General features: G+C 37.4%; 1 protein-coding gene across 1 annotated transcript; it reads right to left on the reverse strand.

The window, feature by feature from the left end:
- Positions 1-10,027: 10,027 nt before the first annotated feature.
- LOC127677640 (vomeronasal type-2 receptor 26-like) lies at positions 10,028-44,449 on the reverse strand. The gene is made up of 6 exons (XM_052172679.1): positions 44,232-44,449; positions 42,797-43,094; positions 35,486-36,295; positions 24,978-25,202; positions 21,615-21,738; positions 10,028-10,920 (listed from the first exon to the last, which is right to left on the reverse strand). The coding sequence occupies exons 1-6, from the start codon at positions 44,447-44,449 to the stop codon at positions 10,028-10,030; spliced, it is 2,568 nt and encodes an 855-aa protein (XP_052028639.1).
- Between the last annotated feature and the right edge of the window lie 27,640 nt (positions 44,450-72,089).

Raw genomic sequence — 72,089 nt, forward strand, 5'->3', positions numbered from 1 at the left:
GTCTTTTTATTGGGGAATTGAGTTCATTGATGTTAAGAGATATTAAAAAATAGTGATTATTACTTCCTGTTTTTCTATGTTCTTTTTATATTTGAGTGGTCATCTTCTTTTGGCTTGATGAAAGAAGTTTACTATCTTACTTTTTCCAGAGTGTAGTTTTCCTCCTTGTATTGGTGTTTTCCACCTTTTATCCTTTGGAGGGCTGGGTTTTTGGAAAGATATTGTGTAAATTTGGTTTTATCATGGAATATCTTGTTTTCTCTATCTATGGTGATTGAGAGTTTTGCTGGGTATAGTAATCTTGACTGGCATTTGTCTTCTCTTAGAGTCTGCATGAGATCTACCCAGGATCTTCTAGCTTTCATGGTCTCCGGTGAGAGGTCTGGTATAATTCCAATCAATCTTACTTTATATGTTACTTGGCCTTTTTCCCTTACTTCTCTTCATATTCTTTATTTGTTTGGTACATTTGGGGTTTGGTTATTATGTGACAGGAGGCATTCCTGCTCTGGTCCATGCTGTTTGGAGTTCTGTAGGCTTCTTATATGTTCATAGGCAACTCTCTCTTTAAGTTGAGGAAGTTTTCTTCCATAATTTTGTTGAGGATAGTTGCTGGCCATATTATTTGTAAATCTTTACTCTCATCTATACCTATAATCCTTAGGTTTGGCCTTCTCATTGTGTCCTGGATTTTCTGGAATGTTTTGGGTTACAAGCTTTTTGCTTTTTGTATTTTCTTTCACAGTTGACTCAATGGTTTCTATGGTATCTTCCACATCTGAGATTTTTCCATCTCTTGCATTCTGTTGTTAATATTTGCATCTATGGCCCCTGATTTCTTCCCAAGGTTTTCTGTCTCCAAAGTTGTCTCCCTTTGTGATTTCTTAGTTGTTTCTACTTCTGTTTTTAGATCCTGCAGGGTTTTGCTCAGTTCCTTCATTTGTTTGAGTTTTCCTGTAATTCTTTAATATATTTTAGTGTTTCCCCTTTCATGACTTCTGCCTGTTGACTCAAATTTTCCTGAATTTCTTTAAGTGACTTTTGCATTTCCTCTATATTGGCTTCTGGCTGTTGACCCATATTCTTCTGAATTTCCTTAAGTGATTTTTGTTTTTCCTTTGGAAGGGCTTCTAACTTATTCATGTTCCCCTGTATTTCTTTAAGAGATTTATTTATGTTCTCCTTGTGTTCCTCTAACATTATCATGATGAGTGATTTTAAATCCAAATCTTGTTTTTCTGGTGTGTTGCGGTATCTAGGACTTGCTGTTGGTGAAGAATTGGGTTCAGATGCTACCATATTGCCTTGATTTCTGTTAGTAAAATTTCTGCATTCGCCTTTTGCCACCTGGTTATCTCTGGTGTTAGTCCTGTTGTCACTGGCTGGTATTTGAACCTCCTGTGGGTCTGGTTGTGCTCCCTGCACCAAGATGTTAGCTGGAGACCTCAGAATGCAGGGTTCTGTCTAACCACAGGAGTCCCTGCAGGTCAGGTGCTTCCCTGGCTGAGCTCCTGGACCCAAGATGGTGACTAGTGTCCTTGGACCACGGGCCTCCATCTAACCACAGGACTTCATGCAGGTCAGATGCTCCCTGCAGGATATGTGCCCAGGCAGCTGTAGAGCTGCCCTGCTCCCTGGTGGGGAAGCAACCGAAGCAGGATGTGTCCTGGGCAATCCTTCACTCTGGTGCCCTCTGCATACCTGATTGAGCTGTCTGTGCCAAGATGGTAGGTGGCAACTCCAGACCAGGAGGGCTCCTTCTAACCTCAGGACTCCCTGCAGGTCAGGCGCTTCCCTGGCTGAGCTCCTGTGTCCAAGATGGTGGCAAGCGACCTGTTGGTTTATTTCTTGAACTTTCATTCAATTCTATTGATCAAGGTATATTTTTCCATACCAATACCACTGTGGTTCTTTAGTACAACTTGAGATGACAGTTTGTAATTTCTCATGAAATTTTTTAGTTCCCCAGGATTGCTTCAGATTTAGTGAGTTTTTGTTTGTTTTTTCTTTCTCTCTTGCCTTGTATTGCTTTTGCATAAGAAATTGAGAATTCCTCCTGAAAGTTCTATAAAAAAATTGTATTGGAATTTTAATAGGAGTTGTACAGAACCATTAGATGGCTTTGGTAAGATGGTCATTTCCACTATGTTATCCAACCTATACTGATGCACAAGAGATCTTTCTATCTTCTGATATATTCTCTGATTTCTTTCTAAAGGTATTGGAAGTTCTTGTCATACATATTTTCACTTGCTTGGTTAGAGTTACAGAAGATATTTTATGTTATTTTTGACTTACAAATTGCGTTGTATTCCAGATTTTTTCTCAACCATTTTATCATTTGTATAAAAAAAAAGGCCAGCTATTTCTTACACTTAACTTTTTTTCCACCCACTTTGCTGGAACTGTTTATCAGCTATATCTGTTCTCTCAGAGAATATCTGAAGATCCCCATCGTATGCTATCATAACATGTGGAAATAGAGATATTTGACTTTTTTTACAATTTACATCCCATTGTTGATTTTCTTATTTCACTTTATATTGCATTTTCCAGATGAATATTTATATAATTTAATAACAGACATAATTCTGTATCTTCTTTCACAATTACTAGGCTTTTAGGTATTTTTATCATATTTTCATTTTATTCTTTGTATTAGATATTTAAAGCAGTATTTAAAGTTGCTAGGCATTTTCTTTCTTCATAATAAATGCCTTCAATCCTAACACTTGGCAGGCAGAGGCAGGAAGGTATCTGTGAGTTTAAGGCCAGCTTGGTCTACATAGTGAGTTCCAGGCTAGCCGAAGATACTCACTATCACAATACATTGTCTGAAAAATGTTTTTTCTCCTTTTAAAACTACACTGATGAGCTTTAAAGCAAGCAGTCTCCAAACTGGCATTGTTTGCTGTGTAGCAGGGAATAAACTGAGAAAAATCTATGAGGAAAATGTAGGTGATTTCCAAATATTACACACTGACTCCTATGCAGCTTTGGCTGTCCTAGAACTCACTATATAGACTAGGCTGGATACATATTCATAGAGATCCATGTATATCTTCTTCCCCAGTGCTGGGGTAAAACATATGGATCACTATGCCTTGATATTTTTTTTGTTGATCTTAATTCAGTCTGTGTGTGTGTGTGTGTGTGTGTGTGTGTATGCGCGCATATATTTTGCCTATTCCTTGTCCAGTTCCCACAGAGTTGAGAAGAGGGTGTCTGATCCCCAGGAACTGGAGCAAATGAACTCAAGCATAGAAATCCCACAATCAAATAATTAGATGAAAAAGGTTCTGATAAAAATACAACATTCTTCAAACCAAAACATCTGAAGACACTCAAAAAAGAAGGAAAAATTCTCAACAAAGAAAAGCTAAGATTAATGAACCCAAAGCTAATCATCTATACATCATAGTGAATGGACAGAACTTCAAGCATTTCTTATAAAACCAAGAATAAAAAAAGGGGTGTCTGTCTTCTCTATTCCCAGTGAATACAGAGCTTCATGAATAAGACAAGAGAAAGCAATACAAATAATACAGATACATAAGTTAGAGGCCAGCATGTCTTTACTTTAAGCTGGCATGATTTTCTTAATGCCAGATCCTAAATCTCTACCTCATAAATATTTTCAAAAAAGTCTAGGAAAATAGAAGCAAAAAGAATACTAACCAACTCATTGAAGCCACAAGCAACCTGATACCAAAATCACTGAAACAGACATCAACAAAAGAGAACTCCAATTTCCCTCATGAATATTGATGCAAAAATACTCAATAAAATTCTTGCCAACTGAATCCAAGAACACATTAAAATGATCATTCACCATGATAAAGTAGGCTTCATCCCAGGGATGCAGGGATGGTTCAATATATGGAAACCCATCAACGCAATCTGCTACATAAAAAAAGTCAAAGAAAAAAAAAAGCACATGGTCATTTCATTAGATGCTGAAAAGGCTTTCGACAAAATTCAGCATCCTTTCATGCTAAAAGTCTTGGAAAGGATAGGAGTTCAAGGCCCATATCTAAACATAGTAGAAACAATATACAGCAAAGCAGTAGCCAACATCAAACTAAATGAAGAGAAGGTTGAAACAATCCCACTAAAATCAGGGACTAGACAAGGCTGCCCCGTCTCCATATCTTTTCAATAAAGTACTTCAAGTTCTAGCTAGAGCAATTAGACAACATAAGGAGGTCAAAGGGATACAAATTGGAAAGGAAGAAGTGAAACTATCACTATTCGCAGATGATATGATTTTATACTTAAGTGACCCAAAAAGATTAAGCATTTAATATATTAGGCTATGGCTGGGGATTTCATTGTTTTTTAGTTGTTTGTTTGTCTTTTGAGATAGTGTTTCTCTGTGTAGTCTTGGCTCTACTGGAATTCACTCCTTAGACCAGTCTAGCCTTGAACTCAGATTTTCACTTGCCTCTGCCTCACAAGTGCTAACATTAAAGGGGATTACACCTCAGGCCAGCCAGCCATTCTTATTTAAACTACCACAGGCCACTCCTTGGCTCCCACAGGCTTGTAACTATATCTATATCATAATGAAAAGGTACATCCAATCCAACTTCACAAGGTTCCATAGGCTGTCCGCCAGAGAAATCTACCAGAGAACTCCTACATCTGATGAACAACTTCAAAAAAGTGGCTGGTTATAAAATCAACTCAAGCAAATTAGTAGCCTTTCTATAATCAAAAAATAAGCAGGCTGATAAATAAATTAGAGAAATGACACCTTTCACAATAGCCAAGAACAATATAAAGTGTCTCGGTTCAACTCTAACAAAATAAATGAAAGATCTGTATGAAGAGAACTTGAGGTCTCTGAAGAAGGAAATCAGAGAACTCAAAAAATGGAAAAATCTGTGCTCGTGGATTTGCAGGATTTATACAGTAAAATTGGTCAACTTTTCAAAAGCAATATACAAATTCAATGCAATCCCCATCAAAATTCCAGCTCATTTCTTTATAGAATTAGAAAGTACAATTCTCTGATTCATCTGGAATAACAAAAAACCCAGGATAGCTAAAACTATTCTCAACAGTAACAGAATTTCTGGGGGAAATCAGTATACAGGACCTCAAGCAGTACTACAGAGCAATGGTGTTAAATCTGCATGGTATTGTTACAGTGACTGGCATGTAGATCAATGGAATAGAATTGAAGACCCAGAAATGAACCCACAAACCTATCGTCGCTTGATCTTCAACAAAGGAGCTACAACCATCCAGTGGAAAAAAGATAGACTTTTCAAGAAATGGTCCTGGTTCAACTGGAGGTCAGCATGCAGAAAAATGCGAAAAGATCAATCCTTAGCTCCTTGTACTATGTTCAAATCCAAGTGGATAAAGGACCTCCCCATAAAATCAGACGCACTGAAACTAATAGAAAAGGAACTGTGGAAGACCCTTGAGTACATGGGCAAAGGGGAAAAGTTCCTGAACAGAACACAAATAAATTATGCTCTAAGATCAAGAATTGACAAATGGGACCTCATAAAATTACAAAGGTTCTGTAAGGCAAAGGACACTGTGAAGCAGACAAAACAGCAACCAACAAATTGGAAAAAGATCTTCACAAACTCTATATCTGACAGAGGGCTAATATCCAACATATACAAAGAACTCAAGAAGTTAGACTCAAGAGACCAATTAAACATATTATAAAATGGGTACAAAGCTAAACAGAAAATTTTCACCTGAAGAATTTTGAATGGCTGAGGACTACCTTAAGAAATGTTCAACATCATTAGTCATTAAGAAAATGCAAATCAAAACAACTCTGAGATTTCACCTCACATCAGTCAGAATGGCTAAGATTCAAAGTAAGGAGACTGCAGGTGTTGGAGAGGATGTGATAAAAGAGGAAAACTCCTCCAGTTCTGGTGGGATTGCAAGCTGGTACAACCACTCTGTAAATCAGTCTGGTGGTTCCTCAGACAACTGGGCATGACAACTCTGGAGTACCCTGTTATACCACTCCTGGGCATATACCATAGAATTCCCCAGCATGCAATAAGGACACATGCTACACTGTGTTCCTAAGAGCCTTATTTACAATAGCCAGAAGATGGAAAGAAAAAAGATGTCCCTCAATGAAGGAATGGATATAGAAAATGTGGAACATTTACACGATGGAATACTACTCAACAATTAAAATAATGAATTCATGAAATTTTTAGGCAAATGGTTTGAATTGGAAAATATAATCCTAAGTGAGGTAACACAATCACAAAAGAATACACATAGAATGCAGTCACTGATAAATGGATATTAGTTAGCCCAGAAGATCTAAATACTCAAGACACTATTAATATATCAAATGATTCCCAAAAAGAAGGAAGGCGAAGGCCCTGGTTCTGGAAAGGCTTGATGTAGCATTTTATGGGAGTACCAGGACAGAAATGTGAGGGGGGTGACTGGGGAATGGGCAGAAGTAAGAGGGCTTATGGGAATTATGGGTATGGGGGGAACCAGGAAAAGGGAAATCATTGGGTATGTAAACAAAGAATATAGAAAAATAAGTCTAGAAATGTGTCAAGAAACAAACCTAATATTATAAAAATTGATATCACCTATAACCAATAACAAATATACTAAAGTGTAAATCAGGAAAACATTCCTTAAAAATAAACTCCTAAAAACACATTTCTTGGAATGTACCTAGCCAAGAAAGTGGAAGAGTTCAATAATAAATACTTTAATGCATTGAAAAAAATGAAATTAAAGAAGGCACCAGAATATGCAAAGACCTCTTATACTCATGTATTCAAGGAAATACTGTTGTAAAAATTATTGTAGCAAAAGCAATCTACAGGGTCAGTGTAACTCCATACAAATTCCAGTGGCATCCTGCTTATCATTAGAATAAACAACATTAAAATTAAAGTAATATTAAAATACAGAAATTAGTATTGTATATAAATTAATAGTTTGGTAATCATAAAACCTAAATTTTGAAAGTAAAGTCATATCCTGCCAAAACAAAACTAAAGTACTTATGGGAGGAGAAATTAAAATAGGTTCAACATGGAGAAAGTACTTATATGTTGATGTAGGAAAAACAGAATGGATGCAGTGGACCTTGTCTCTAATTCAGTGTTAAAAATCAATGGAAAGACAGAGCATATGTGCCCAGTACATGAGCTCTAACTGTAATTCATATGGCTTCCCACTAAAATAGAAGATGACGTTTAAAAACACCATGTCATATTTTGCAAACACTTTTATTTGGACTCATTATACAAATGTATTAAGAAACTAGGGGGTTAACGTTATTCATAGAGATAATCACGCTCTTTCCCTCTAACAAAATATAAAGTATAATTTAAGAAACATTAAGCATTGAATAATAATATTTATTGTTATATCCTGTGAGGTAGGAGATAGAACGGAAAAGAAAACTTTGAAGGATGAAGTCAGAGAACAGCCATGAAAAGAGAACACTATTTGAGATACTGAGGAAGCCCCGAAAATCATAGATGGGATGAATAAAGAAAACTATTTTTATATCATTGTGCACCTGGAGAATTTCCCAAAAAGCTGTAAATTGTAATCTGATTGTTCAGCGTTTCAGTATAAATTAAGACAAAATATAACACCATTTTATAATTGCACTGTGAAGGAAGTTAACTATAACAATGACTAAGTAAGGATTGCATCTTTTAAAGACTTTATTGAGGACTGAATTATTCAAATAAAATTTAGAAAATAATTTGAAAGGTAATATTTCCTACTATAACAATGATTATAAAGTAAAATTCTAGATAATATGTATGGGTATAAACCAATATACTATTCGGGAAATAGAATAAACATTACTTGTGATGGGAAAATGATAAAAGTTCCAATTTCTAGCATGAAGAGTATCTGTTGCTTATTGAAGTAATTTTATGTATAGAGATTTAATACTCCTCAGTGGAAAAGACTGAATATAGCTACATTATAGACGATGACATGTGTAAACTCCTAAAGCTGTCTTAAGAAAAGCTGTAAATCAGAGAATACATGAAGTATGCCACATTTTCGTGAACTGAAAACTGACAATTGTACAATGTATAACATAGACATGAAAATAGCTGGTTAAGGCACAACAAAGGAATCAACCCAAAACTTACACTAAGGCATCCCTCTAGAGAACTGCAAGTAAGGGAACATGCTTGAAGAAAGGAAAAAGTGGGCTGGAATCATTATCATATTTCTTATGGAAAGTGGTGCGAAATGATTGTTTATATAATGAAAATTCTCTAAAAAATTTTATGAGATTTTAATACATTATCCCTCCATGTACTTAAAAGTCAAAATCAAGCAGTAAATTTATATTGGTTTTAAGAATTTACTGGATGATGAGTAGTCTCCAATGACCATACAGTGATTGACACAATATAACAATTTACAACATTCTTGAATGTCTAAAGATTTAGTTAGCAACATATATTTGATGAACAATTACATATTCTTTCAGATAACTTCAACCAGGATGTGAGATTCCTGCCATCCACTAGGAAATGTCCCTGGGCTGTGCTTGGCTTACAACACTATGGTACATGGCTTCAAGAGAGGAAGTGGTTCTAGGAAACAGGGATTTCTTTGCACTTATGGTGTCCATATGTCTGGCAGCTTTTTAGAGTGGGGTGTCTTCCTCTTTAAGGTAGTAAACCACACGAGTGAACAGTTTCAGACAATTTGAATCCAAGTATCTATGTCTATCAAGTAATATCTTGGAACAAACTTTACTATACCACTAACAAACAAGATTCCCATGGGATCTTCTGTGCTGCTTTTATGACCAAATAAAAGCAACTCAGTCTAGTATGGCATAAATTTGCCTAAGTGAAAGATAAGCAATAACTGAGAGAAAAGGTAGACTTGAAATACCCTAAATTCTTCTTGATCTGAAGATGGTAATGTATCCAACATTACAGAGTGCAAACACACTCTTGATTTAAAAACTAAGGAAGACATAAATAAGCTTTGTCCCAAAACATAATGAATACCACTTTGGCCAAGTAGTCTTTTCTGTGCTGGTTTTTGAGGATGGTTGAGCAATAATCCCCTGCAGTGTTGCAAGGTCCAACTTTAGTTTAAACAGGTCTTGGTCTCGTAATCATGTTTAAAACAAATCCTTTGCTAGATAAAGAAAAATTCCTGAAAATTACATGGTCTAGGATATAAAATTGTATGATTATCCAAGTCCCGTTGAATACCTGGCCTTATACCTCTTGTCCATGCCCACATTTACCATGAGAAAGTCTCTCCTTGAGAGTAGATTCCAATGTTTGTAAATGATATCAGCTTTCACTCTGTGAAGACAATGTAAAACTCCTAACTCTGGAAGAGAAAAGCACTTCCCATGGTGACTGTTTACTATCTCGGGAGTCTCTACCCACTGATCTTTTGGATATCCTCAGGATAAAACTCTCTGTGTTTCCCCTGGGACTCTTCCTAATCCTGCATCCATGTTGTTTTACCTGAGCATAGAGAAGACATCAAAAATATCCCAAGATGGTGAAACTTACATGGTAAAATGTGTTCTTTGTCAGGCCCTTCAAAACTGAGAAACAGCAACCATGAAATTTCTGTTATAGAACTCATGATTACATTGAAATTAACCTGTATTGAATATAAAGAGTAAGGCTGCATATGACTAACAGAGAAGAATAACATTTTAAAAAAATCTTTTACTTTTATTCCACACAAATGATGTGCTCTCATTCTTAAAATTAACATTCCCAGTCCTGTTACATTGTTTAAAAAATAAAAAAAAAAAACCCTGTGATTTAAAGAAACATCTAGTAAGCATACCTAAAGTCAATGCTAGTAGGCAACTATCTAGACTTTGAGGGCTGGCTTCATGGTGTCTAGTTAGCTCAAAGGATTGCAGGGACAGGTGAGTAAATTTCAGATGCCATTCTTTGATGAAATGCATTGGCTTCACATCACTCTTTGAATATTCTGACATGATTCATTTTACACAAATCACAATAAATTCCTTTGGATAAAGAATTTATTTAAAGACCTTCATTCTGAAATGGCTACCTGACCTCAGTAGGAGCATATAGCATTTGGGAAGAAACATACATCCTAGTAAGCCAGCACTGGAGGCCAGAATTGAAAAGATTTCCACAGCTACCATGGTTTTGCCTGTGGTACTCAGGTAAGTAGGTATAAAAGCTATCCACACACTACAGAAAACAATCATGCTGAATGTGATTGTTTTTGCCTCATTGAAGGTGTCAGGCAGCCTTCTAGCCAGAAAAGCAATAAGCAAGCTGAGACTGGCCAGAAAGCCCAAATACCCCAGAACACAATAGAATGCAAGTGTGGAACCCTCATTACACAAGAGGATGATTTGCCCAGACTCTGACTGCATGTCAATATCAGGGAAGGGAGGATATGTTCCCATCCAGACTGCACAGATGCATACTTGAATGATGGAACCACAGCAGACTATAGCATTTGAGAGTCGGGTCACCATCCACATTTGTAAGGTGCTTCCTGGTTTGATGGTTTTGAAGGCCATTACCACAATGAAGGTCTTTGCCAAGATAGCAGAAACAGCAACAGAAAATACAACCCCGAAAATCATTTGTCTCAAGACACAAGTGAGTGTTCTGGGTTGCCCAATGAATATCAATGAACAAAAGAAACAGAGCATTAAAGAAACAAGGAGGACATAACTGAGATTTCTGTTATTTGCTCTGACAATGGGTGTGTCCCGATAGCAAATGAATAATCCTAAAATCATGGCTGAAAAGGCAGATAAACTAATGGCCACAGAGACCAAAACCACTCCCAGAGTATCTTCATGGGATAAAAATGTTATAATTTTAGGGAGACATTGATTCCTCTGCTTATTTGGATACTGATCTTCAGGACATTTGAAGCATTTGACCATACCTGAAAATGAGGGAGATTGTTTTATTACACTCAACCCTTAAATTTCCAAATACACCTATAAGACCTATATCTTGCACAGAGCAATAGTTGAATTCTCTAGAAAATGTCTGTGGATATATTCACTGAAACATGATATTGAAAAACAATTAATGAATAAGTTATTTTTTTCTGAGAGAAAAATACAGATATACTATACACATAATATATTCAGAACATGAGTGGACTTGAACAATATGAGAGAATGAGAAATGTTGAACTGATGTTGAAGGGAAATCAGACAATATGAAAATTATATTTGTTTATGAAATAAAGTAAAAGTTGACTTTGAGAGTTTACTATTTTTCCTTTGTTCCATTTGTTTAGTAAATATTGTTTATTACTTGAGAACATCATATATGCATATCATGTATTTTAATCAAATCTACCCCAATTCCTTCCCCTGCAACTCCTTCTCTCTGTCCCTCCAATAATTCTTTATACCAACTTTATTTCTATTTTGGTTTTTTCCCCCACTGTGTTTACTTCATGCTACCTGTATACATATCAATATAGAGCCATCAACCATAGCATGAGCAGGACCACATATTTGAAACAAACAAACAGATGATGCTGATAGAGGATTTCAAGAAGGACATAAGTAACTCCATTAAAGAAGTACAGGAGAACATGAGTCAAATAACCCTATTAAAAAAATGGTGTAAAGAGCTAAACAAAGAATTTTCAACTGAGGAATATTGTATGGCTGAGAAGCACCTAAATAAATGTTCAATATCCTTATTCATTAGTGAAATGCAAATCAAATCAAAACAGCACTGAGATTTCACCTCACACTGGTCAGGATGGCTAAGATCAAAAACTCAGGGGACAGCGGGTGTTGGAGATGTTGTGGAGAAAAAGGAACACTCTTCCTCCTCCACTGCTGGTGGGATTGCAAGGTGTTATTACCATTCTGGAAATTAGCTTGTTGGATACTCAATAAACTGGGCATAATACTACTGGACTACTCTGCTATACCACTCCTGGGCATATACCCAGAATTCTACAGCATATAATAGGAACACATGCTCCACTCTGTTCATAGAAGTCCTATTTATAATAGCCAGAAGCTGGAAAGAACCCAGGTGTCCCTCAGTGGAGGAATGGATACAGAAAATGTGATATATTTACACAATGAAATACCACTCAACAATTAAAAACAATGAATTCATGAAATTTTTATGCAAATGGTTGAAACTGGAAAATATCATCCTAAGTGAGGTAACCCAATCACAAAAGTATACACATGGAATGCAATCTCTGATAAGAGGATATTAATTAGCCCAGAAGCTCTGAATACTCAAGACACAATTAGCATATCAAATGAATCCCCTGAAGAAATAAGGAGAGGGCCCTGATTCTGGAAAGGCTTCATCTAGCATTGTAGGGGAGTACCAGGACAGAGAAAAAGGAGAGAGGTGATTGGAGAATGGTTGGAGAGAAGACGCCTTATGGGACATATGGGGTCGGGGGAACAGAGAAAGAGGAAATCATTTGAAATGTAAACAAAGAATATAGAAAAGAAAAACAGAAAAAAAACAAGAGAACATGAGTCAACAGGTAGAAGCCCTTTAAAAGGAAACACAAAACCGCTTAAAGAAATACAATAAAACATGTGTCAATAGCTAGAAGCCCATAAAGAGGAAATACAAAAATCACTTAAAGACATACAAGAGAACATGGGTTAATAGGCAGAAATCCTGATAGAGGAAACACAAAAATCCCTTAAAGAATTAGAGGAAAATGCAAACAAACAAATCAAGGAACTAAGAAAAAACATCCAGGATCTAAAAAGGAAGTAGAAACAACTAAGAAATGATAAAGGGAGACAACTTTAGAGATACAAAACCTTGGAAAAAAAATCAGGTGCCAGAGATGCAAACTTCAACAATAGAACACAAGAGAAAGAGGAAAGAATCTGAAGTGCTGAAGATCCCATAGAAAACATTGACTCAACAGTCAAAGAAAATGCAAAATGTAAAAAGCTTGTAACCCAAAACATCCAGGAAATCCAGGACACAATGAGAAGACCAAACCTAAGGATTATAGGTATAGAAGAGAGTGAAGATTTACAACTTAAAGGGCCAGTAAAAAATCTTCAACAAAATTAAAGAACTCTTTCCTAATCTAAAGAAAGAGAAACCCATGGGCAGACAAGGAGCTTACAGAACTTGAAACAGACTGCACAAGGACAGAAAAACTCCCATCACATAAAATCAAAACCCCAAATATACTAAACAAAATAAGAATATTAAAAGCAGTAAGAGAAAAGGCCAAGTAGCATATAAAGGAAGACCTATCGTAATTACAACAGACTTCATGCCAGAGACAATGAAAATCAGAAGATACTGAGCAGATCTCACACAGACTCTAGAAGAACACAAATGCCAGCCCAGACTACTATACCCAGCAAAACTCTCAATCAGTAAAGATGGAGAAACCAAGATATTCCATGATAAAACCAAATTTACACAACATCTTTCCACAAATCCGGCCCTAAAAAGGATAATAGATTAAAAATGTCCATACAAGGAGGCCAACTAAACCCTACAAAAAGCAAGATAGTAATCTTCTTTCAACAAACCCTAAAGAAGATAAACACACAAATATAAAAATAACATCAAAAATAACAGAAAGCCATAATCACTATTCCTTAATATCTTTTTAAATCAATGGATTCAATTCCCCAATAAAAAGACAAAGACTAAAAGACTGCGTAATTAAACAGAACCCCAAATTTTGTGGCATAAAGGAAACCTACCATGTTGTCAAAGAAAAACACTACCTCAGAGTAGAAGGCTGGAAAATAATTTTCCAAGAAAATGGTCCAAGGAAATAAGCTTGAGTAGCCATTCTAATACAGGATAAAATCAACTTTTAACCTAAAGTCATCATAAAAGACACTGAAGGACACGTTATGCTCATCAAAGGAAAATCTACCAAGAAGAACTCTCAGTCCTGAACATATATATTCAAAAGGGCACACTAAGTCATAAAAGAAATTTTACTAAAGTCCAAAGCACACATTGCACCTCACACAATGATTGTGGGTGATTTTAACATTCCACTCTCGTCTATGGACCAATCAGAGAACACAAACTAATCAGAGACACAGTAAAACAAATTGAAGTTTTGGACCAAATGGATTTAAGAGATATCTATAGAACATTTCAACCTAAATCATAAGAATATATCTTGTTCTCACCACCTCATGGTATCTTCTTCAAAATTGATCATATAATTGGTCACAAAACAGACCTCAACAGATATGAGAAGACTGAAGTAGTTCCATGCCTCCTATCCGATAACTACAGATTAAGACTGGTCTTCAATAGCAACAAATATAGCAGACAGCCCATACAAACATGGAAGATGAACAATGCTCTACTCAATTATCCCTTGGTCAATGAAAAAATAAGGTTAGATATTAAAGACTCTTCAGAATTTAATGAAAATGAAGGCACAACATTCCCAAACTTATGGGACAAAATGAAAGCAGTGCTAAGAGGAAAACCTATAACCCTGAGAGCCTCCAAAAAGAAACTGTAGACAGTATACACTAGCTTCTTAATGGCACACCTGAAAAATTTGGAAAAGAAAGAAGCTAATACACTGAAGAGGAGTAGAAGGCAGGAAATCATCAAACTCAGGACTAAAATCAACCATGTTTAAGCAAAAAGAACCATATAATAAATCAACAAATCTAGGAGCTGACTCTGAAAAAAATCAACAAAGATCGATAAATGGTAAGCCAGACTAATCAGAGGACACAGAGACAGTATCCAAATTAACAAAGATCTTTACCAACCTTACATCCCACAGAGGGCTAATATCCAATATATACAAAGAACTCAAGATGTTAGTTCAGAGAACCAAATAACACTGGTAAAAAATGGGGTAAAGAGCTAAACAAAGTATTTTCAACTGAGGAATATTGTATGGCCGAGAAGCACCTAAATAAATGTTCAACATCTCTATTCATCAGGGAAATGCAAATCAAAACAGCACTGAGATTTCACCTCACACTGGTCAGGATGGCTAAGATCAAAAACTCAGGGGACAGCAGGTGCTGGAGAGGTTGTGGAGAAAAAGGAACACTCCTCCACTGCTAGTGGGATTGCAAGGTGGTATTACCACTCCGGAAATTATTTTGGTGGTTACTCAAAATACTAGGCATAATACTACTGGAGGACCCTGCTATACCACTCCTGGGCATATACCCAGAGGATTCTACAGCATGTAATAAGAACACATGCTCCACTATGTTCATAGAAGTCCTATTTATAATAGCCAGAAGCTGGAAAGAACAAAGCTGTCCCCCAACAGAGGAATGGATATAGAAAATGTGGTATATATACACAATGGAGTACTATTCAGCCATTAAAAACAATGAATTCATGAAATTCTTAAACCAGTGTATGAAATTGGAAAATATCATCCTTAGTGATGTAACCCCATGACAAAAAACACTCATGGTATGCATTCACTGATAAATGGATATTAGCCTAGAAATTTGGAATACCCAAGACACATTTCACATATCAAATCATCCCCAAGAAGGAGGAAGAACAAAATATGGATTTTTCGGTCCTTTATAGAAAGAAGAAAACATACCCACAGAAGGAGATACAGAGACAAAAACTAGAGCAGAGTCTGAGGGAAAGACCATCCAGAGACTACCCTACCCAGGTATCCATCCTATATATACAACCAGACATTATTTTGGCTGCCCACAAGTGCTGGCTGAGGGAAAGACTATCCAGTGACTACCCCACCCAGGTATCCATCCTATATCCACAACCCAGACATTATTGTGGCTGCTCACAATTGCTGGCTAACCTGAGCAAGATATACCTATCACCTGGGAGGCTCACCTAGTGCCTGACAAATACAGAAAGGGACACTCTCAGCCAGCCATTGAATTGAGCACAGGATCCCCAATGGGGGAGGTACAGAATGGACCCAAGACCTGAAGGTGTTTGTAGTGCCACAGGAGGAATAACAACATGAGTCATCCAGTACTCCCAGAGGAACCAGGGAGATAGCCATCAACCAAAGAATACAAATGGAGTTACCCGCAACTCCAGATGTAGGCAGCAGAGGATGGTCTTGTTAGATACCAAAGGGAGGAGAGGCTCTTGCTCCTGGAAAGTTTTAATGCAGTAGTGTAGAGGAATACCAGGACAGGAAAGCAGGGAAGGGTTGATTGGGGAAGAGAGCATGGCTTATGGGATTTTCAGGTGAGGGGGGAAACAGGAAAGGGGCAACATTGAAAATGAAAATAAAGAATATATCTAATAGAAATTATGCATTTTACATTTCAATGTACCTATAGTGCTAAAGATAGATAAAATATGTTGCATTTTAAAGGATACATATGTAAGCAATCTCTCTTGTAAACTTCTTATTCAAATGGACAGTTTTAATTTATGTTTGTACTTTAATGAACTTTTGTAAAACAGGACTCAGTTGAAAAAATCATGTATTTATTTGCCAAGAAATAGTGCACAATGCTAGGAAGGCCAATACTACATCAAAGCAGGAGGTGAGAACAGGATGGGAAGGAGAAGAACAGCATAGTAGAAAAACTTAGAAATTATAAGTGAACTTAGAGATTAAAAAGGAACTTAGAAATGGGAAAGAAATGAGAGAGTTTTTGGAGTAGAGAATTATTTGGAGAGCTTGGAAATACATATTAAAATTGCTTTTCAAAGTGCCCCTTTTTCTTCCAGATACTTTCCTTAGCAGGCTGTAAGTCTTAGCCTCCAAGTTCATGCAGAGATAAGAAGGAAGGCTACTTTACATAATCCCCAACTGTTTTATTATGAGATACTAAATGCCAGAGGCTATAGTTTCTGGCCCCTAGAAGAACTGAGAGGCAGACCAGGTACTACTGCAAAGTAACTGAGACTTAAGTCAGGTAAATGATTCATTATTGAAAAGCATCTATAAATATCTCACAAGACCAAGATTTGCTCTCCATTCACCACCACTCAACTCTTTACCACCTCAGCTACCTCCAAGAGAGAACTAGACTGTTAAATCAGGTCTCTAACAGGAACACCTAGAAACTAAAACTCTCTAGCATTTACTGATATCTATGTTTAGAAACAGTAATATTTTCTTTTAATTCTTTCACTTTGTTTATTATCCAAGCATGTATCATTGTGCAAGAAATAATCAGAAGCCAATATATTTTAGGTGAATAGTTTTGCTTAGGGAGAAAAACTCTTGTTTTGGACAAGTTCCTTAATATCCTGGATTAAAATCTGATTAGAGTTTATCATGAGAAAAAAATTTATGGTGACAATGGCATGATCTGTAGATACAGTTGAGTCTAGGGCTGCATATAAGGCTTTAGGTTCTATTCCCAGCACAAAAATGTGTTAAAAATATGATGATGGTAGACATATTATTCTCAGAAATTTTAGTAAACTAGAAAGATATCACCCAATTAAAATCCTTATTTTCAGTAAATGTAAACTTGCAAATCACTCACAGTCCTCCCTGCACATCACTCACAGCCCCACACATCACTCACAGCCCTGCCCATCACTCACAGCCTCACATCACTCACAGCCCTGCCCATCACTCACAGCCCCACAAATCATTCATCCTCTGTGATCTCTCAGTGCTTGGGTATACTGTGACCAGATGGTGGCTTACAGTCCAAGGAATGCATAATGACAGCTCCCTCAAGACTCAAAGTATTACAAAGGGAACCTTTTAGTTCATACAGGAAATACCTTATTTAATCATAAACAAATAGTTATGGAGTTTCTACAATTCACCATAGGATGTACACTCTGGGTCCCAGTGTCCAAGTGTCCCAGTGTCCCAGTGTCCCAGGGTTCCAGAAAAGGACTACTGTATCTGCCATCAATGTCACTCTGATGCATTCTTTTTAGCAGTTGCTCTCATTTGACAAGTCTGTATTTTGTCTCAACTGACTCTAGGTTTTATGACCTTAGCACTTTATATGGTTTCTCAGAAGTCTTATTTCAATGTAAATAAAAACATTGCTTATATTAATATTTATTGGAAGTATAACATAAGGTCATGCTCTATAATGCATCTCATACTTTAGGGTATACGGGGAGCATTAACTGTTTATTGTATACACAGCGCACCAACCTTACCCATTAATACTGCTATAGCTGTAATAGAACTAGTAGTGAAAAGCAGGGAACCAAAGAAATGAAACTTAAACTCAAAGCAGATGTGCAGAAGACAGAGCTGGACCAGATACAGGAGAATATTCCTGTGGTCATAGTCACCCAGGAGGCTCAGCCGGGAGGATTGCTGGAACCCAGGAGTTTGAGATCAATACACACAATATAGCAAATAAAACAAAAAGATAAATATCTGTAACAAAAATGACTGGGTTGAGATCAATGTTTTTGTTTGTTTTTGTTTTCTTTTTCTTTTTTTTTCTTTTTTTATTCGATATATTTTTTATTTACATTTCAAATGATTTTCCCTTTTCTGGCCCTTACTCCCTGAAAGTCCCATAAGCCCTCTTCCCTCCCTCTGTTCTCCCATCCACCCCATCCCACTTCCCTGTTCTGGTTTTGCCCTATACTGCTACACTGAGTATTTCCAGAACTAGGCCACTCCTGCATTCATCTTATACATCATTTAATGTGTGGATCATGTTTTGGGTATTCCAAATTTCTAGGCTAATATCCACTAATTAGTGAGTGCATACCATGATTAATCTTTTGAGACTGAGTTACCTCACTTAGTATGATGTTTTCCAGCTCCATCCATTTGTCTAAGAATGAATTCATTGCTTCTAATGGCTGAATAGTACTCCATTGTGTATATATACCACATTTTTCTGCATTCACTCTTCCGTTGAGGGATACCTAGGTTCTTTCCAGGTTCTGGCTATTATAAATAAGGCTACTATGAACATAGTGTAGCACTTATCCTCATTACCTGCTGGGGAATCCTCTGGGTATGTGCCCAGGAGTGGTATAGCAGAATCCTCTGGAAGTGATTTGCCCAGTTTTCTGAGGAACCACCAGACTGATTTTCAGAGGGGTGGTACCAATTTGCAATGCCACCAGCAATGCACAAGCAAAATGGAACACCACCAGAGGATGTTCCTCTTTCTCCACATCCTTGCCAACACCTGCTATATCCTGAATTTTTAATCTTAGCCATTCTGACTGGTATAAGGTGAAATCTCAGGGTTGTTTTGATTTGCATTTCCCTAATGACTAATGAAGTTGATCATTTTTTAAGATGCTTCTCTGCTATCTGAAGTCCTTCGGGTGAAAATTCTTTGTTTAGCTCTGTACCCCATTTTTAATAGGGTTACTTGGCTTTCGGGGGTCTAACTTCTTGAGTTCTTAGTATATATTGGATATTAGCCCTCTATCAGATGTAGGGTAGGTGAAGATCTTTTCACAATTTATTGGTTCCCGATTTGTCCTTTTGATGGTGTCCTTTACCTTACAGAAACTGTAATTTCATGAGATCCCACTCAGGGCTGAAATCAATCAAGTGGAAACAAAGAGAACCATACAAAGAATCAATGAATCCAGGAGCTGGTTCTTTGAGAAAATCAACAAAATAGAAAAACCAAAGGGCACAATCTTAGCAAGATTGACCAACCTATACTCAACACAACTGGAGAATCTGGAAGAAATGGACAATTTCCTAGACAGATACGAAATACCAAAATTAAATCAGGACCAAATAGTCCCATAACCCCTAAAGAAATAGAAGGGGTCATAGAAAGTCTTCTAACCAAAAAAACCACAGGACCAGATGGTTTCAGTGAAGAATTCTATCAGACCTTCAAAGAAGACCTAACACCAATACTCTTCAAACTATTCCACAAAATAAAAATGGAAGAAACACTACCCAACTCCTTCTATGCAACCACAATTATGCTGATACCGAAACCACACAAAGATCCAACAAAGAAAGAGAACTTCAGACCAATTTCCCTTATGAACATCGATGCAAAAATACTCGATAAAATTCTTGCCAACCGAATCTAAGAACACATCAAAAGCGATCATCCACCATGATCAAGTAGGTTTTATCCTAGGGATGTACAGATGATTTAATATACAGAAATACATCAATGTAATCCACTACATAAACAAACTCAAAGAAAAAAATCACATGGTCATTTCATTGGATGCTGAAAAAGCATTTGACAAAATTCAGCATCCTTTCATGCATAAAGTCTTGGAATGAACAGGAATTCAAGGCCCATACCTAAACATAGTAAAAACCAATATACAGCAAACTGGTAGCCAACATCACACTAAATGAAGAGAAACTTGAACCAATTCCACTAATATCAGGGACTAGACAAGGCTGCCCCCTCTCTCCTTATCTTTTCAATATTGTACTTGAGGTACTAGCTCGGGCGTTTTGACAACATAGGGATGTCAAGGGGTTAAAAATTGGAAAGGAATAAGTTAAACTATCACTATTTGTAGATGAAATGATAGTCTACCTAAGTGACTCAAAAAACTCCACTAGAGAATTCCTATAGCTGATAAACAACTTCAGCAAAGTGGCAGGTTATAAAATCATCTCAAGCAAATGAGTAGCCTTCCTATACTCAAAGGATAAGCAGGCTGAGAAAGAAATTAGGGAAATGACACCCTTCACAATAGCCACAAACAGTATAAAGAACCTTGGTGTGACTCTGACCAAACAAGTGAAAGATCTGTTTCACAGGAACTTCAAAACTCTGAAGAAGACCACAGAAAATGGAAAAATCTCCTACGCTCATGGATTAGAAGGATTAATATAGCTAAAATGTCAATTTTGCCAAAAGAAGTATGCAGATTCAATGCAATAACCATCAACATCCCAACTCAGTTTTTCATAGAGTTAGTTAGAAAGAGCAATTCTCAAATTCAGCTGGAATAACAAAAAACCCAGGATAGCTAAAACTATTCTCAACAATGAAAGAAATCTTGGGGGAATAATACCCCTGACCTCAAGCAATACTAAAGAGCAATAGTGTTAAAAACTACATGGTATTGGTACAGTGACAGGCAGGAGGATAAATGGAATAGGATTGAAGATCCAGAAATGAACCCATACACCTATGGCCACTTGATCTTCAACAAAGGAGCTGAAAACATCCAGAGGAAAAAAGATAGCCTTTTCAACAAATGGTGCCGGTTCAACTGGAGGTCAGCATGCAGAAGGATATGAATTGATACATCCTTTTCTCCTTGTACTAAGATCAACTCCAAATTGATCAAGGACCGCCACATAAGCCAGACACTCTGAAGCTAATAGAAAAGAAATTGGGGAAGACCCTTGAGGACATCAGTACAGGGGGAAAGTTCCTGAAGAGAACACCAATAAAATATGCTCTAAGATCAAGACTTGTTTTGTTTTTCAAGGCATGGTTTCTCTCTTCAGCATTGGCTGTCATGAAACTCACTCTGTGGATCAGAATTGCCTTGAACTCAGATATCCGCATACTGAGAGTTGGCATTAAGAACTTTGCCACCTCAACACAGCATTAACTTGTTTTAAAGTATTAAGAGTCAGCTACATAAATATAACTCTGTCTTCAGGTGTTGTGTTTTCACCCCTCTCTAGTGGTGCATTATTTCCACATTGAGAACCATATCTAGAAATTTCCACATTTAGAACCATTTTATAAATACCTGTTTCATTTGTAATCTCTCCAGCTGGACATGGGGCACAATAATAACAACAGAATGCAAGCAAATGATGTAGTGTTTTCCTAAATCCAAGAGGACAACTTTGTTTGCAAATAGAAAAAGGAATCTGTATAGGAGACATGAGAGGAGCAAAGGCAGTCAGCTCATGACATTCAGTATTAGCATCGAGATGGTAAATTTCAGCAGGACATCTGTGTACTATAAGAAAGAAGTATCAGACTTTTAGAGAGTATGAAGCCAAATTGCCAGTTTCTCCCTATACCTAATTCTCTTTTTGAACTGCTGCTTTATTTTATTTCATTGTTTGATTGATTTTCTTGCTTTCATTTATTTCATTTTATTTATTTCATATATTTTGATCATGTCCTTCTCTTCTCCCATCTCTGTCCAAGTACTCTCCTTCTCTCAACCTGCCCAAATTTGAGTTCTTTCTCAAAAAAAAAACAGACTGAAGTCCCCAAAACTCAACTAAGCATCAAACCTTGGAAATAAAATACAACAGCACTAAAAGCAAAAGAAATAAAAACAAAACTGTAACCAAATAAAAGTTGTCTTCTGACTATTTAATTATCTCTATTCTGGTGGTAGGATCTGATGGCTTTGGATAATTAACTTGGTTTTGCTTTTCCTGGGCCAAAAGCTGATGTCTTCTTGCAGTTTACTCGTACTGCAGCAGAAAAAAGGAAAGAAAGAAAGAAAGAAAGAAAGAAAGAAAGAAAGAAAGAAAGAAAGAAAGAAAGAAAGGAAGGAAGGAAGGAAGGAAGGAAGGAAGGAAGGAAGAAAGAAAGAAAGAAAGAAAGAAAGAAACAAAGAAACAAAGAAACAAAGAAACAAAGAAACAAAGAAACAAAGAAACAAAGAAACAAAGAAACAAAGAAACAAAGAAACAAAGAAAGAACAGACAGAGGGAAAGAGGGATGTAGGGGAAGAAGGAATGAAGGAAGAAATGAAGGAAAAGGAAGGAAGGAAGGTAGGAAAGAATTGATGAAGGAAGGAAGAAAAGAAAAGAGAAAAGGAAAGGAAGAAAAGAGAAGAAATTAAGAAAGTCAATGTAAGCGCACAGAAAAACAAGCACACATTGGCAGAAGCAGAAAGAGGCTACTCCAAGTATTTATTATTGCTTTCAGTGATTTTATAGGTTTTCTGTTACAAAAATCTATGTTAAAAAAATTGTCTCATATACAAAATGTTAAAAAAAAGGAATCACAGCAGAAAGGATATAAATTCAAAGCAGTTTTTCTTTGTATCAGTTCGTTATAAGTTAAAAGCAACAGTTTCATATGGTCGTGGTTTTCCACAGTGTACACCTATGGGATATTTCTTAGATCTATAATTGAACAAATGTTTTCTCATTGATAATTAATTTTTTCCAATCTGTTTTTTCCCTAGCACAATTAATCCAGGAAACATGAAGGTATAAAGAGCTCTATTTGCAACTTTTATTTTATAGGGTCCTTGAGAATACTTGTATGAATTTAGGAGCTCTTTAAAATCACGATCAGCAATTAGAAAACCATCAATACATCAAAACAGCTTTATTACATCAAAGTATATTTCATATTGATTCTGAAGGAAATGTACCCAATAAAATGAATAAATACACAGGAAATTACGCTACATCATACTGTGAGGAATGAGGAGGAATATCTAAGTCAAAGTATCTGTGTGCACCCAGATACTCTCAGAGTGCACCCACTACAACCACTCAAAACTGTGGAATATCTCCAGAAATTTTACTAACTTGTCATAGCATTTCCTAGATGGCTTCTGTTAGAAACATAAAAGAATAGTGCATGAGGGTTGGGGGGCAATGAGTTTTACTTGCACAACTTGTACAGAGACAGGTTGTAGAGAGTACAAGTTAGACACAGGTGAATGACAGAACCAGGAGAACTTGAGAAGGAGCCAAAAGATTAATACATATTGTCAAACTTACTATGAAGCAAAGCAGAGCAAATTCAGTCAGAAACTGAGAGAAGTCAGATTGAAACAATCAGCTTGAAGAAGACATTGAGCCAGAATGCCTGAGTTGAAACAGATAGCCAGAACTCAGAAGGAGGAAGCAATGGGGAGCTTCTTTAGCTTTAAGTCTCAAAGACTGTAAATGTTCTAGAACTAGAATAGGTTATAGGAGTCTAGAAGCATCCTGAAGTAGAATTAGGATAGCAGGTGGAGGCAGTAAGCCTCAGAGATGGCAATTAACTTCATAAAATCAAAGTTATATTTATAAGTCCAAATGATTGGGGAGACTGGTTTCATCCACATGCATTTATTTTATTTATTTACTGAAGGCAGTTACTTCCACTAAAGCCTTGACCACTATGACTAATCCAAATAGCTGTACAAGATGTTGTTTCTTTTTCTTTTTTTTCTTTTTTCTTTCTAGGTAAACCATGGGTGCATCTGATCATTACAAAAATGAAACCATCTGAAGAATTAATCCAAAATGAATCAGTAATTCTTACAGTGATTCGTAGGCAGAAAGTTCTGGTATTCACCATTAGAAAGGACAAAATAAGGGCACTCTCAGCCTGATGGCACTCAACATTCTCTTAACCCTGTTCTCTGAGGAATTCCACTCTGAGAACAGCATACATTGCTTATGGGGCCATGGTGTATCTAGCTTGGTTGGGCAAGGCCACTCTGGAGACTCAACTCCATAATCCTGTGGCCATCAGTCACATGTGACATGCCCCACTCCCTAGTGTTCTAGCTGGACTCCACCTCTGCACTCACCTGGCTTTCCCTGCCCCTTGGTTACCTGGCAATACTAGGTAACCCAGCTTAATATAAATGGATACTCCCCCCCCCCAGTTCTCTTTTATCCTTCTCCTCTCTCTTTCTCTCATTCTCTCTCTCTCACACATCTCTCTCTCACACACACATACACATCTCTCTCTCTCTCATTCTCTCTTTCAAGTGGTCATGTTTGTTCCTCATCTCTCTATCTTCTCTTTCTCCTTTTCTCCTTTTAGTCTTTTAATAATAAATCATAAAACTATGAACTGTCTCTTTTATTAAACCTGCTGTATAAAAGCACAGAGCAAGCCTCAGCATTTCCAGCTGACATGGGAAAGGATCCAAGCCAGACTTCTCTCAGCCTGCTGAGCTTCCATCACAGCTAAACAGCTTCACCTATAACAGGTATTCAGGGCTGTGCTAATGGCCCCACCCATTAGCCCTGCAGCTCCTGTCTGTGGGCCTTCAGTATGTTTGATCCTGCTGGTGTTCCCATCCCCTCAGTATGTGCATGCCAGAGCTCTCCTATGAAGGACCTCCTGCCACCATCACAGGCACACTCTCCTCCTTTTTTTCCCCACAAGTGCTGACTTTAAAGATACTCACCTGATTGTTGTATATACCCAAATTTATGAGTGTGTCATTTAGGAAAAGATTCTGAACACTGTGAGATCCAAAGACAAACTCTCCAACTTTCACTTGAGCTTCGGTACCACTCTGCAGAGACTGGTAATTAAAGATGTCAATCTTGGTTGTTGAAATTTCCTGGGTCACAATGTTCTCCTCATTGATGTTTCTTCCAAGTTTGCCCTTTTCTAAGAATGGATGGAGCTAAAAGAGAAAATAACTGTCAGGCCGGGCAGTGGTGGCGCACACCTGTAATCCCAGCACTCTGGGAGGCAGAGGCAGGCAGATTTCTGAGTTTGAGGCCAGCCTGGTCTACAGAGTGAGTCCCAGAACAGCCAGGGCTACACAGAGAAACCCTGTCTCGAAAAAAACCAAAAAAAAAAAAAAAAAAAAAAAAAAAAAAAAAAAAAAAAAAAAAAGAAAAGAAAAGAAAAAAAAGAAAAAAAGAAAAAAAGAAACAAAAAGAAAAGAACTGTCAGAAATTGCAGTATAACTCACTGAGATGCAAATAAACCTGGTTAGTATAATTGCACTCTCTTTCACAAACTGTATGTTCCTGTGGCTTTGATTTTTATATCATTTATCAATTATTTATCATAAGGCTAGAACATGTATGATGATACCAAGACATTAACATAGTTATATGCTTTTCAGCAAAACTATCACCACTATTCAGGTTTTATTTCTGAAATTTTCTCTGTCACTCAGTAATGACTCTGGCAGACAGATTCTAAATTTTGAGATTAACAATTTGAAAAATTATGAAAAATAAAAACAATTTGAATGAGGTTGTTTAAATTTGCATAAGAGGTTTTCAAAAAAGCCATAATTTTTCACCACCATACATAACTCAAGAAAGTTCAAATAAAATAAAATTTTCAGATTTTAAAATATGAAATTTGCAAATAAGGAAGGAGGCAAAAGAAGAAGATCTGTGGTACAGAAATGTATAGGAACATTTGATGGAGACCTGCAAAGATGGTTCAGAGTCAGAGAGAATAGATTAGGGTAAGTTAACCAAACCTGAAGATTATGAAGAAGTCATATATAGCTACAACTTTAAGCTAGTTACAAAGTAAAAGGCAATTTAAAAAGAATTTAAACAGAGAAATTACAGTTTATTACATATAAAATATCCTTGTGGCAGATAAGAAGCCCCCAAAAGACCCCAAGACAATGCAGGTTATGATCCTTGCCTTTGGTTACGCATACAAACCACATGGTAAGACACTACTACTCAAGACACCACACTCTTTGCTGCAGGACACAGCAATGAGGCCAGAACTAATGTGAAAACTTTCTCCCTGTTATCTATTCTGCTTGTCTGTCTGGCACATTTCACTCTGGTAGAAGCTAAACTACAAGCTTCTGAGGAAGTAAAGTCAGCAAAGGTTTTTCCCAGCTGTAGACCTTGCATTCTATAATACCCACTTTCCAGACATGATATGCATACTGGGGAAATACTGGCGCAACTGTTATGGGAATAAACAACTTCTTGCTCATGGTATTTGAGGATGTCCTTACAAGAAAGACTCATACCTGTTACTACAAATGTATTTAAGATCAATATCTTGCGAGATCAGAAATCATATGGGTGTGCCTACTACTTCTGTTTGGCTAAGAATACACTTTATTGAATTTCCTACTAAATATTTAGAAGAATAGAATCCTGCTATTGTCAGATTATATCAGATAATTTCTCTATGCCACGAATATTGATTGTTCATAGTGAAATAAGACAGCCATGAGAGGATTCCAAAATCATAGAAACCATTGGGAAAAAGGAGATTGAGATAATGAACAAATCAGATGCTGGTTAGGAGGTCCATGAACTACTGTCTTTTAGGTATGACATAGTCATGGCACTCAGGAGCTTATGGTAGTTAAGTCTGCTTGTATAGAAACAGAACAAGATCTAGTCCATAAAAATGATTAACTTCAGATGAGGGAGGACGTTTATAGGGTCATGCCCATCACATGAGCAATGTAATTATTTAAAAGATTCTAAAGGAGGGGAAGTCATTGTCGTTAGAAATACCAACATTTTTTATTCCCTTCTGCCTCATTGGATAACTGCATATACATGCCCATATGGAAGGCCCTGTAGGTCATAAATCTAGTGGGTCATGAAAGAAAACACAAATCAAAAGACATGAATATAGAATAGAGAGATAGTGGGAGACTGGAGGATCTGTGAGAATGCAGAGAGCTAAGAGATTTAGAGAAATTGATGTGAAGAAAAGCATTTTCTATTTCTATGCTTGTTGTACCTGTCAAAGAATACATTATTTTAATAGACTTTATAGGGTAGATATACAAAAAAAATATCTGACCTTATAATTTAAACTAAAAACAAACAAAAAATCCAATTCTCTGAAGAATTAAGTGAAAAATATCCCTTCCTTAGAGAGGAGAATGTTTTACTTTTAAGGTTTAATCAGCAAAATTCTCTCCTCTTAAAGTGAAGGGAAAATGAATATAATCACATTTAAAAATACTCGAGAGTTAAATTTTATTCATATTCCTGCCTTGTAGAAAAGTTAAGGGAAACTTTCACAGAAAAGGAAAATTTTGTTATCTAGAAAACGAAACTGACATACAGTCTAGAACAGCAAAGAAGCAGAATAGCACAGTTAAATTGAGCATTGTATCTTCTTTATCTTTGTGCTAGGCAATAATCTGCTCAAAACCACAAAGTGAATGAAATACCACCTGGGTATATCTTTAGATAAATGAAACATTTGACAACACTGCTACAACCGATAGAAAAGAGAAAGAAGAAGAGTTCACAAATGTGTAAACATTGCTGATAAGCAGTACTTGCTAATGTGCCTTAAACATGTTTGAAAAACAACAGAATATTTTAAGTATAACTGATATGCTTAGAGAAAATTCAAATGGAACATATTCAATTGAATCTAATGAAGTCAGATAAAAAAAATGAACAAAAAGGGGTCAACTGCCCCATATAGAAAATTCTCACATGATAGACATTATTAAAAAGATTAATAGTGAATTTAAAATGAGTACACTAAATGCATGAATTTAAAACAGAAACAACACACAGCATCCTGTATCCAGGCCTTGCAAGAGGCCAGCTGTGCACCTGGAGCCTGGCTGGGAAGAAGCAGCATGTTCTGTTGTGTCTGGCCCTGCAGAGTTGAGGATCCAGTCCTGAGGCCTCGGGCAGCAGCCTTCCTGTCTCTGCCTTGGGATTGGGAACAGCCTGGGCCACAGCACCCTGTCACCAGGCCATGCCAGAGGCCAGCTGTTCACCCAGAGGCTGGCTGGGAGGAAGCAGCATGCTCTGGTGTGTCTGGCCCTGCAGAGCAGAGGATCCAGTCCTGAGCCCTCTGGCTGGATCCTTCCTGTCTCTGCGTAGGGATCTGGAACAGCCTGGGCCACAGCACCTCATCTCTAAGCAATGCACAGGGTCAGCTGTGCACCCAGAGGCCAGCTGGGAAGAAGAAGCTTGCACTAGTGAGTCCAGCATTGATAACAAGTCCAACTAACACCAGTGAGAACTAGATGGAAAAAGGTAAACGTAGGAATGTTCCTAACTGAAATCAAGGCAATATGGCAGCATCTGAAGCCAACTCTCCATTAACAGCTTGTTCTGGATACCACAACACACCAGAAAAACAAGATTTAGAATTAAAATCACTGGTCATGATGCTGTTACAGGATCACATGAAGGACATAAAGAAAAAACTCTTAAAGAAATTCAGGAGAAAATAGATCAAAAGTTAGAAGTGCTTACAAGGGAAACACAAAAATCATTGAAAGAAATTCAGGAGAATACAGAAGCCAATAAGGAGGAAATGCAAAAATCACTTAAAGAAATACAGGAGAACTTTGGTCAACAGGATGAGGACATGAAAGAGGAAACATATACAGGTAGACGCATTCAAATTGCACAATCGTCTCAATGGAGACACTAAAACTAGAAACACATAGGTAATTACATTGTAGACTCTAAGATACCACAGATGCCCAGATCGCTATACCCAGCCAAACTTTCTGTCACCATTGCTGGAGCAAACAAGATATTCTGTAATAAACACAAATTTAAACGATATCTCTCCACAAATTCATTGCTACAGATGGTGCTAAAATGAAAACTCCAACGCTAGAAGGTAAAATATACCAATGAAAACATAAGAAATTCATAACCTCACAGCTGAAAAACCAAAAGAGGGAACTATGAAGAAAAACTAAGATACATACACTCATACTCACATATACAACCACTTCTGGCACCCGATAAAAACAAGAAGCATCATTGATATCTCTCAATATCAATGGACTTAATTCCTCAATAAAAAGATACAGGCTAACAGAACGGATCTGAAAACAAGATCCAAGCTTTCAAAGCAAATATGAAACACATCTCAAAATCAACATAGTAGATACATCAGATTAAAGGTTTGGGGAAATGATTTCTAAGCAAAAGGACCTAAAAGTCAATGTACAATAAATATTCTAACATCTGATAAAATAGACTTCAAAAGAAAATTACTCAAAAGAGATGGGAAAGAACATTCATATTCATCAAAGGATAAATCTACCAATATGACATCCCAATTCTCAACAACTATACCACAAACATCTAAACCAAAGGCTGTTAAAGAAACACCAGGAAATCTCAAATCACACATATATTTCACATATTGGTAGTTGGAGACTATAATACCCCACCCACTATCGATAATGCATGAGTCAACCTGATAAAAGCTCAATAAATACTGAAGTTAAGAAATGTTATTAATAAATTGGACCTTACATAGTAAGTTAGCCAAAGAAGATCAAAGGATGCAGAAAAGAAAATAAAAATTCCAGACATCATTATTACAAATAATGTGATAGTATACATAAACAAACCCCAAAATTCTATAGGGAACTTGTATGGCTGAGATCACTTTCAGCAGTGTGCCTGAATTCAATACTAACTCAAAGAAATAATTAGTAGCCTTCCTATATACAAATGACAGACTGAGATATAAATCAGGGAAACAACACTCTTCCCAATAACCATAAAATATAAAGTACTTTGGGGTAGCCAAATCAAGAAAGCAAAAGACTAGAAAAACGAGGAACATAACAGAAGAAAAAAAGGACTCCCAGGGAGAGAGGAGGTGGTAGCAGCAGCAGCAGCATCTTATCCAGCTGAAGGGCCATCAGCAGTGGAACCAAGGATACAGGGTCCTGCCAGGCCCTGTGCCCACATCACTGACCATCACCAGAGAACACCGAAAGCCCCTAGGTAAGTAGACTTAGCCTGAGGCCAACATCGCTGGAGTCTAAGCCCCACAGGTGTTGGCCTTCGCCCAGGCTCTGGGCTATTCTGGGGGCCATCAGTGAGCTAACCCAGTCAGGAGGCTCTTTGCCTGGCAGTCTGTCCCCGCACATATGCTGCCATTTTGATTACAGGACACCAGAGAGTCCTAGCAGGCAAAGCCAGCTAACAGTCATAGCCCGAGGCTAACATAGCGGACTATGCCCCTATGTCTGGTGTTTAAGCCCCTCAGGCTTTGGATTGCACCCAGGCCCTGGGTTGTCTGGTGGGCCATCTGTGTGCCAACCCGGCCAGGAGGTTGTTTGCTGGGCAGACTCTCCCAGCACTTTCAGGAAGTGCACATGGCTACCAGACAGAACCAGTTCACAGTCATAGCCCAAGGCAAACATTGCTCATGCCTAAGCCTGCCAGGCTTTTGCCTAGACTCAGGGCCTGAGCAGCTAGGCTATCCTTGGGTGCACCACCCTGATTGGGGAGCAGCTGCCCAGCAATGATAAGCACTCTGCTGATTCCTGCAGAAAAGGTCCTGAAGCATACACCATTAGCACTCCCTGAAGGAGCAAACAGGCACCACGTGGTTCACAATCTGGGGCAAGCCACACTAGGGCTCCAAGGGCAACCAAGAGGAGGGCAATACATCAGCAATCTGTGACAGGAGATACCCAGCAATCCAGTGTTGCTGAAATAGCCCTACAGCCTCACAGGAGGTTCAAACATCAGCCAGAGACAAGACCAACTAACTTCAGAGATAACAAGATGGCAAAGGGCAAATGTAGGAACTCTACTAATAGAAATCTAGGCAATATAGCATCGTCTGAACCAAACTGTCCAACATCAGCAAGTCATGGATACACCAACACTCCAGAAAAACAAGATTTGGATTTAAAATCACTGGTCATGATGCTGCTAGAAGAACACAAAAAGGACATTAATGAATCTCCTGAAGAAATACAAGGGAACATGAATAAGCTAGAAACCAGTATAAAGGAAACACAAAAATCACTTAAAGAAATTCAGGAGAATAAGGCTCAAGAGACAAAAGGCCATAGAGAAGAAACACAAAAAAGACTTAAATACAGGAGAGAGTGAGTCAAATGGCAGAAATCATGAAAGAGGAAACACAAAAATCTCTTAAAGAATTAAAGGAAAACACAAACAAACAAATAAAGGAACTGAGCAAAACCATCCAGGATCTAAAAACAGAAGTAGAAACAATTAAGAAATCATAAAGGGAGACAACTTTGGAGATAGAAAACCTTGGGAAGAAATCAGGGGCCATAGATACAAATATAAACAACAGAATACAAGTTATGAAAGAAAGAATCTCAGATGCCGAAGAACACCATCAAAAGGACAAATCAGCAACCAACAAATTGGGAAAAGATCTCACCAACCCTACATCAGATAGAGGGCTAATATCCAATATATACAAAGAACTCATAAAGTTAGACCCCAGAAAACTAAATAAAACTATTAAAAAATGGGGTACAGAGCTAAACAAAGAATTTTCACCTGAAGAACTTCGGATGGCTGAAAAGCATCTTAAAAATTGCTCAACTTCATTAGTCATTAGGGAAATGCAAATCAAAACAACCCTGAGATTTCACCTTACACCAATCAGAATGGCTAAGATTAAAAATTCAGGAGACAGTAGGTGTTGGCAAGGATGTGGAGAAAGAGGAACACCCCTTCACTGCTGGTGGGGTTGCAAACTGGTACAACCACTCTGGAAAACAGTCTGGCGGTTCCTCAGAAAACTGGGCACTTCACTTACAGGGGATCCTGCTATACCACTCTCTGGGCATATACCCAGAGGATTCATCAGCATATAATAAGAATAAGTACTCTACTATGTTCATAGCAGCCCTGTTTATAATAGCCAGAAGCTGGAAAGAACCCAGATATCCATCCCTCAACAGAAGAATGGATGCAAAAAATGTGGTAAATATACAAAATGGAATACTATTCAGCCATGAGAAGCAATGTATTCATGAAATTCTTAGACAAATGGATGCTGTTATAGAACATCATACTAAGTAAGGTTACCGAGTTTCAAAAGATCAATCATTTTATGCACTCACTAATAAGTGGATATTAGCCTAGAATATTAGAATATCCAAAACATAATCCACACATCAAATGTGGTACAAGAAGAACAGAGGAGTGGCCCCTGGTTCTAGAAAGACTCAGTGTAGCAGTATAGGGCAAAACCAGAACAGGGAAGTGGGAAGGGGTGGATGGGAGAACAGGGAGAGGGAAGGGGGCTTTTGTGTACTTTTGGGGAATGGAAGGCGGCCTGAAAAGGGGAAATCATTTGAAATGTAAATTAAAAATATATTGAATAAAACAAGTAGGGTGAATATGCCTGGCTAATGGGAGTGGTACTATTAGAGGGTGTAGCCTTGTTGGAGTAGGTGTGTCACCATGAGGGTAGGCTTTGAGGTCTCTATGCTCAGTTGTCTCCCAGTGTGGAATGAGCGCTTCCTCCTGTTTGCCTGCAAAAGACAGTCTCCTGTTGCCACCTTTGCATCTTGGCTCCTCCAGCACCATGTCTGTCTGGACAATGCCATGTTTTCAATCATGATGGCAATGGACTGAACCTCTGAAACTGTAAGCCAGCCCTAATTAAATGTTTTCCCTTGTAAGAAAAAAAAAAAAAAAAAGAACTCCCGCCCTCATCGATCAGGAGAATAACATAATAAACAGTAAAAGAACTTCCAGAGGTAACACCATCCCTAATTTTAAAGTCTACCACAGTGCTATAGTAATGAAAACCACAAAGTATTCTCATAAAAACAGATATGGTGAGCAATGAAATCCAATTGTAAACCCAGAAATAAATCCACACATATATGGACACCTTATTTTTTTAAAAAGGATCCATAAACCCACAATAGAAAAAAAGAATATTCGAAAACGGTGCTGATTTAACTGGCTATCTTCATGTTGGACAATACTCCTAGATCCATATTAGACCTGTTCAAAAATCAAGGTGAAATGATGATCGCAACATAAAAACACACTTGATGGAACACTGAACTTTATGGAAGATAAATAGGGATTAGCATTGAAAATATTTATAAATTCTTATAATATTAATGGTAATTTTGTTCCTGAAAAAAATCTCTTTAAATGAGAAAACTTACATGCACATAGCTGCTGGAAACCAACCTTTGATAGAAGAAAAAGTAGTGAACATGATACCTCTGGATTATCAGAAGGAGGTGGATTAGCCAAATGGAGGTTAGCAAGTGGCCCAACCATTGAGCTGTTTAAAGCATATTAAATTATAAAGACTGAGTGTGTGTTTTTCATTTGAGAACCCAGATCTTTAGGGAACATAGTGTGGAATGTGCTGCCAAAATGTATTTAACTCTATACATCCTAGCACAGGAGAAACTTTCTAAACAGAGCAGAGTTAGGACCTCATGACAACAAAAAGCTTCTGAGAGGCAAAAGACATCAATAGGACAAAATTGCAGTCAACAAAATGGAAATGGACTTTTTACCAACTCTAAATCTGACAGAGATATAATACACAAAATATAAAAAGAACCTAAGACACAAGGCATCAACAAACCACAAATCTAATTTTTACAATTAGGTATGGAGTTAAACAGAGAATTCTCAATAGAGAAATCTCAAAGGGGTGAGAATGATACAAAAATAATATTCAACATCCTTATCCATTAGGGAAATGCAAATCAAAACTAATTTGAGCTTCTCGTGTACACATGTCATTATGGCTAAAATCAATGTTAAAAGTTACAGCTCATAAAGGCAAGGAAATGGAGTAAGAAGAACACAATTACATTGATGAAGGGAGTAAAGATTTGTAAATCAACTACAGAAATAAATATGAAGGGTTCTCAGAAAACCTATCTACCACATGACCCATGTATACCACTCTTGAGCATATAACCAAAGAACATTACATCTTACCAAAAGAACACTTGCTCAATTAGTTCATATTGTCTTTGTTTAAAATATCAGGAAACTAGAAGCAAAGTAGATGTTTCTCAATGGAAGAATGGATAAAGAGATTGTGGTACATTTACTTAATGGAATACTACTCTGGAGAGTATAAGTAACAAGTGAGTTCTTGGGGTTGGGGGTAGACTGGTCAAATGAATGTCCCTGGAAATGCAAAAGACTTGTTGCGTAGGTTAGAGGGTATGTGGAGATAGGAACAAGAAGGGAAAAAATGTGAAGGGCAGTACGCAGGGAGAGGGTATGGTCAGAGAGACACAGAGAGAGATGGAATACTAGGGCATTTTGAGTAGATCTCAAACCTAGTGAAATGGAACTTCCTGAAACCTATGAAGGTCACCTTAGCGAGAACTTAGTAATGGAGAATATGGAACCTGAACTGGCCATCTTCTGTAACCGGGCATGGCTTCCAGTGGTACATGTCTGACACCAACCCATTCATCAAATCTTGGACTCACAATCTGTACTGACTACAAGATATACTGCGACAATGGTGGCTCAGAATGTGTGGGACTGATCAACCAATGAATGACTGATTTAATTTGAGGCTCAGGACATGAGAGGCAACCTATAAAAGACACAGCCTGGATTGCAAGGTATATGAGGCTGTGTGGTGAGGAGAACAAAGGTAGAACCAAGTACAATAGAACACAACAACAGCACCAAGTCAAAGAAGTAGGCTGGAGAACAGTCATGGATGATACTGTGTAGTCTCATAAAAGCTATGTCTTCTTCTAGGGTCTTTTTATGAAAACAATACAAACTTTTGATATCAAATGTACCTAAAAGCCTTAAAATAAGCCACATTTATACTTGTACAAATCTCCTCGTTGTGTATTATCATTACTTCACAGAACATTAAAAGGAGTAATAAAAGATGTGAAAATTAAATAACCTAAATATTATTGTTTTAATTTGTTTAAACTAGGAATATCATTTTCTCAACAGCATGCACATATTGTTTCCTGATAGAAATGTTAGCTCAACTTTAAACACGACGACATGTTTTTTTCTAACTATTTATTTATGCTACTTTATGCTACAGAATAAACATGAATACTTTGTGAAGAAGATAGTAATATAAAGAAGTCTGCTACCATACGAAATGTTTTTCTAACACTATGTCAGATTATGAACCAAAATGCAATAATTAAAAGCCAAGGCCCAATACCCTAGGAAAGCACAAACATACTATTTTTACCTTCCATGGGAGAGGAGCCTGGAGTCCACCTTGATCCAATGAGTCTCCATTTGCTCTGAGTAACAGCTCCTCATGAAGTGCCTGGGCAATGGCATACACAGCTGCATGGACTTTGTAACTCAAGGGTGAGGTATTCATATCCCAAACATCTAGAGATCGTGTGCTCAGGCTGCCATTTTGCTCACATTGACTTAGTTTCTTGACTCCATGCTCATAGAAATGTGAACATTCAAATAAATTTGACCACACACACTGGATAAAGATATCATGAGGGTATTTTCTAGGGTGAACACTTCTTTGAAAATCCTTGAATCCCAGAATTTCATCCTTGTGAACTGAAAATGATAATGCTCCACCAAAGTATGCATAAATTGGATTTCTTTTAAAGGGTAATGTGGAAGTATACCAATCAGAAGTTGTGATCCAGACATTACCAAAACTACGGGCAGTAATCATGAGAGAGACAAGTGTCAGAAAATCATGAGTGTCACCAAAAGCAATAACAACCCATGTCAATCTGAGATGTGCCATTAATTGGTACCACCCTATGTCACCAAAAAGAGGAAATACTGGAACCTTTTCTGCAAATGCAACACAAATTCCATGGTTAATCATCTCCTCTGTGATTTCATTAATGAAGAGTTCTCCCCTCATATCAGCTGGAACCACCAGACCAACCCAGACCCAAGTGAAGTAGAGCAGCAGTTGAATAATTCCCTGATACAGAGCTGCAGTGTGCACAGGAAACTCGTAAGGAGACTGGAGCTGGATTCTGGTCCCAAGACTCGCATCAAAAGGAGCATAGCTGATCTGAACAGAAAGAAAGTTACTATATAAGTCATGACAATTAGATTTATTTAAAAATGATTTGGTTTACCTCTTCTGCTTATGAACTCTAGGAGAAATTGAATAGTTAAATCACTTTACTAAGTAATACCAATTTGTTACCTATGTCATTTGCTCTTCACTGCATACACAAAATGTACCTTTTCCTTTGTCCTTTTATAGAACAAATGAAAAAAGTCCACAGAGTATCTATCTCCTGATCTACACTCAGGTAATACCAGTCAAACACAACCATTTGCAAATCTCTCACTTCAAAACTTTATTCTTCCTGATAATAGAAATGGAGAAAAATTAACACTAAAGGCCTATTTACTTGATGTCACAAATCCAACAAACAAACAAAACGGAATCTATGGAGCAATGTAAAAAGAGTATGTGGAATGAAAGCATCTCACAGAGTCTGCAGGAAATTGAACAGGCCTGGATGAGTTTGCCTCAGAGGAAGGGGTCAAAATGGAAGGTCACAATGGCAATAAACTGAATAGTTAGGTAAGAAGAGGCTTGGCTCAGGTAGTTTATGGAGGGAAGATTTAGTTTACTGTTTTGGTGTCTAGAAGCTAAACTCAACATCAAATTATAACTGTAGAGTACAGTAGGTCAAAGCCCGGGCTGAGGAGACTGAAGAACAATGTATAATGCTATACATGCATGAAGATGTTCTGACAAATCCGTGGCTCAGCTCACTGGATATGAAATGCTTGCTTTACAAGCAGAAGGGCCTACAGTAGAATCCTCAGAATCCCCATAACAAGTCAGACATGGCTGTGTGTGCTTGTACCCTAACATAGCAGGGTGGAGACAGATAAAGCCCTAGATTTTTCTGGCCAATCAGCTCAAAATCTCAAGCTTCTGATTCAGTACTCTGATTTCAAACAACAGTGAAGAAAGTGATGAAGAAAGAATATCATTTGTCCTGATATGCATACCTACACACTCCTGATATACATGATATGTGAGACACATATCACACAAACACACATACACTCATGTACACCCACAAGAGTGTGCACACACCCACACACCCACACACACAGACACACACACATACACACACACACACTCACACACACACATGGTCAAACACAAGGAAGCACTCCTGAATACACACACAAACACACAGGCACACACACTGTAAAAGAGAGAGAGGGACAGACACTGAGATAGAGACAGAAAGGGGGAGAGGGAGACTCAGAGAGAGACAGAAAAAACAACTATGGCACCTCCATCAGGTCATGATTCCTCAGTATTAGAAATCAAAGAGAATAAGGAAAATGGCATGAGTTACATATGCTGCATAGAGTTACCAATAATAACAAAAAATCATAAACATTGAGCACATAAGCAGGGGCATGCAAAAAGAGAATCAATTCTGAATCTAAATAGAACAGGCATTAGGTGGAGAAATTTTAAAATGTGGAGAAAAGAACTGAAAGTAAATATAGATAACTAAATAAACCTAGTGAAAATTACTATCCAAGTAAGTCAAATGAAAACCCACAAGAGAACAACCTATGTAAATTTTCAACTCAAAAATGTGCTCTGAAAATGTGAAAATTAATCAAGGAAGAAAGATGTAAGACTTGGCATACAGAGGAACAAACACACAGGACTATTTGAGAACAGACATACAGAACTTAGGCTGGAGAAGACAAGAAATTGAAAGAAGGAAAGAAGACCTAACACCAATACTCTTGAAACTATTCCACAAAATAGAAACCGAAGGAACACTACCCAATTCCTTCTATGAAGCCACAATTACGCTGATACCAAAACCACACAAAGATCCAACAAAGAAAGAGAACCTCAGACTAATTTCCCTTATGAATATTGATGCAAAAACATTCAATAAAATTATTGCCAACCGAAAACCAGAACACATAAAAACGATAATCCACCATTATCAAGTAGGCATTATTCCAGGGATGCAGGGTTGGTTCAGTATATGGAAACCATCAATGCAATCCACTACATAAACAAACTCGAAGAAAAAAACCACATGGTAATTTCATTGGATTCTAAAAAAGAATTTGACAAAATTCAGCATCCTTTCATGCTTAAAGTCTTGGAAAGAACAGGAATTTGAGGCGCATACCTAAACATAGTAAAAGCAATATACAGCAAACCGGTAGCCAGCATCAAACTAAATGGAGAGAAACTTGAAGCAATCCCACTAAAATCAGGGACTAGACAGGGCTGCCCCCTTTTCTCATTATCTTTTCAATATTGTACTTGAGATCAGGCAATTGGAAAACATAAGATGGTCAAAGGAATACAATTTGGAAAGGAAGAAGTCAAACTATCATTATTTGCAGATGATATGATAGTCTAACTAAGTGACCCAAAAAACTCCACTAGAGAACTCCTACAGCTGATAAACAACTTCAGCAAAGTGGCAGGTTATAAAATCAACTCAAGGAAATCAGTACCCTTCCTATACTCAAAGGATAAGCAGACTGAGAAAGAAATTAGGGAAATGACACCGTTTACAATAGCCACAAACAGTATAAAGTACCTTGGGGTGACTCTTATCAAACATGTGAAAGATCTGTATGACAAGAACTTCAAGACTCTGAAGAAGGAAATAGAGGAAAACCTCAAAAAATATAAAAACCTCCCATGCCCATGAATCGGCAGGATTAATGTAGTTAAAATGGTCATTTTGCCAAAAGCAATATACAGATTCAATGCAATACCCATCAAAATCCCAACTCAATTCTTCATAGAGTGAGAAAGAGCAATTCTTAAATTCATCTGGAATAACAAAAAACCCAGGATAGCTAAAACTATTCTCAACAACAAAAACTATTCTCAAAAAAAAATCTGGGGCAATCAGTATCCTTGACCTCAAGCAATATAAACAAGCAATAGTGTTAAAAACTGCATGGTATTGGTACAGTGACAGTCAGGTGGATAAATGGAATAGGATAGAAGGTCCATAAATGAACCCACACACCTATGGCCACTTGATCCTTGACAAAGGGGTTGAAAACATCCAATAAAAAAAGATAGCCTTTTCAACAAATGGTGCTGTTTCAACTGGAGGTCAACATGCAGAAGAATGTGAATTGATCCATCCTTGTCTCCTTGTACTAAGCTCAACTCCAAATGGATCAAGGACCTGCGCATAAAGCCAGACACTCTGAAGCTAATAGAAAAGAAACTGGGGAAGACCCTTGAGGACATCAGTACAGGGGGAAATTTCCCGAACAGAACACCAATAGCTTATGCTCTAAGATCAAGAATTGACAAACGGGACCTCATAAAATTACAAAGTTTCTGTAAAGCAAAGGACACCATCAAAAGGACAAATTGGCAACCAACAAATTGGGAAAAGATCTTCACCAACCCTACATCAGATAGAGGGCTAATATTCAATATATACAAAGAACTCAAGAAGTTAGACCCCAGAAAACCAAATAACCCTATTAAAAATGGGGTACAGAGTTAAAGAATTCTCACCTGAAGAACTTCGGATGGTGGAGAAACATCTTAAAAAATGCTCAACTTCACTAGTCATCAGGGAAATGCAAATCAAAACAACCCTGAGATTTTACCTTACACCAGTGAGAATGGCTAAGATTAAAAATTCAGGAGACAGCAGGTGTTGGTGAGGATGTGGAGAAAGAGGAACACTCCTTCACTGCTGGTGGGGTTGCAAATTAGTACAACCACTCTGGAAATCAGTCTGGGGGTTCCTCAGAAAACTGGGCATATCAATTCCGAAAGATCCTGCTATCCCACTCCTGGGCATATACCCAGAGGATTCCCCAGCATGTAATAAGGATATATGCTCCACTATGTTCATAGCAGCCCTATTTATAATAGCCAGAAACTGGAAAGAACGCAGGTATCCCTCAACAGAAAAATGGATGCAAAAAAAGTGGTATATATACACAATGGAGTACTATTCAGCCATTAGAAACAATGAATTCATGAAATTCTTAGGCAAATGTATGGAGCTGGAGAACATCATACCAAGTGAGGTAACCCAGTCTCAAAAGATCAATCATGGTATGCACTCACTAATAAGTGGATATTAGCCTGGAAAACTGGAGTAACCAAAACATAATCCACACATCAAATGAGGTACAAGAAGAACACAGGAGTGGCCCCTAGTTCTGGAAAGACTCAGTGTAGCAGTATAAGACAAAACCAGAACAGGGAAGTGGGAATGGATGGGTGGGAGAACAGAGGGTGGGAAGGGGGCCTATGTGACTTTTGGGGAGTATGGGACCAGAAAATGGGAAATCATTTGAAATGTAAATGAAAAATATATCAAATAAAATTAAAAACAAAAGAAATTGAAAGAAGGGGTTATCTGTCACAGGTAAAGTTGGAAAGATTTGCATATATTAGGGATTCATTTACATACACTAGAAATGGTGTACTTATTCTACACAGAAAAAAAGCTAACAAAAATGTCAACATGATAAAACCAAAGAAACATGAATAGAATATGGTCTACAATACAGCACTGTCAGCTCCACAGTTCGTGCTTAAGAAGTGTGAGGGGATTACTAAAAGAAATGATAAAAATGCTTCAGGACATTGTGAGTGTATTGAACTTGTGTTAGGCTATGTGTGTAAGATTCAGTAGCCACAGGCAGCCAGCTAGCCATAGGTGAAAGAGAAAATTTGAATTTCAACTATTAAAAAGTAGGATAACATGAATTTCACAGGAAGATGGATAGAACTACAAAATATCACCCTGGTTGAGGTAACCCAGACCCAAGAGGACATACTCAAAAAGAATATACTCCGTGATAAGTAGATACTAGCCAAAAAAGTACAGAATTCCTTTGAATTGGAATTAGCCAAATAGACAGGGTCCCAAGTAGAGGGATGGCATCACTGAACTATCCTCAAGCTAGTACAGATGTCCTCTGAGAGGTTCTGCCAGCACCTAGAGAAGACAGAGGCAGAATCTCACTGCCAACCATTGGATTGAACCTGGGGACCCCAGTGGAAGAGTTAGGGGAAGGACTGAAGGAGCTGAAAGGGATGGCAATACCTTATGAAGAACAGTATCAACTAACTGGACAAGTCAGAGATCCCCTGGACACAGCTATATACATGGGTGGTTCCATGGCTCCTACTGTATATGTATCAGAGGAATGCCTTATCTGGCACCAAAGGAAGGAGAGGCACTTGGTCCTGTGGAGGCTTATTGTCCTAGTAAAGGAGGAAGCTAGAGGAGTGAGGCCAGAATGGGTTGGTATTTTCAGAATTACCCTCTTAGAGTCAAAGGGGAAGGGGGGTGGGATGCAGGATTTGGGGAGGTTAGACTGAGAAAGGAGGCAATATTTGAAATGTAAATAAGTAAAATGACAAATATTTTAAAAAATATCTCATAAAATCTTATAAAAATAAAAATTTCGTCAAGCATGATAGAGTATGATTAAAATCCTAGCCCTGGGCAAGCAAAGGCATGAGGATCTCCCTAATGCTATCTTGGGCTGCAGAGGAAGTTCAACACTGCTCAAATTTGCATAGTGAGAATGTGTGTTAAAATAAACCCCTTGTTCTGGAAAGACTCAGTGTAGCAATGTAATGCCATACAGAACAGGGAAGTGGGAAGGGGTAGGTGGGAGAACAGGGGGAGGGAAGGGGGTGTACGGGTTTCAGGGAGTGGGGGGTCAGAAAAGCAGAAATCATTTGAAATTTAAATAAAAAATATATTGAATAAAAAATATGCTCAAAAAAACAAATAGGTAAAAATTGATAATAAATATGAAACAGCATGGCAGCCTCATTCATTTTACTAACATTTAAGTTATTTCACTGAGGATAGAAGGAAACATTAAATACTGGATCCCTGTTATTTGCAAACTTTCTAAGTAAACCTTTCTAAGTTTATGACTAATTAAGATGCAATTGTCTTATAAATGCTACCTCTCTAGCATTGTTTATAAGAAATAATTACTGATCAATAGAATGATTTTTAAACAAAGGCAAAAGTAAACACTTTCTTATCAACAGGAGAAAATTACAAACAGCCTAAATGTCCATCCATAGTAAGTCTGACCCAGTGAGTATAAATGAATGTTATATAGCAATCTGAGATGATACCACAGTAAAATAATCAGAAATGTGTTCATAGTAGTTATTGTGTACATATGTGCATAGAATTATTATAGCCCTCATGATTTGTGATGCTCTAAACCTGGATACAAAAGAAAGACAGTATTAAAAATGGTAAATAGCAAAAGAAATTTTCTTGGAGTGGAAAGAATTCAGGTTGTCATTACTTTTACTTATATTTTTTTCAATGTTAAAGATTTCCAAATTAAATTTATTTTACTCACATTTTATGTTAAGAAAATATTACACTTAAGAGGTAAAATTGATAACAAAATAGTGAATTATTAAGCAGTCCTATACCTCATCAATAATCAATAACTGGATTAATTAGCATTTATTACTATCTTACTATCTTTAACCTAGGAAGCAAGATGCTTTGTGTACCTGTGGGACATTGTAGAGACTTAGAACTCGGGAGATCTGAGCTGATATTCCTGTTGAAATGCCTCCTATCACTGCAACCAGCTTATCAGTTTTCTCAGGCCTGCAGCTGTAGTTAGGAATTGGGGGGCTCTCTCCTGAGAGCAAAGCCATAGAACTTTCCATGGCCTTTGTTTCAAAAAAGTCATCATTGAAGAGATAGAATCCCAGGGACATATTGAATAGAATATTTGGGTCCTTGTTGATTTTTTCTATAGCAAAAACCATTGCCAACATGTGCTGATAATTTTTGGTGAGATTCCTGGGAGGAAAAATTGGAAAGATCATTTTTTATGTTATTTTTATATTAATTAATAATATATATTAATTATTTTAAATATTTGTGTTTTATATTAATTATAAAATACAATTATTTATATGAATTTATATATTTAATATAATAAATAAAATATAACTACATTCTTTACCTCCCTCTCTTTTCTATATGTAGCTCCTCCCATTCTTCCAATCAAATTCTGCATTTTTAGTTATAAGAACTTAATTCATATAAAAATTGTACAGGCTATTCCAAGACACAGGCAGTCTATTCAATATTAGAGTAGTACAACTTGTTATTAAATCGATTATTTTGCTTTTGAATTTTTTTGAGACAGCATCTTGCTTATTAACCAATGTTTAATTTAAACTCCTTATGTAGTCTAGGTTAAACTCACGCTCACAAAGATCCACCTGCCTCTGCTTCTCAAGTTTTGGGATTACATTTTGCACCACCACATACTATCAAATGTATATTTTTCAATATTTATTGTACAATTTGTGTCTGAGAAATATAATGGAAGAGTAAAGCATGTGGGAAATAGCAAATATTAAAACTTAGTTTTCATGCAGTCTTCGAAGAATAAGATAAACCTCAGTAAAAGACACAGTACTTAATCACCAATAGCAACTGAAAAAAATAGTGTCAAGTGTGAATTTAAACAAGAAAACTAAAATCTTCTCAATGCACTACACTATATAACTAAAAAGACAGATTGGTTTTGACAGCAAAGTGCTTTCAAAATCTTCTTACATATTTAAGAGAATTCAGCATGTTTAGGAGAGAGACACACAGAGTCATGGCTGAGTATCTATTTGCATTTGGTGGCTACTGAGGAAGGGACAGTCAATTTCAATAGGAGGTTTGTCTAGTAGCTTGCCTAGACTCTAGATAATGCCCTATACTCCTGCAGTACTGGCATGCCTAAATGAACTCAATACGTTAAAATTGGAGAGAGACTGAGAGAAAGAAAGACAGACAGACAGAGAGAAGCCATAAAGTTGAAGGCAGGAGACATTGCAAGGGAAACAGCAGAACACCGTCAGATCAATATATCTTGTTTATATGTGTGAAATCCTGAAACTCTATTTTCTTTTTTTAAGAGAGAAGTCAAACACTTACACAATAACAGCTTCTGGTATTATAGCCATTGTATCATTAAAGCCAAATTTAATTCTTTTGTCTCTAGCAGTCACTCTGAGGGAAAAGAGTCCTCCGATAACAAAATGCCCATCTTGATAGTAGCCAGGAGAAGCAAGAATGCTTAAGGAGAAACAAGAAATTTGTTCCTGGAACTCAATGAAGACAATCAGGAGAGAGAAAGCAATGAATAATTGCATAACATTGTTAAATAATTGATAAAACCCAGATATCTGTTCAGTTGAGAATCTTGGACTATTCATCCCTGGGAGCACATCAACAAACTGGTAAAAGATGTCTGGTTGATCCGAGTGGATCAAGGTTATGAAGCATTGTTTTGTCCTGGTTCAGGCCCACCAGTATCCAAACACTCCCTCAGTTCCCTGGAGTCCAATCTGTTTTATAACGTTTTAGTCCTAGATTATGTACCATTCACAGAGTCACTGTGAGTCTCCAAGGGCTCATAAATCTCTCACTTGGCACCTGGAAATCCTGATTCTCAGTAGGAAAACACACAATTAAGAAAAAGTGTGAAGTCCACTAAAACACCTGTGGGGTGTATACACTCACTGAGCTGAGACTAACAAGTGGAAAAAACATTAAGTCATGAAGAGTCATCTGAAGGAGGCATCAAAGGGCTCAGTGTTTGTTAGGCAAGAACTAGTCTCTGAATTATTTAACATCAATATCATTTTAGAGTATTTCTGAAAGGAAAAGAAACAGTGTTACATTAGAAAATATTATTTCTGGTTACTATATTGGGTCAAATATCAACTCCTATTTTTTATTGGATATTTTATGTATTTACATTTCAAATGTTATCCCCTGTCCCGGATTCCTCTCCAGATCTGTCCTATCCTATTCCCTCACCCCATACTTCTATGAGTGTGCTACCCCACCCACCTACCTACTCCCACCTCACTGACCTGTCATTTTCCTACACTGGGCAATCAAGCATTCATGGAAACAAGGGCCTTTTCCCACATTGATGCCAGACAATGGCATCATCTGCTACATATGCAGCTGGAGCAATGCGTCCCTCCACATGGATTCTTTGCTGGATGGTTTTGTCCCTGAGAGCTCTGGGGAGTCTGCTTGATTTTTATTGTTGTTTCTTCCTAAGGGGTTGCAAACCCCTTCAGCTCCTTCATTCCTTTCTCTAACTCCTCCATTAGGAACACCATGATCTGTTCAATGGATGGCTGTGAGTATCCACCTCTGTACATGCCAGGCTCTGGCAGAGACTATCAGGAAACAGCTATATCAGGATCCTGTCAGCATGAACTTAATGGCATCCACAATAGTGTCTGCATTTGGTTACCAATTGTTAATACTTGTTTTGATATATGCGGTGATAATGTGTAGGTTTGTGTATGGGGTGTATGTGTTTCTGTGTGTGTGTGTTTGTGTGTGTGTGTGTGTACTTTCATGGTTTTTTTTGGCTTTGCTACTATGCAATGTTTTATTTCCTGTATTTCTGTGCATGTAGTTAATGTCCTTGGATTAGAGTTTTTGTTCTTGTACACTGTGTAAGGGATGGATTTGTGGAAGGATGTTTAGTTTGAGATTTCTCATGAAATATTTTCTTTTCTCCATCTATGGTGATTGAAAGTTATGCTGGGTATAGGAGCCTTGACTACCAGCTGTAGTCTCTAAGAGTCTCAACGACATTGGTCCAGGCCATTCTGTGCTTTAGAGCCTCTGTAAAGATGAAAAGTATATTTCAAATAGGTTGGAATTTATAAGTTACATGATCATTTTCCTTTGTAGCTTTTAATATTGTTTCTTCTGTATATTTAATATTTTCATTATTAAGTGATAAGGAGATTTTAATTTCTGGCTCAAACTATTTGGTGTTCTGTAAGCTTCTTTTACCTTTTTAGACAACTCTTTCTTTAGGTAAGCTGAATTTTCTTCCATGATTTTATTGTAAATATTTTCTGAACATTTTATCTGTGAATCTCTCCATGTTCTCTTCCTATTATTCTTAGGTTTTGTCTTTTCATTCTGTCCCAGATTTCCTGGAAGTTTTGTGTGAGAAACATTTTATGTTCACCATTTTCTTTGACCAATGTACCATTTTTCTATCATATCTTCTATACTTCAGATTCTCTCTTTGGTTTGTTGAATTCTATTGGTGAGAATTGCATCTGTAATTCCTGTTTTCTTATAATATTTTCCATTTCAAGGATTCTTTCACTGCATGAGTTTTTTATTGTTTTATATCCATTTTCAGGTTTTGAAAAGTCTTACTAATTTCCTTCACCTATTAGTATTTTACTGGATATATTAAATGGATTTAATAATTTGCTGTTTAAGGTGTATAAGAAGACCATATGTTAGGAGGGCAGAGAGAGAGAAAGTAAAACAGAAAGTAAAAATGATGGGAGGGATATCTCTGAAACAAGCAAGAAATCAAGAGCAGTGGAAAATCCCAGGAATCAATGAGGGTGACCCTGGCTAAGTCTCCTAGCAAGGGAGATATGAAGCCTAAACTGGACATCTCCTGTAACCAGACAAGCCTTCCAAAGGAGGGATTGGAACACCAACACAGTCACATGCATTTTGAACAACAATTTATCCTGCCTAAAAGATGGGTTGGGATAAGGGTAGCAGGGAAACTATGGGAGAGGTCAACCAATGACTGGTCCAGGTTAAGACCTATGCCAAGAAAGGGAGCCCATTCCCGACACGTCTTAGAGAGATGGAATCTAGAAACTAAAGAGCCCAGAGACGAAAAATAAAAACAAATATAAATGACAAAAAAAAACCCAACAACAAATCCAATAAATAAAAGAAACCCAAAGACAATAAAATGATTCCTAATGATAACTCACTATATATGTATATGGATGGATAGATAGATAGATAGATAGATAGATAGATAGATAGATTGATAGATAGAAGATAGAGATAAATAGATAGATAGATAGATAGATAGATAGATAGATAGATAGATAGATAGATAGATAGATAGTTAGACAGACAGACAGATAGATGTACATCTCATTTGTTATGGGAGAGGTTTTACCTTGCAACTAATGGAAACACATGCAGAGATCTACATCCAATGCCTAAAAGGAGCTTGGTGAATCCTGCAGAAGATGGGAAGGAAAGGTGGCAAGTTAGAGGGAACAAAAATACCATAATAAAAAACTCACAGAATAAACTAACATAGGTTCACAGAGACTGAACAATTAACTAAGCAACCTACATATGTTCCATTTCTGTAGTTTCATTATCCATGGACTCCTAACATTGGAAGCAGGAGATGTCTCAGACTCTACAAATAGGACCCTTTCCTCTACTGAATTGTCTTGTGTAGCCTTAGTAAAAAAGGAGGTATCTATACTTACTGTACATCATATGACATGACTTGTTAATAACCATGGAGTGCCTGCCATTTTCTAATAAAAATGAAGGAGTGGAGTCAGTTAGTGGTTGGAATAAATTCGAAGGAGACAAGAGATGAGAAATTGATGTAGAATATTTAATAAATTGATTAAACACAAAATCTACAGCTTTTTATATAAACTAATATTTACAAGAATGATTAAAATTATGGGAGCATGTGGGACAATAAATCATGCCAGAAGTTTATTAAGGTAGAGCAGATCGGGGCTGGGAGACTCAGTGGGCACACATCTGAGACTTAGGTGATTCCCAGCCTCTGCCAGACTCTTGGCTTGTAACATGTGACATGGTTCTCACATAGAAAAAAGTGACCTATGGTCAGGTAGGCTCAAGATAGTGTTCTCCATGCTAATGAGTTACCTAGAGGCACAGAGGGCTTAGCCAATAAGTTTCCACTACCAGATATTCCTCCCTGCCACAAGTATTTAATCTCAGGCTCACCCTGAGAAGTCAGGTATGGTTTTATAAATGCATTTTCCACATGAGAATAAAATGATTAGAATCAGGAATTGTCTATTTTCACCAAGATCTGCTGTGGGAGACATGAAGACCTTTGCCTACAGATCAGCAGCCTAATCTCCATTAGAAGGCCTCTCTGCACTTCTAGCCACAAATAACCACCAAGCCTGTGTCTGCAAAGGTAAAAACAAAGCCTTCTACTAGGAATGAGAACCCCCTTTTCTCCCTCTGGCCATGGACTAGACACTTTCCCCAGATCTCAGTCTTCCCTCCCACACACCACACCACTGCACTCCCATTTCTATACTAATATAGAAAGAGGAGAGCTTTGTAACACAATTAAAACACCCAATCCGCATATTTTAGATGCAAAGGAGAGCAATACCAAAACAAAAGGGTAGCAATAATTATCAATAATGTAATAGTTGAAAATTCCCAGAATCTACAGAATGAGATGTTCAATTACGTAGAAGAGGCTTACAGAAAACAGACAGGACCAGAAACGAAACTTCACATGACATACTATAACTAAAATACTTGAAGTATAAAATAAAGAGCATTAAAAAGCTGTAACAATTACACGTAAAGTCACTTATAAAGACATGTTCATCTGAAAAACAACAGAGTATATATTAAGTAGAAACACTTAAAAGAGAAGAGTCTGGAAGATGAATTCCAAATTCTGAAAGATCACAACTGCCAACCTGAGTATTTTGCATAGTAAAGCTATGCCTTTTATTTGAAGGAAATGTACAAATATTCCATGATAAAAATAGCCAAGAATTTATGTTACCTAAATATCTCTCTACAGGATTCCTGAAGTAAAGCTTAAATCTGAATGGAATGATTAGCATACACAATAGGCCTCCAAAGATAAATGAACACTATCAGCAGAGTTACTAATAAAAGGTCCAAGAAAACAATACGAAATAAAAAAAAAATGAGAAGAACATAAACTACTATGGACTACTATCACTAAAAGTTAAATGGTCTCAAATGTCCAACTAAAAAAAAAAGGAGACTAGCAGGATGGTTTAGAAAACAGAATTTAGTGGGATTACTTCAAGTTTCTCTCCATTTAGTTTGATGCTGGCTACCAGTTTGCTGTATTTGCTTTTACTATGTTTAAGTATGGGCATTGAATTCCTGTTCTTTCCAAGACTTTAAGCATGAAAGGATGCTGAATTTTATCAAATGCCTTTTCAGCATCCAATAAAATGACCATGTGTTTTTTTTCTTTGAGTTTGTTTATGCAGTGGATTGCATTGATGGATTTCAGTATATTGAACCAACCCTGCATCCCTGGGATAAAGCCTACTTGATCATGGTGGATGATCGATTTTTATGTGTTCTTCGATTCGCTTAGCAAGAATTTTGTTGAGTATTTTTGCATCGATGTTCATAAGGGAAATTGGTCTGAAGTTCTCTTTCTTTGTTGGATCTTTGTGTGGTTTTGGTATCAGTGTAATTGTAGTTTTGTAGGAGGAATTTGGTAGTGTTCCTTTTGTTTCTATTATGTGGAATAGTTTTACGAGTATTGGTGTTAGGTCTTTAAAGATCTGATAGAATTCTGCTCTGAAACCATCTGGTCCTGTACCTTTTTTGTTTGGAAGACTTTCTATGACCCCTTCTATTTCATTAGGGGTTATGGGACAGTTTAGATGATCTATTTGGTCCTGATTTAATTTTGGTATTTGGTATCTGTCTAAGAAATTGTCCATTTTCTTCAGATTCCCCAGTTGTGTTGAGTATAGGCTTTTGTAGTGGGATCTGATGATTTTTTTTAATTTCCTCAGTTTCTGTTGTTATATCCCCTTTTTCATTTCTAATTTTGTTAATTTGGATACTTTCTCTGTGCCCTTTGGTCAGTCTGGCTAAGGGTTTATCTCTCTTGTTGATTTTCTGAAAGAATCAGCTCCTGGATTTGGTGATTCTTTGTATGGTTCTCTTTGTTTCCACTTGATTGATTTCAGTCCTGAATTTGATGATTTCCTGCTGCTAGTGTATGTTCTGTCCAGTTTCTTTTTTTTAATATTTTTATTTTCTATATTCTTTGTTTACATTCCAAATGTAATTTTATGAGGTCCCATTTCTTTTTTTTTCTAGTTTTTTTTAATTCGATATAATTTATTTACATTTCAAATGATTTCCCCTTTTCTAGCCCCCTACTCCCAGAAAGTCCCTTAAGCCCCCTTTCTTCCCCTGTCCTCCCCCCCACCCCTTCCCACTTCCCCGTTCTGTTTTTTTCTCTGTTTCACTGAGTCTTTCCAGAACCAGGGGCCACTCCTCCTTTCTTCTTGTACCTCATTTGATGTGTGGATTATGTTTTGGGTATTCCAGTTTTCTAGGTTAATAACCACTTATTAGTGAGTGCATACCATGATTCACCTTTTGAGTCTGGGTTACCTCACTTAGTATGATGTTCTCTAGCTCCATCCATTTGCCTAAGAATTTCATGAATTCATTGTTTCTAATGGCTGAATAGTACTCCATTGTGTAGATATACCACATTTTTTGCATCCACTCTTCTGTTGAGGGATACCTGGGTTCTTTCCAGCATCTGGCAATTATAAATAGGGCTGCTATGAACATAGTAGAACATGTATCCTTATTACATAGTGGGGAATCCTCTGGGTATATGTCCAGGAGTGGTATAGCAGGATCTTCTGGAAGTGAGGTGCCCAGTTTTCGGGGGAACCACCAGACTGATTTCCATAGTGGTTGTACCAATTTGCAACCCCACCAGCAGTGGAGGATTGTTCCTCTTTCTCCACACCCTCTCCAACACCTGCTGTCTCCTGAATTTTTAATCTTAGCCATTCTGACTGGTGTAAGATGAAATCTCAGGGTTGTTTTGATTTGCATTTCCCTAATGATTAATGAAGTTGAGCATTTTTTAAGATGCTTCTCAGCCATCCGAATTTCTTCAGGTGAGAATTCCTTGTTTAACTCTGTACCCCATTTTTTAATAGGGTTGTTCAGTTTTCTGGAGTCTAACTTATTGAGTTCTTTATATATATTAGACATTAGCCCTCTATCTGATGTAGGATTGGTGAAGATCTTTTCCCAATTGGTTGGTTGCCGATTTGTCCTCTTGATAGTGTCCTTTGCCTTACAGAAACTTTGTAATTTTATGAGGTCCCATTTGTCAATTCTTGCTCTTAGAGCATACGCTATTGGTGTTCTGTTCAGAAACTTTCTCCCTGTACCGATGTCCTCAAGGGTCTTCCCCAGTTTCTTTTCTATTAGCTTCAGAGTGTCTGGCTTTATGTGGAGGTCCTTGATCCATTTGGATTTGAGCTTAGTACAAGGAGACAAGGATGGATCAATTTGCATTCTTCTGCATGCTGACCTCCAGTTGAACCAGCACCATTTGTTGAAAAGGATATCTTTTTTCCATTGGATGTTTTCAGCCTCTTTGTCGAGGATCAAGTGGCCATAGGTGTGTGGGTTCATTTCTGGATCTTCAATCCTGTTCCATTGATCCTCCTGCCTGTCACTGTACCAATACCATGCGGTTTTTAACACTATTACTTTGTTGTATTGCTTGAGGTCAGGGATACTGATTCCCCCAGATTTTCTTTTGTTGCTGAGAATAGTTTTAGTTATCCTGGGTTTTTTGTTGTTCCAGATGAATTTGATAATTGCTCTTTCTAACTCTGTGAAGAATTGAGTTGGGATTTTGATGGGTATTGCATTGAATCTGTATATTGCTTTTGGCAAAATGGCCATTTTAACTATATTGATTCTACCAATCCATGAGCATGGGAGGTTTTCCCATTTTTTGAGGTCTTCTTCCATTTTCTTCTTCAGAGTCTTGAAGTTCTTGTCATAGAGATATTTCACGTGTTTGGTAAGAGTCACCCCAAGATACTTTATACTGTTTGTGGCTATTGTGAAGGGGGTCATTTCCTTAATTTCTTTCTCAGCCTGCTTATCCTTTGAGTATAGGAAGACCACTGATTTGCTTGAGTTGATTTTATAACCTGCCACTTTGCTGAAGTTGTTTATCAGCTGTAGGAGTTCTCTAGTGGAGTTTTTTGGGTCACTTAGGTAGACTATCATGTCGTCTGCAAATAATGATAGTTTGACTTCTTCCTTTCCAATTTGTATCCCTTTGACCTCCTTATGTTTTCGAATTGCCCGAGCTAGTACATCAAGTACAATATTGAAAAGATAAGGAGAAAGGGGGCAGCCTTGTCTGGTCCCTGATTTCAGTGGGATTGCTTCAAGTTTCTCTCCATTTAGTTTTATGCTGGCTACCGGTTTGCTGTATATTGCTATAACTATGTTTAGGTATGGGCCTTGAATTCCTGTTCTATCCAAGACTTTAAGCATGAAAGGATGCTGAATTTTGTCAAATGCTTTTTCAGCATCCAATGAAATGACCATGTGGTTTTGTTCTTTGAGTTTGTTTATGTAGTGGATTTTATTGATGGATTTCCATATATTGAACCAACCCAGCATTCCCGGGATAAAGCCTACTTGATCATGGTGGATGATCGTTTTGATGTGTTCTTGGATTCGGTTGGCAAGAATTTTATTGAGTATTTTTGTATCGATGTTCATAAGGGAAATTGTTCTGAAGTTCTCTTTCTTTGTTGGATCTTTGTGTGGTTTTGGTATCAGCATAATTGTGGCTTCGTAGAAGGAATTGTGTAGTGTTCTTTCTGTTTCTATTTTGTGGAATAGTTTGAAGAGTATTGGTGTTAACTCTTCTTTGAAGGTCTGATAGAATTCTGCACTGAAACCATCTGGTCCTGTGCTTTTTTTGGTTGGAAGACTTTCTATGACTCCTTCTATTTCTTTAGGCATTATGGGACTGTTTAGACGGTCTAGTTGGTCCTGATTTAATTTTGGTATTTGGTATCTGTCAAGGAAATTGTCCATTTCCTCCAGATTCTCCAGTTGTGTTGAGTACAGTCTCTTGTAGTAGGATCTGATGATTATTTGGATTTCCTCAGTTTCTGTTGTTATATCTCCCTTTTCATTTCTAAGTTTGTTAATTTGGATACTTTCTCTGTGCCCTTTGGTCAGTCTGGCTAAGGGTTTATCTATCTTGTTGATTTTCTCAAAGAACCAGCTCCTGGTTTTGTTGATTTTTTTGTATGGTTCTCTTTGTTTCTACTTGATTGATTTCGGCCCTGAGTTTGATGATTTCCTGCCTTCTACTCCTCCTGGATGAAATAGCTTCTTTTTGTTCCAGGGCTTTCAGGTGTGTCATTAAGCTGGTAATGTATGCTCTCTCCATTTTCTTTTTGGAGGCACTCAGGGCTATCAGTTTTCCTCTTAGCACTGCTTTCATTGTGTCCCATAGATTTGGGTATGTTGTGTTTTCATTTTCATTGTGTTATAAAAAGTCTTTAATTTCTTTCTTTATTTCTTCCTTGACTAAGGTATCATTGAGTAGAGTATTGTTCGGTTTCCACGTGTATGTGGGTTTTCTGTTGTTGCTGTTGCTATTGAAGACCACTTTTACTCCATAGTGATCAGATAGGAGGCATGGGATTAGTTCGATCTTCTTATATTTGTTGAGGTCTGTCTTGTGACCAATTATATGGTCGATTTTGGAGAAGGTACCATGAGGTGCTGAGAAAAAGGTTTTAGGATAGAATGTTCTATATATATGTCTGTTAAATCTAATTGGTCCAAAGCTTCAATTAGTTTCATTGTGTCTCTGTTTAGATTCTGTTTTCCTGATCGGTCCATTGAGGAAAGTGCAGTATTGAAGTCACCCACAATTATTGTGTTAGGTGCAATGTGTGCTTTGAGTTTTAATAAAGTTTCTTTTATGAAAGAGGGTGCCCTTGCATTTGGAGCATAGATGTTCAGGATTGAAAGTTCTTCTTGTTGTATTTTTCCTTTGACCAGCAAGAAGTGTCCCTCAGAGTCTCTTTTGATGACTTTGGGTTGAAAGTCAATTTTATCTGATATTAAAATGGCTACTCCAGCTTGTTTCCTGAGACCATTTGCTTGTAAAATTGTCTTCCAGCCTTTTACTCTAAGGTAGTGTTTGTCTTTGACCCTGAGGTGTGTTTCCTGTAAGCAGCAAAATGTAGGGTCCTGTTTACATATCCAGTCAGTTAGTCTGTGTCTTTTTATTGGGGCATTAAGTCCATTGATGTTAAGAGATATTAAGGAATAGTGATTGCTACTTCCTATCATTTTTGACAATATTTTTTAAATTTGATTGCTTAACTTCTTTTGGCTTTGATGAAAGGTTACTATCTTGCTTTTTCCAGGGTGAAGTTTCCCTCCTTGTATTGGTGTTGTCCTCATATTATCCTTTGTAGGGCTGGGTTTGTGGATAGATATTGGGTAAACTTGGTTTTGTCATGAAATATCTTAGTTTCTCCATCTATGGTGATTGAGAGTTTTGATGGATATAGTAGTTTTGGTTGGCATTTGTGTTCTCTTAGAGTCTGCATGAGATCTGCCCAGGACCTTCTAGCCTTCATAGTCTCAGGTGACAAGTCTGCTGTGATTCTGACAGGTCTTCTTTATATGTTACTTGGCCTTTTTCTCTTACTACGTTTAATATTCTTTCTTTGTTTAGAACATTTGGTGTTTTGATTATTATGTGACGGGAACTATTTCTGTTCTGGTCCAGTCTGTTTGGAGTCCTGTAGGCTTCTTGTATATTCATGGGCATCTCTCTCTTTAGGTTAGGGAAGTTTTCTTCCATAATTTTATTGAAGATATTTGCTGGCCCTTTAAGTTGTAAATCTTTACTCTCAACTATGCCTATAATCCTTAGGTTTGGTCTTCTCATTGTGTCCTGGATATTTTGGGTTACAAGCTTTTTACATTTTGCATTTTCTTTAACTGTTGAGTCCATGGTTTCTATGGAATCTTCAGCATCTGAGATTCTTTTTTCTATCTCTTGTATTCTGTTGTTGATATTTGCATCTCTGTCTTGTTTGTGTTTTCCTGTAATTCTTTAAGAGATTTTTGTGTTTCATCTTTCATGACCTCAGCCTGTTGACCAAAGTTCTCCTGTATTTCTTTAAGTGTTTTTTGTGTTTCCTCATTATTGGCTTTTGTATTCTCCTGGAATTCAAGGCCCATACCTAAACATAGTAAAAGCACTATACATCAAACCGGTAGCCAGCATCAAACTAAATGGAGAGAAACTTGAAGCAATCCCTCTAAAATCAGGGACGAGACAGTGCTGCCCCTTTCTCCTTATCTTTTCAATATTGTACTTGAGGTACGAGCTCGGGCAATTTGACAACATAAGGAAGTCAAAGGGATACAATTTGGAAAGGAATAAGTCAAACTATCATTATTTGCAGATGACATGACAGTCTACCTAAGTGACCCAAAAAACTCCACTAGAGAACTCCTACAGCTGATAAACAACTTCAGCAAAGTGGCAGGTTATAAAATCAACTCAAGCAAATCAGTGGCCTTCCTATACTCACAGCATAAGCAGGCTGAGAAAGAAATTAGGGAAATGACCACCATCACTATAGCCACAAACAGTATAAAGTATCTTGGGGTGACTCTTACCAAACATGTGAAAGATCTGTATGACAAGAACTTCAAGACTCTGAAGAAGGAAATGGAAGAAGACCTAAAAAAAATGGGAAAACCTCCCATGCTCATGGATAGGCAGGATCAATATAGTTAAAATGGCCATTTTACCAAAAGCAACATACAGATTCAATGCAATACCTATCAAAATCCCAACTCAATTCTTCACAGAGTTAGAAAGAGCAATTATCAAATTCATCTGGAATAACAAAAAAAAACAGGATAGCTAAAACTATTCTCAGCAACAAAAGAAATTCTGGGGGATTCAGTATCCCTGACCTCAAGCAATACAACAGAGCAATAGTGTTAAAAACTGCATGGTATTTGTAGAGTGACAAGGAGACAGATCAATGGAACAGGATTGAAGATCCAGAAATGAACCCACAAACCTATGGCAACTTGATCCTCGACAAAGGGGCTGAAAACATCCAATGGAAAAAAGATAGCCTTTTCAACAAATGGTGCTGGTTCAACTGGAGGTCAGCATGCAGAAGAATGCAAATTGATCCATCCTTGTCTCCTTCTACTACACTCAAATCCAAATGGATCAAGGGCCTCCACATAAAGCCAGATACTCTGAAGCGAACAGAAAAGAAACTGGGGAAGACCCTTGAGGACATCGGTACAGGGAAAAAGTTTCTGAACAGAACACCAATAGCATATGCTCTAAGATTAAGAATTGACAAATGGGACCTCATAAAATTACAAAGTTTCTGTAAGGCAAAGGACACCATCAAAAGGACAGATCAGCAACCAACCAGTTGGGAAAAGATCTTCACCAATCCTACATCAGATAGAGGGCTAATATCCAATATATATAAAGAACTCAAGAAGTTAGCCTCCAGAAAACCAAACAACCCTATTAAAAATGGGGTACAGAGTTAAACAAAGTATTTTCACCTGAAGAATTTCGGATGGTGGAGAAACATCTTAAAAAATGCTCAACTTCATTAGTCATTAAGGAAATGCAAATCAAAACAACCCTGAGATTTCACCTTACACCAGTCAGAATGGCTAAGATTAAAAATTCAGGAGACAGCAGGTGTTAGCGAGGACGTGGAGAAAGAGGAACATTCCTCCACTGCTGGTGGGGTTGCAAATTGGTACAACCACTCTGGAAATCAGTCTGGCGGTTCCTCCGAAAACTGGGCACCTCACTTCCAGAAGATCCTGCTATACCACTCCTGGGCATGTACCCAAAAGATTCCCCAGCATGTAATAAGGATACATATTCTACTATGGTCATAGCAGCCCTATTTATAATTGCCAGAAGTTGGAAAGAACCCAGGTATCCCTCAACAGAAGAGTGGATGCAAAAAAATGTAGTATATATACACAATGGAGTACTTTTCAGCCATTAGAAACAATGAGTTCTTGAAATTCTTAGGCAAATGGATGGAGCTGGAAAACATCATACTAAGTGAGGTAACCCAGACTCAAACGATGAATCATGGTATGCACTCACTAATAAATGGATATTAGCCTAGAAAACTGGAATACCCAAAACATAATCCACACATCAAACGAGGTACAAGAAGAACGGAGGAGTGGCCCCTTGTTCTGAAAAGCCTCAGTGAAGCAGTATTGAACAAAATCAGAACAGGGAAGTGGGAAGGGTTGGGTGGAAAAACAGGGGGAGGGAAGGGGACTGATGGGACTTTCGGGGAATGGGGGTCCAGAAAAGGGGAAATCATTTGAAATGTAAATAAATATATCAATAAATTAAAAACACAAAAAACAAAAAAATATAAAAAAAAAATAAATAAATAAACTGAGGGGACATTTGTTCCACTAGAGATCACACAAAGTCCCAGGCCAGATATTTGGGTTAATGAAAGTCCTGGCCAAGCGCCCTTTTGCCAACAGCTGCACTGTGGATCACGAGGATGGGGGAGGATCACCAAGAATTGCAATTCGTTCATAAAAGGGTGGTTGGAAATGGTAGCACAGTCAGCAATCTTCAACAAGTTCTTGGGAAGTTTCATTTAAGGTGAGAAAAGTCTGATTAACTAAAGAAAGTACAAGATTTTTACTGGGAGCTGGCCTTACAGGCTGTGTAGTGGCTGTTGGCTTAACTGGTGGCTGGAGGGGAAATACAAAAGGTAGCAAGGTGCCTTTAAGAGAGGGAGCACAGGTGGTGCCCTGGTCAATTCCTTTAGGAGGAACAGGGCAAGGTACCTAAGCAGGATTAGGCCCCATTAGGACTGGCTGGGCATTATATAAAGGCTCTTTAAGGAGCTTAATAGAGAAAATAATACCTGCATCAAAGCCAAGTACATAGAGGCGAGGACCCCATCATAGCATATTTGCCAATGTAGATTAGGTTATTTTGTATAGATGGTAAACTTAATTTGTAAAAGTGTGCACCATCCCTTTGTAGAGGGATTAGAGGCTTTGCAGGACTCATCATCTGTTAGAAAACTACCTGGGGTGTAACATTGTGTTTTACTTAGATGTAATCCCACAAGGAAAAGTCTAGAGGCTTTCCCAAGGTTCCCAAACATCCAAAGTAAATCCTGCGGATGTCTTAAAGAAGACAAATGACAGGCCACATTCTATCTGGTCTACACTTGAAATCTGTAAAATTTAAATATATGGCCTTTTGACACCCTGAAGGGGGGCAATCAGCAGTAGCCAATATCTCCCCTTCTATCTGTATGTAATTTGTCCAATTTTTGGCTAAATCAAATTGCCATGCAAAGAGGGATGTTGAGTCTATAGATGTCCGTGGTGTCAGCATTAGTAGGCGGCATCCAAAGGTATTGAGGATTGTGGCCATTTTCAACAATTATAATCAGCATCATTCTTTGTCTCAGCCTAAGCATACTCTGGCAGCTAGCATGTTCCTTCAGCATCCTGTAGAAAAAAACAAACAAACATGCCCGCGTCTCCACATCAGAGAGTTCCCTGGCATTAAAATTTTTAATTTTTTTTTGTGATATAGACATGTGATTTTCCACTCTTTTATTTATAAAAATATTGTTGTAAAGTTTTATGGGCCTGTTCCACAATATCTTGTCTTGGAGAATTATGAGGAATCTCAGTAATATGACTCATATCAAATTGTTAATAAAACATCTCAAATAACTGACCATAATAATGACTATAATAATCAGTTATAATATTTGTCTTAATATGATTTGGACCATTCAGTAATGAAAAACAACATATGTAATGACAAATTTTATTTTAATTTTTTTGTTTCTTATGTTAAAACAGTTATAACTAGAAAGCTTGAAAACCTGTTAATAGTCATATGCATATTTTTAATTAATTTTATTAAATTTTTTCGTATAAACTATTGTAAAATTTAAGAATTAGAATTTAGAAAAAAAATTTAAGCAATTGTAAGCTATAAGATATATATATATATACATATATATATATATATATAAATGAAAAGTTTGATTTTTAACATTTTAAAAAGAGCATCTACAGCACGCAATTCAATTATTTGTGCTGAAGCAAGGGGACTCTCAAAAGAATGAGTATGTGATCTAATTACACGAGCTTTACTCCCACAGTAGATGCATTTTTATAGGATGCATGTATAAATCAATAAAAAATATAAAAACCTGTATGGAGGCAAATTTTTAACAATTTATCTTTTAGATAACAATTATTAATCTTGTCAAAAAGGCTTGTCATGTAGTTAATTAACCATTAACAATAGCTAATTTAACTGCAGCTTGAAACAAGGAACAAACGTTTCATCAGGTTCTTAAAACATTCCTTTTAAAAATATTTTTATGATTTTATTTTGCAACACTTTATTATTACATCAAATCATTATTGGAGATGTTAAAACTTTATTTGTAGAGGTTTTACATTAATGTTCTCTTTGTCAAGTAATGGGAGTATATCATAAACTGTTGACAAATACTTACGGTAGCTTTCTCCAAGTTATGTCTCTCAATATTTATTTTGCATCTATCTTGAGAACATCAGAGGCTTAAATCCTCTTATGGCAAGCTTAAAGCAGTGTCTTAGCCAAAAAATTCATCTTAACACATTTTGGCAATCATTTTCTTAAAAATTTTAAAAGCCCATTGTTAAGAGAAAGCCATTTCTTGAGGAAGAACTTTCTAATGAAATTATTTTATTGGATTTTAAAGTTAGCTTATGCTCTTTTAAAGTTAGAAGTAAATGCTTTTATAATTATCAGGATCCACAAAGCAAAAAACAACGCTTTAAATCTATAATAGATTTGTATGTAGTAGTAAGGCAAAATTTTAATGCCTTCATAATTTCTACATAGCCTTATTAACCTTTCACAGCTTTAAGTTTGAACTGTATTTTGAACCACATCTGTATGAATCTGTTAAAAATGTTCTCTTGGCCAGAAACTCTCTAGGTGAGTCCTGCAAGAAGAAAGCTGTATCTCACAAGTCTCTGCTGAGACAACTCTGAGCTTTGCATTAACTCAGATGTAAGTCTTTTCATCTGAGTCTATTATCTCTAAGGCTGGACCTACACCCACTGGTCCTGGAAGGAGTAGCATGTAACAAGACCCCATTGTATGAAGGTCAAATAATAAAAGGAACCTGCAACATTAAAGCATAACTACAATTTTTAAATGCAAAACCCAATTTTAAACAATCTTTTCTTCTAAAATTAATGGCAAACACATTACTGTCACATTGCAAAGTTTGTCCAGCATCTTGTATGTTTTAATTCATGACAGTGTAACTTACTGAAGAGACATTATTTTAAATCTTATTTTTATAAGTCTAATTTTTAGGATAAGAACAACATAAAACATTATGCCAATTTAGAAATATCTTAGATGTCTGTGTTTCTTGGGTTGTGTCATGTCACGTGCTGCTTAAGATAGCTGTAACTCTGAATTATCAGTTTGAAACTTACCTTTTGTTACCATCATTATATTTTTTAAATCATGTCCAATGACTTGTGAGCCAATACTCTATAGTCAAGACATGTAAAACATTTATACCTTTAAGACCAATTAGAAATAAAGATGAAGCGATCACACGAATCTCATAAATTTAAAACAAATACATTTTCCCCCAATGGAAGAAATTTTTGGAACCCAATCCTCACTGTTGTAAAAAAAAAAAAAAATTAGGAGAAATATCTGTAGTCCATTTACCTCAGAACTGCTGGCCCTTTAAGAAGCAGTTTTTTTCTCCAGCTGTGTTTGATTCCTAGTTAAGAATGTGAGGCACCTTAAATCAGCCCCCCCTGTGTAAACTGCAACTGGCAGGCTGGCCAGCAGATAACAATTTTTTACCATTGTTTTCTTTTCAACATGAAACATAAAAACAATCATTTACCCAATGAAAACAATAGGCAAACATAAATTGACACACATATGGACAGGTTTTGGTGCACCAAAGGTGGACAACAGACAGAGAGGGAATGTGATGTCTCAAAGAGATTCAAATATCTTAACCAGAATTAAGGATATCTCCAGTAGGATTGAGAGGAAACAAGAAGTCTCACATTTTCCTCTCCTACCCAGGAAAGTTTTGGAATAGCTTTTAACAATTTTTTCTTTTTTTGATACCAAGTCCTGCAAATGGAAAAATTGCTTTTCTGAAATCTGTTTTTTTTTCTCTTGTTTAAGGTTTAACTCCTTATCTTCTTTTTCTTCTGGGATTTCTGCCAGAGAAGGGAGGGGAGGCACAGTGGCATCCACTGGTAGTTCCTGAGAGTTACACCTCAAAGACCTGCTTTTTTAACCACTGTTGGGTTCATAAAAAGAGAAATGTTTAGAGAATGTGAGGAAGGGGTTGCCTAGGTAGACACACACAGACATGGTATAGAATAAAGCTGGATAAATTCCTCCGGTGTGAGCCAGCACTTCATGGAAGATTTTAATTGCCAAAGGGAAGGGAGCACTCTGCTCATAGGCTGTGACTGTGGACTTTACTTTTTCTAAAATTTTAAAGGCAAGGGGCTTGTTTTGGCTCTGGATTTTTCTAGGTATTTGTCTTTGAAATAAATACTGAAGTTAGAGTGTCCATTTGTCCCTCTTAGTCTCATAGCTCCTTTAAGAGGGCTATTTGCTCCCTGCAGCAATCATTTGGCAAAGAGAAGATTTTTTTTCAGTGGCTCTGCTGGCAGCTTTCTCCTCCAAGTTGGCTTCCTCCCGAGGAGATAGTGTCAGCACATGATTATGACTAGATTTCAGAGTTTGTAAAGAAGGATAGACTTTGGTCTTTTTGAGAAATTAGGGAAACGAGCAGACATAGACAGAGACCATTTTAAATATCCCTCCTCCATAACTATCAGAGGCAGGATGGATAAGAGAGCACAGAGACAGTGTCCAGATAAATGATTTTTCAGAGACCTAGATCCTGAAAGTGGGAAAAATTATGAACAATGTCATTAATCAGAGACCAGTAGTTAAAGACAGTAATTGGAACTTTTCCCCCTTCTCCCCACCCCCCGGACCAAAAGTTGCATATTAATCTCTAAAACAATTACTTACTCTAGACCATGTTTTCTTATCTATGGTTCCTTCCTCTGGGAACCAGGACAATTTATCCAACATAATACTTAAGACCCTAAGTGCTTCTCAAAGAAGTATATAAGATCTCCTCTTCTTAACCCTGTCCCTTGTGTCTTGAGCCTTAAAACAGGCTGAATAAATTCTTGTCCCATGGGGTCTCACCTTCCTAGAGACATTGTTGCCATGGAGATTTTCCCCTGGACAAGCACATCAACAGGTCAACCATGCTCTGACCAAATCTGCTCCAGGAACTGTATGCGAAGGGCCCTCCTTTCCTATGGCATCCTTCTTCTTATTCGCTCCATAGGTACCTAACTGTTGGGCACCAGATTGTACTGACCCGCAGGACAGTCAGCAGGATTCCTCGAAGTACCTAAGAAGAAGGCGAGGGGCAAGAGACACGAGACAAAGGACAGCAAATCTGATTCTGATCAAGCTGTCAAATTTTTATTTTACACAAGTCAATATAAAGAGAAGCTTACAAGGTTTGGGAAAGGTAAAGGGCGAACAAGCTCAAGGGGTTGGCATCATGTCTAAGGAACAGTTTCTCATAATTTCTGGGTAAAGCTAGTTATTACTGCTGGAATTTTGGCATGATAAAAGGGTGTCATGAGGAGGTGAAGTGGAAAGGAGTTGCTATGGTAATCTATCCACAGATGAACTTCAAAAGGAGGGGGTTTTGAGATCTACATAAGAATGATTCCTGGCAAGAAGATATAAGTGAGAATGACTCCTTGTATCAAGATCTCCTGGCATTGAGATCTAGGTGAGGATGGCTACTGGGATGGAGAGTTCTTGGCACTGAGATCTAAGTGAGGATGCCTCCTGGCAGTAGTGTTTGTCTTTAACACTGAGGGGCTTTTTCTGCAGGCAGAAAAATGCTGGAATCTGTTTATGTATCCAGTCTATGTTATTCTATGACTTTTGTGTTAGTCTATGACTTTTTATTGGGGGACTGATTCCGTTGATGTTAAGAGACATTAAGGAATAGTGATTTTTGCCTCTTGTTTGTTTAGAGCACTGTTATTTGGTTTTGTTTTTCTTTAGTCCCCTGGGACATCTAGTCTCAGAAATTTGGTCACACAAGCAGTGTTAGGTATGGATTTCATCTTGGAGTGGAGACCTTAAATCAAATCTTTCCTAGTCACACCAACAAGTTTTGTTCCAATATTGCCCTTACATATCTTACATGTAAGACACCACTGTAGAGTAAATGGGTTTGTGGCGAGTTTGGTTTCCCTTTTGAGAATTTGCCAAAAAGGTACTGCTTTCTCTAGGCACCTGATTATCTTCTCTGTGCTCAATGAGTTGTGTGAGTGTGGTCTGCTATCAATGTTTGTGGAGAGCAACCTACTGTCTGGGCAATAACAAAGGTTGTTTGGGAATTTGAGCTGCACCCTACACTGTAAACATGAAATGTTCTGTAACAAACATTCCAGAAAATATTCTTTAACTGCTTTTTAAAATAATAACTGCCTGGTCTTGCTTCTGTAAGCGGACTTACATGAAAGGATCTCCAACGATGTGGTATTGCCCAATAAATATAAAGGGAATAGAAAATGGCTCAAGGTTGGTCTCATGAATCGTTCCTTGGAGAGACAGCTCTGATGTATATACAAATATTCTTTTTATTATCTCTTTTATTTATTTACCTTGCAAATATTGTCCCCCTTCATAGTTTCTCCCATTCATGAGCCCTACCACCTGATCCCTTGTACTTTTCGCCTCAAAGAGGATGTTTCCCCACCCACAATCCTATCTCATCCCTCTACCATTCATTTCTCTGGAGACATCAATCCTCTACAGGACTAAGTGTATCCCCTCCCAGTGAGGCCTTACAAGTCAGTCCTCTGTTACATATGCTTCTGGGACCACAGACCTGACCGGGTATAATACTTGGTTGGTGGCTTAGTCCCTGCCAGCTCTCAGTGGTCCAATTACTTGACACTGTTGTTCTTCCTACACAATTGCAATCCCCTTCAACCCCTTCAGTCCCTCTCCTAACTCCTCTATTAGAATAATTGAGTTCAGTACAATGGCTGGCTGTAAGTATACACTTGTGTCTTAGGCAGCTGCTGTTAGAGCCCCTCACAGGACAGAAATGCCAGGCTCAGACTGCAAGCACATTTTGGCATCAGCAATAGTGTCTGGGTTTGGTGTCTGTGCTGGGATGAAACAGTGTCTGTTCCAGTGGAGAGTTGTGTCTGGTCTTTCCACGGTCTCTCCTCCATTTCTTGTCCCTGCATTTCACTTAGAAAAAGAACAGTTCTGGGTTAAAAATCTTGAAGATGAGTGGGTAGCCCCATCCCTCAATGGGTAGCCATGTTTATCTATTGGAAGTGGTCTCTACAGGTACTCTTTCTGCTGTTGGGCATTTTGGCTAAGGAAATCTCTATTGGGTCCTGGGAGCCTCCCTCATTCCTGATGTCTGGTGTGATCTAGTAGTTTCTCTCATTCCTCAGTCCATAATCCTACATATTTCTATTTAATCTCATGGTGGTCTGGGACTCTCTACTGTCCCCCAACACACTCCATACCTGATCAGTCCTTTTCTGTTGCTTCTTATTCTTCCTCCCACTAAGGTCCTTCTCTCCCTCTTCCTCTTGTGATTATTTGGTTCCCCCTTGAAAATGGCATTGAAACATCCAGACTTGTGTCTTCCTTCCTGTCAAGTTTCATGTGGTCTTTGATTTGTATCATGGGTATTCTGTACTTTTTGCCTAATAACCACTTATCAGAAAGTACATACCATGTATGTTCTATAAGCTATGGGTTACCTTACTCAGGTCTATTTTTTATAGTTCCACCTATCGGCCTGCAAATTTTGTGATGTGCTCGTTTTTTAATAGCCGATTTGTATTTCATTGTGTCAATGTACCATATTTCCTGTATCCAATCTTCTTTTGAGGAACGTCTGGGTTGTGTCTAGCTTCTGCCTATTATAAATATTTCTAAGAATATAGAGGACCATGTGTCCTTGTCATATGTTATAGCACCTTTTGGGTATAAGCTCAGGTGTTACATTCCTAGGTCTTCAGGTTGAAATATTTTCAACTTTCTGAGAAACTGTCAGATTGATTTACAAAATGGTTCTACCAGGTTTCAAACCTACCAGAAAAGGAATAGTGTTTCTCTTAATCCACATACTCACTAGCATGAGTTTTTGATCTTAGAAATTATGATTGGTGTAAAATTGGATCTCAGAATTGTTTTGATTTGAATTTACCTGATGACTAATGGATGTTTAACATTGCTTTAGATGCTACTCAGCCATTCACAATTCATCAGTAGAGATTTTTCTGTTTAGCTCTGTACCCCATTTTTAATTGGGTTATTTGGTTTTCTGAAGTCTAACATCTTGAGTTCTTGTATATTTTGGATATTACCCCTTTATCAGATGTAGGGTTAGTAAAGATCTTTGCCCAATCTGTAGTTAGCCTTTTGGTCCTATTGACAGTGTCCTTTGCCTTAGAGATACTTTTCAGATTCAAGAGGTCCCCTTTGTCATTTGTTGATCTTAGAGTCTGAGCCATTGGTGTTCTGTTCAGGAAAATTTCCCCTGTGGCTGTGTTTTTGAGGCTCTTACCCATTTTTTTTATTAGTTTCAGTGTATTTGTTTTTATGTGGAGGCCCTTGATCCACTTGGACTTGAGCTTTCTACAAGGGTATAAAACTGGATCAATTTCCATTCTTTTTACATGAATACTGTCAGTTACTCCAGCATTGTACACAGAAGAGGGGAAGTGTAGCAGTAGAAGAGGGGAAGGGTAGCAGTAGAAGAGGGAGGGAGGGAATAAAGGATGGTGGGAAGGAGGAAGAGTGGGAGGGAAGAAGGAGTAATGAAGAGAGAGAAACAGACAATTGTCTTAGACACTAATGACCCACAATTTAGGAAGCCATGTCTCTTAGAGGATAGCCTTGCTAGACTCTTCCCTGAATGCAGAAAAGTGTTTCATTAACAATGTAAGGGATTAGTCTTTGCCCATGGCTTGGGTGTAAAGATGGAATGATTAATGTTTGGTCATTCCATCAGGCTTTGCTTCATTCCCCATGCCTGAATTTAATGTAGACAGGCTAAATTAAAGGTTGAAAATTTTGTGGATGGTTGGTGTCTTCATTATTTCATTAGAAATCCTGCTTGGCTACAATAGGTAGCTTCTTCAGTTTCCATATTCTTAGTGTTGTTAATCAAAGGCAACTTCACTACCATTGATAGTTGGGCACCTTTCTTATACCAGTTCTATGTCATCACCAGAAAATTCCCACTACCATCTCATCCATATCAGTCACATATTTTCACACAGTTTTGTGGCCATCTAACCTTCTCTCCTGTCACTCCCCATACCTGTTCCTAAACTTCCTCATTGTCTACCACATCCTGCTCCTTCCCATACTCTTTGATGATCTGTCTCTCATGACTATATTATTCACATTTCTAAATGAAACTCATGCAAATTTTCTTGTACCTTCTTATCATTTTAGCTTCTTCAAGTCTATGAAATATTTTTAGTTGGAACACCAGGCCAGCACAATTCCCATTCTTTACCAAAAGGGAGAAGCAAAGAAGAGTAAAAAGAGAGCAAGTCTCTGTGTTTATTATTATTTGGGCTGTGACATAGATATATGTCACAGGTATAGGTGCAGACTACCATACACCCATGATGGGGGTGAATAGTGCCCAGGAAATGAGTGGCAGTTGCCATGGTAACAGACACAATCCAGTCAATATCAACTGATTCTGAGGCTAATTGTAAACAGCTTCTGATGCCAACAAGTATAGCATGGTACCTGTATTTTATACCTAATATCTACTTATAACTGAATACACACTGTGCATGTCTCATCCCATGGGTATTTGTACCCCCTCTAAGAAGGACCAAAGTATCCATAACTTTTTCTTCCTTTTTCTTGAGCCTCGTTTGGTCTTTCATTTGTATCTTGGGAATTCTGAACTTCTGGGCTAGTGTCCACTTATTAGTGAGTGTATACCATGTTTGCTATTTTTTGATTGGGTTACCTCACTCAGGATGATATTTCTATTTCCATCCATTTGCCTAAGAATTTCATGTATTCAATGTTTTTAATAAGTGAGTAGTATTTCATTGTGAATTCATTGTTTTTAATTGCTGAGTAGTACTCCATTGTGTAAATGTACTACAGTTTCTGTATCTATTTCTCTGTTGAGGGACATCTGGATTCTTTCCAGCTTCTGATTATTATAAATAAAGCTGCAATGAACATAGAAATTGGCAAAGAGCTTTGAACACATGGGAACAGGGAAAATTTCTGGAACAGAATACCAATAGCTTGTGCTCTAAAATCAAGAACTAACAAATGGGACCTCAAAAAATCACAAAGCTTCTGTAAGGCAAATGACACTGTCAATAGGGCAAAACAGCAACCAACATATCACGAAAAGATATGTACCAATGCTAATTCGGATCAAGGCCTAATATTCAGTATATATAAAGAATCCAAGAAGTTAGACTCCAGAGAACAAACTTACCCTATTAAAAATGGGGTAAGAAGCATAACAAAGAATTCTCAACTGAGAAATTAGGAAAGGCTAAAAAGTACCTAATGAAATGTTTAACATCATCTGGGAAATGCAAATCAAAACAACTCTGATATTCTAACTCACACCAGTCAGAATGACTAAGAACAAAAACTCAGGTGAAAGCAAGTGCTGGTAAGGATGTGGACAAAGAGTAACACTCCTCCATTGCTGGTGGGATTGCAAGCTGGAAAAACTGCTCTGGAAATCAGTTTGGTAATTCCCCCCAAAATTAAACAAAGTACTACCCAAACACCCAGCTATACCACTTCTCGGCATATACCAAGAATACACTGCAACGGGTAATAAGGACACATGCTCCACTATGTTCATAGCAACCTTTTTTATAATAGTCATTTGGTGATCTTCGAACAAGAGTCATTAGTGTTCTACTCAAAAAATTGTGTACTGTACCATTGCTTTAAGGGTATGTAACTTCTATCGAATTTCATTTACCCAGTTTTATGTGAAGATCCTTCATTCAATTGGACTTGAGTTTTCTGAAGCATGATAAACCTGGATCTATTTTCATCCTCAACATGGAAACATTAAGTTAGAGCATTTGTTCAAGATGCTTTTTTTTCCATTGTATGGTTTTGACATTTTTTTTTATCAAAACTCCTGTGTCCATATTTGTGACGGTTTATTTCTTTTTTATTTTTATTTATTTTTATTATAATTTTTTATTTTCTATATTCTATATTCCAAATGATTTTCCTTTTCCTGGTTCCCCCCTCCCAATAAGTTCCCTAAGCCCTCTTCCTTTCCCCCATTCTCCCATCACCCCCTCCTACTTCTCTGTCCTGGTACTCCCCTACAATGCTGGAACAAGCCTTTTCATGATATGGGACTTCTCCTTACTTCTTCTTGGGCATCATTTGACACTTGAATTGTGTCTTGGATATTCAGAATTTCTGAGCTAATATCCACTTATCCGTGACTGTATTCCATGTGTGTTCTTTTCTGATTGGGTTACCTCACTTAAGATGATTTTTCCCAGATCCAACCATTTGCCTAAGAATTTCATGAATTCATTGCTTTTTATTGCTGAGTAGTAATCCATTGTGTAAATATACCACATTTGCTGAATCCTTACCTCCATTGAGGGACATCTGGGTTCTTTCCAGCTTCTGGGCTAATATAATCAGTGCTGCTACAAACATAGTGGAGCATGTGTACTTATTGCATGCCAGGGAATCCACTGGGTATATGCCCAGGAGTGGTATTGCAGGGTCTTCAGGAGGTGTTATGCCAAGTTTTCTGAGGAACAGTCAGACTGATTTCCAGAGTGGTTGTACCAAATTTCATTGCCAACAGCAGTGGAGGAGTGTTCCTCTTTCTCCACATCCAGCCCAACATCTACTGTCTCCTGAATTTTTAATGTTTGCCTTTCTGACTGGTGTAAGGTGAAATCTCTGGGTTGTTTTGATTTGTATTTCCCTAATGACTAATGATGTTGAACATTTTTTTAGGTACTTCTCATCCATTTGAAGTTCTTCATGTGAAAATTCTTTGTTTAGCTCTGTACCCCATTTTTAATATGGTTATTTGGTTCTCTGGCGACTAACTTCTTCAGTTCTTTGTATATATTGGATATTAGCCCTCTGTCACATGTGGGGTTGGTGAAGATCCTTTCTCAATTTGTTGGTTGCCGTTTTGTCTACTTGACAGTGTTATTCGCCTTACAGAAACTTTGCAATTTTATGAGGTCCCATTTGTCAATTCTTAATCTTAGAGCATAACTCTTGGTGTTCTATTCAGGAACTTTTCCCCTGTTCCCATGTCCCCGAGGGTCTTCCCCAGGTTCTTTTCCATTAGTTTCAGTGTATCTTATTTTATGTGGCGGTCCTTGATCCACTTGGAGTTGATTGTAGTTCGAGGAGATAAGAATGGATCAATTCACATTCTTCTGCAATCTGACGTCCAATTGAGCCAGCACCATCTGTTGAAAAGGCTATCCTTTTTCCACTGGAAAGTTTCAGGTCCTTTGGCAAAGATCAAGTGACCATAGGTGTGTGGGTCCATTTCTGCATCTTTAATGCTATGGCAATGATCTACCTGCCTGTCACTGTACCAATACCATGCAATTTTTAACAATATTGCTCTATAGTACTGCTTGAGGTCCTGTATCCTGATTCCCTGGGAAGTTCTTTTACTGTTGAGAATAGTTTTTGCTATCCTTGGTTTTTTGTTATTACAGATGAATTTGGAAATTGCTCTTTTTAACTGGATGAAGAAATTAGTTGGGATTTTGATGTGGATAGCATTGAATCTGTAGATCTGTAGATTGGCCAAAAAAAGATGGCCATTTTTACTATATTAATCCTGCCAATCTCCTGCAACGAGAATGGAAGATTTGTCCATTTTCTAGGTCTTCAATTTCCTTCTTCACAGACAGGAAATTCATCTCATACAGATCTTTCACTTGCTTTGTTAGAGTCACCCCAAAATACTTTATATTGTTTGTGGCTATTGGGAAGGGTGTCATTTCTTTCTTAGCCTGCTTATCCTTTGAGTATAGGAAGGCTACTGATTTGCTTGAGTTGATTTTATAACCAGCCACTTTGCTGAACTTATCAGCTGTAGGAGTTCTCTGGTGTAGTTTTTTGGGTTGTGTAAGTATACTATCATATCATCTGCAAATAGTGATGGTTTGACTTCTTCCTTTCCAATTTGTATCCCTTTAACCTCCTTATGTTGTCTAATTGCTCTAGCTAGAACTTCAAATACTCTATTAAAAAGATATGGAGAGAGTGGGCAGCCTTGTCTAGTCCCTGATTTTAGTGGGATTGCTTCAAGTTTCTCTCTATTTAGTTTGATGTTGACTACCTGTTTGCTGTATATTGCTTTTACTATGTTTAGATATGGGCCTTGAATTCCTGTCCTTTCCAAGACTTTTAGCATGAAAGGATGCTGAATTTTGTCAAATGCTTTTTCAGCATCTAATGAACTGACCAGTTATTTTTTTTTTCTTTGAGTTTGTTTATGTAGTGGATCACATTGATGGATTTTCGTATATTGAACCATCCCTGCATCCCTGGGATGAAGCCTACATGATCATAATGAATAATCATTTTGATGTGTTCTTAGATTTGATTGGCAAGAATTTTATTGAGTATTTTTGCATCAATATTCATAAGGGATATTGGCCTGTAGTTTTCCTTCTTTGTTGGATCTTTGTGTGGTTTTGAGATGAACTTATTTGTGGCTTCATAAAACAAGTTGGGTAGTGTTCTTTCTATTTGTATTTTGTGGAATAATTTGAAGAGTATAGATGTTATATCTTCTTTGAAAACCTGATAGAATTCTGCACTAAAACCATCAGATCCTGTGCTTTTTTTCATTGGAAGACTTTCTATGACCCCTTTTATTTCTTGAGGGGTTATGGAACTGTTTTTAGTTGATCTACTTGATCCTGATTTAATTTTGGTATTTGGTATCTGTCTAGGAAATTAAGTATTTCCTCCAGATTTACCAGTTGTGTTGAGGATATACTTTTGAGGTAGGATCTGAGGATTTTTTGAATTTCCTCACCTTCTGTTGTTATTATCTTCCTTTTCATTTCTAATTTTGTTAATTCAGATGCTATCTTTGTGCCCTTTGGTTAGTCTGGATAAGAGTTTATCTATCTTGTTGATTTTCTCAATGAACCAGCTCCTGGTTTTGTTGATTCTTTGTATGGTTCTTTTTGCTTCCCCTTGATTGATTTCAGTCCCGAGTTGGATGATTTCCTGTCTTCTACTCCTCCTGGGTGACCTAGCTTCTTTTTGTTCCAGGGCTTTCAGGTGTGCCATTAAGCTGCTAGTGTATGCTCTCTCTAGATTCGTTTTGCCGGCACTCAGAGCTATAAACTTTCCTCTTAGCACTGCTTACATTGTGTCCCATAAATTTGGGTATGTTGTACCTTCATTTTCATTAAATTCTAAAAAGTTTTTGATTTCTTTCTTTATTTCTTCTTTGGTCAATGTATCATTGAGTAGAGTGTTGGTCAGCCTCCAACTGGGTATAGGTATGTGGGCTTTCTGATGTTCTTATTGCTATTGAAGACTACTCTTATTCCATAATGATCTGATAGGAGACATGGGAGTATTTTGATCCTTTTATATTTGTTAAGGTATGTCTTGTGACCAATCATATGGTCGATTTTTGAGAAGGTACCATGAGGTGCTGAGAAAAAGGTATATTCTTTTGCTTTAGGTTGAAATTATATATATATATATTAAAGCCAATTGGTCCAATGCTTCAATTAGTTTCACTGTATCCCTGTTTAGTTTCTCTTTTCTTGATCTGTTCTTTGGGGAGAGTGGAGCATTGAAGTCACCCACAATTACTGTGGTAGAAGCAATGTGTGCTCTGCGCTTTAGTAAAGTTCCTTTGACAAATGAGGGTACCCTTGCTTTTG

This window comes from Apodemus sylvaticus, chromosome 2 (genome assembly GCF_947179515.1).
Source record: "Apodemus sylvaticus chromosome 2, mApoSyl1.1, whole genome shotgun sequence".
Lineage (NCBI taxonomy): Eukaryota > Metazoa > Chordata > Mammalia > Rodentia > Muridae > Apodemus > Apodemus sylvaticus.

What these genes read in the sequence shown, in the direction of transcription:
- LOC127677640 (XM_052172679.1), bottom strand. Translation starts at nt 44,449, where the DNA reads ATGCAATTATTCATTGCTTTCTCTCTCCTGATTGTCTTCATTGAGTTC. An exon ending in ATACCAGAAGCTGTTATTGT is followed by an intron (nt 43,095 to 44,231) that starts GTAAGTGTTTGA and finishes TTTTCCTCCCAG; the next exon opens with GAATCTCACCAAAAATTATC. An exon ending in TGGGTATATACAACAATCAG is followed by an intron (nt 21,739 to 24,977) that starts GTGAGTATCTTT and finishes TCTCCTATACAG; the next exon opens with ATTCCTTTTTCTATTTGCAA.